At 50.6% G+C, this 51,761-nt stretch overlaps 4 long non-coding RNA genes across 4 annotated transcripts; 1 reads left to right on the forward strand and 3 right to left on the reverse strand.

Annotated features, from left to right (window-relative positions):
- Positions 1-27,741: 27,741 nt before the first annotated feature.
- Positions 27,742-28,590, reverse strand: LOC144218438 (uncharacterized). Its single transcript, XR_013331163.1, has 3 exons — positions 28,452-28,590; positions 28,097-28,232; positions 27,742-27,770 (listed from the first exon to the last, which is right to left on the reverse strand). It is a non-coding gene; the product is annotated as an uncharacterized LOC144218438 (long non-coding RNA).
- A 120-nt stretch (positions 28,591-28,710) lies between these two features.
- Positions 28,711-38,196, forward strand: LOC144218482 (uncharacterized). Its single transcript, XR_013331171.1, has 2 exons — positions 28,711-28,818; positions 37,882-38,196. It is a non-coding gene; the product is annotated as an uncharacterized LOC144218482 (long non-coding RNA).
- Positions 38,197-38,785: 589 nt separating this feature from the next.
- On the reverse strand, positions 38,786-40,972 carry LOC144218483 (uncharacterized). Its single transcript, XR_013331172.1, has 3 exons — positions 40,866-40,972; positions 40,105-40,162; positions 38,786-39,550 (listed from the first exon to the last, which is right to left on the reverse strand). It is a non-coding gene; the product is annotated as an uncharacterized LOC144218483 (long non-coding RNA).
- A 388-nt stretch (positions 40,973-41,360) lies between these two features.
- On the reverse strand, positions 41,361-47,977 carry LOC144218437 (uncharacterized). Its single transcript, XR_013331162.1, has 3 exons — positions 47,900-47,977; positions 47,597-47,714; positions 41,361-41,464 (listed from the first exon to the last, which is right to left on the reverse strand). It is a non-coding gene; the product is annotated as an uncharacterized LOC144218437 (long non-coding RNA).
- Between the last annotated feature and the right edge of the window lie 3,784 nt (positions 47,978-51,761).

Below are 51,761 nucleotides of genomic sequence, written 5' to 3' on the forward strand. Positions count from 1 at the left end.
CAGAGGGTGTGCATGTGCATGTGTGTGTGTACCTGTGGGCCCCGTGTGGAGCGCTCTTGGAGGCTGGGCTCTCCTGACAGACATGTGGGTCACAAGCCTGTCATGGATGATGGCATCCAGGAAAAAGAAAAATCAAGAAAGATATTTCGAGCCCAGGGAATATGCAGGAGGCTGGGAGAAAGGGGATGGAGAGGCCGTTTGAAGATGCTGGAGACGCTGTAAGGGCGGCCAGAAGGGATTACAGCGCCTCATCAGAGAGAGATCAATTAGGGGAGATTTCAAAATGAGGAGCTCCCCACCACCCCTCCCAACACAGTCCACGAAGGGGAACGTATGAAGACAAAGAGAAATGCCTGCACGGACCGGAGGGGGGTGGGGGGCGGCGCCTGTGTGGCTCAGCTGGTTGAGCGTCTGACTTGGGTTCAGGTCATGATCTCGCGGTCTTTGAGTTCGAGCCCCATGTCGGGTTCTGTGCTGACAGCTCAGAGCCTGGAGCCTGCTTCCAACTGTGTCTCCCTCTCTCTCTGCCCCTCTGCCACTTGTGCCCTGTCTGTCTGTCTCTCAAAAACTAAATAAACATTAAAAAAAAATGCTTGCACAGAGAAGGGTTTTTCTGGATGGACCCCCGTGGCATTTAGGTTTGGATGAGCCAGGGGCTGCCTCCGTCTGAAATCTGCAGCAGCCTAGAAAAGCCAAGACAGAGGGAACTTGATTTCTCAGTGTTCAAAGAAGCCGAGTATAAAGGAAGGAAGGCTGCGTTGGGGTTTGCAGATCTGAGGACTTAGGTTCTGACCTTACCAGTGGCCGCTTCAGGCCTCAGGTGTTTCACCTGTGAGTGAGGGAAATACGACCAGCTCTACTTGCCCCATAGCAGTGTTAGCAGAGCACATGAGAACACACAGGTGCACACACTCTGCTTCAAGCGCTGCGCAAAATGAGCTATTTTTTTAAAAGTTTATTTCTTTTAGTCATCTCTATACTCACCGGGGAGCTTGAGCTTATATCCCCGAGATCAACAGTCATGTGCGCTTCGGACTGAGCCAGCCAGGTGCCTCGAAATGAGCTACTGATAGAATTGTTACTGCGTGGGGCTTGGGGAGGAGAGCTGGGAACAATTCTTAAAGTCTTGTTATTCTCTGGGTCAGTTTAAACTGAGTGATGATGCTTGGCACCTGTCACCGGCCTGCGTCTAGAGTCTGGGCGTAGATGTTTCCTCGTGGGCAGGAGGGGAGTAGTCATGCTGCTGAGTGGCTGAGAATCGAGGGTCTCCGGTGTGGAGGTGTGCGTGCCCCGTGAGGACAGGGGCCTGGGGGGCTGGGCAGAAGGCCCGGGAGAAGGGAGTTGCGGGGGCAGAGAGGAGGGGCGGTGGTGTGCCCGTGTCCTCAGGGCCTCACCAATCCTTCCTCCCCAGGTGCCGCTGCAGGGCCATTCTGAGGCTCCCAGAAGCTTTGCACGTGAGGAGGGCGTGGAGATTTCTAACCCGAATGTCTGACATTGGCTCCAATCCTTTTTTGCCTTCTGTCTCTCCACCCACGATCCACCCCCATTCAACTTCCCACTAACCGTTCCCAGGAAAAGGCAGCTCAGGCCCAGGGCTGCCCGAACTAAGGAGATGCGGGGAGGTGGTGCGGGATGGTCGAGGCTGGTCAAAGTGGCAAAGAGCTGCCCAAGCAACCGCAGAAACCCTGGAAATCCACTTCCCGAGGCAAATGCGAGGTGAGGAAAGATGGCACTGATTGCCTGGGTGACTAGGGTGGGGGGTGAACAAAAAGCAAAGATTCCCCTTCACTCTCTCTGTGCCTGAGGGGAGGGGGTACAACAGCTTCGAGACCTGAAGGATCTGCCCCCAGGATGAGTTTGAGAGCTCCTGGCTTTGCCTACTCCCGCTCTTGCCCCCAGAGAGGCCCTTCCAGCTCTGAAGATCACGTACTAGGAACCCTTAAAAACTGGGAGCAGAAGGGAGAGGACTGCGGCTTGTGGACTTGATGCTAATGTACACCCCCTAAAAATCAGGTTTTCAAAGAATTTTAATCACACGAAGCACAGGTTTGGGGACATAATGATAAGAAAAAAATAGGATACAAAGCATTAGGTATAAAGTGGTCCCATCTGGGGTGCCTGGGTGGCTCAGTCGGTTAAGCATCCGACTTTGGCTCAGGTCGTGATCTCACGGTTTGTGGGTTCGAGCCCTGCGTCGGGCTCTGTGCTGACAGCTCAGAGCCTGGAGCCTGCTTCAGATTCTGTATCTCCGTCTCCCTCTCTCTCTGACCCTCCCTGCTCACGCTGTCTCTCTCTCTCTCTCAGAAATAAATAAAACATTAAAAAAATATAAAAATAAATAAAATGGTCCCATTACGAAACAAAAATAAATCGATAGCTTAAACAAAAAGACTCGACTCGAATAAAGCCAGCAATATGCAGACAGTGGTGACTTCTGAGTGTAAGAATATATATGATTTAATGTTTTACACTTTTCTGTAGTTTGCAGATTTCTCCTCTCAACAGCTATAATTCAGAAATGCTCAAAAAGATGAAGTAGATAATTCTGGGGTCGGGCTGACGCTCCAAAGTCAGAACTAGAACTTTCGCAGACCCCAGGCCCACCGTCTACTCCCAGGTCTGTTTTGGTGATCCTGGGTGGGCCCCCCTCCTGGCAATCCATGGGGGCGGGGCAGAGGCTCAGCAGCTGGGAGTCAGCTGTGCCTGAAGGCAATCCCGTGTCCAATGGGAGGCAGGGGGCTCCTTTCCGAGCTGGACAGGGGCCAGGTTTTAAGGACTGAGCTGGCCAAACAGCTACCTGAGTCACCGGTGTTCACAGAGCCTCCCCAAGCGCAGTCCTTCAAAAAGAGGATAGAGGAGGCCTCAGAGCGAGCCTCTGGCCAAGGATGTCTGCCTCCTCCCCCGGCAAGTGGTTATGGCTTTCAGATGCAGGCAAGGGGGTGAAGGCAGCTTCATCCCCAGTTCTGCGATTCAAGGAGGACCTGGATTTATGGAGATACATTCAGGCCTATATTCATCCCTTTCCCTCCTTCTGTCTATTCCTGCTCAGGAACTCCCAAGTCCATGGACTCTGTCAGGAGAAGAAAGTGGCTGGTTAGAGCTGGGAGGGGGGCCCCACAGGGTCTGGTCAAGGAGTTTTGGATCAAGAAGCCTCAGTGAATCCCAGCCTGGAGATTAGTAAAAATATGGCTAAGAAATTCTAGCCCACTTTCAAGTACTCAGTTGTGTTAAAGAAACACACACACACACACACACACACACACACACACAAAGGCTTTTTACAACATTTATTCATGAGCATGTATCCAAGTTTTATTTTTTAAAATTTTTATAGTTTATTTTTGAGACCGAGAGAGACAGAACGTGAGCTAGGGACAGGACAGAGAGAGAGGGAGACAGAATCTGAAACAGGTGCCAGGTTCTGAGCTGCCAGCACAGAACCTGATGTGGGGCTCGAACCCACGAACCGCGAGATCATGCCCTGAGCCGAAGTCGGATGCTTAACTGACTGAGTCACCCAGGTGCCCTGCATGTATCCAAGTTTTAAATCAGTCTCACTGAGAGTGAAGAGACCTATAAGAGACCAATTAAAGGCTTACTCCTCCTGGTAGATGCATTTAGAGGAAAGAAGAGTGGTTAGAATGTTCAAATGGATGTACAAAAATGAAGTCTGGATAAAATGCATCACATTCTCACTGACAGTTGGCGAGGTGGACAGGAAACTAATTCCTGAGATGTAAAGGCTCTGACCCACCCACATTTGGGATCCCTTTGTCTGGCAGAAACCCTGGCTTGGCCCCCTGTTTGGGGCCCGAGGCTTGCATATGAAGCGGCTGATGTGGAAATTCGGGGTCCCTGTGTGCCCAAGCCTGTGCCGGGTGACAGCAAGACCGTGGGCAGCGGTTGCAGGGAAACCGAATGGTCTCCGTGCAAGGAGACATTTACCAACAAAAGGATCTGTCCAAGCAAGTGCCTCCGGAAGTCCCAGGTTCCCTTCGTGTTGGAGGTAAACAAGACGGAAGCCTCATGGCAGAGATATTTTAGAGCTGTTTCCCGGAGTGTGGACCGCACCTCTGGCAGAATGCCAGATGATTTTCGATGGCACATTGACAAGACATTAAATCACACTCAATCCCGTAGCGAGAAAGTTATTTTCTTGTCTGTTTCTTTTTTTTTTTTTTTTACCCCCTATTGAACCTTGGGTTCACAGAACTGGATTAATCACATTTCTCAGTTCATGACATCACGTCATCGTGGTCCCTGCATGACTACTTTATTATATAGTTAGTATTTTTATTAGTTGTTTTAAAATAATATTATAAGCCTCCCCCCATGAATTTGCCATCCACCACAAAATCTCGGACCTTGACAATAACTAACAACTAAGCAGATGGTCCTCCAATCCCATTCCCTGCCTCTGACCCAAGGCAACTGACATCCTGAATCCCATTTTCATCATTCCTTTGCTTTCCTTTTAATATAGTTAATCTAGTTTAATATAGTTGCAACTTTTTGTAGTCTTAAAAGGTATATTTAGACTTCTGCTTTTTTTTAACTTTAGCTGTTTTTAATTTTACTAAAAAGTGATATATCAGACTGAATATAAATTTTTTGGACTCACTGTTTCACATAATATTATACTGCTGAGTCATCTATACTCTTTTTTAAAAACTTTTAATTGTTTTTATTTATTTCTGAGAGAGAGAGAGAGAGAGAGAGAGACAGCGTGAGCAGGGGAGAGGCAGAGAGGGAGACACAGAATCTTAAGTAGGCTCCAGGCTCTGAGCTGTCAGCACAGAGCCCGATGCGGGGCTCGAACCCACAAACTGTGAGATCATGACCTGAGCTGAAGTCGGACATTTAACCAACTGAGCCACCCAGGTGCCCCAAATCATCTATACTCTTGCATGTCAGTTAAAGTCCTCTCTTTGACTACAGTGTCATGGTCCATTGTGGGAAGATACCTCGGGCAAGTGCAAAGACTTTGCTTTCCTTACACCATGTCCTTAGAAGTATTTTTCTCATGAACCAAGGGTGGAAGCAACTCAGGGGTCCACTGGCACATGAATAGATAAACACAGTGTAGTACATGCATACAGTGGAACATTATTCAGGCTTTAAAGAGAATTCTGGGGCACCTGGCTGGCTCAGTCAGAAGAACATGTGGCTCTTGAGCTCGGGGTTGTAGGTTCAAGCCCCATGTTGGCTGTAGAGATAACTTTAAAAAATATTTAAAAAATATTAAATAAGAGGAAGGAAATTCTGGCCCATGCTATGACATGGATGAACCTTGAAGGCATTATGCAAAGTGAAGTAAGCGAGGCAGAAAAAGACAAATACTGTATGATTCCACTTATATGAGGTACCGAGAGCGGTTAACTTCATAGAGAGAGGAAGGAGAATGATAGTTGAATGGCTGGGGTGAGAGGGGAATGGGGAGTTAGTGTTTAATAGGGATAGAGTTTCAGTGTGGGCAGGTGAGAAGTGTGGTGGTGCATGACTGTGATTGGTTGCATAATTATGTGAATGTAATTAATACCAGTGAGCTGTACACTTAAAAATGGTTAAAATGGCAACATTATATGTTATGTATATCTTACCAATTATAAAAAATATCCAGGGTTGTTTGGGTGGCTCAGTCAGTTAAGCGTCTGACTTCGGCTCAGGTCATGATCTTGCGGTTTGTGAGTTTGAGCCCTGCGTCAGGCTCTGTGCTGATGGCTCAGAGCCTGGAGCCTGCTTTGGATTCTGTCTCTCTCTCTCTCTCTCTCTCTCTCAAAAACAAATAAAAACATTAAAAAATATATCCATTTTTATTGATTAGCATTTTGGGTTGTTTAATTCTTCCAGTTTATCAAAGAGAAAGTCTCAGTTTGGTGCTAGTATATCAACACCTCTCTAACATATATTTCTCTTCCTTCCCTTAAAAAAATTTTTTTTTTAAATTTATTTTTGAGAGTCAGAGAGAGACAGCACAAGCAGGGGAGTGTCAGAGAGAGAGGTAGATACAGAATCTGAAGACAGACTCCAGGTTCTGAGCTAGCTGTTAGCACAGAGCCCAATGTGGGGCTCGAACCCATGAACTGTGAGATAGTGACCTGAGCTGAAGTCGGACGCTTAACCAACTGAGCCAACCAGGTGTCCCCCTTTTTAACAAAGAAAGAAGAGGCCACCAGTTCAGGAGCTCTCAGCAGACAGTGGTACCCAGCTGGAATTGAATATCATAGTTTGTTTTAAAGTTTACTTATTTTTTATAATAACTTTCCTCTTTTGGCAAGTGATGACTGGTTTACTACAGTAACTGGAATTTTTTAAATAATAAGTTAAAATAATAAAATTTTTTAATAATAAGTTAAAAAAAGGAAGTTCTTTTGGGGCGCCTAGGTGGCTCAGTCAGTTAGGTGTCTGACTCTTGGTTTTGGCTTGGGCCATAATCAAGATTCATTGGTTCAAGCCCCACATTGGGTACAGAGCTTGCTTGGGATTCTCTCTCTCCCTCTCTCTCTCTGCCCCTCCCCTGCTCATGTGCTTTCTCTTTCTCAAAATACATAAATAAAACCTAAAAAAAAAAGCCTCCCCTGGGTGGCTCAGTCAGGTAAGCATATGACTTTGGTTCAGGTCATGATCTCATAGTTCATGAGCTAGAGTCCCACATTGGGTTTTCTGCTGTCAGCACAGAGCCCCCTCTCTCTCTATCCCTCCCCCACTTGTTTTCTTTCTCTCCCCCCCAATAAATAAATAAACAAAGTTTGAAAATTTTTTAAAAGGAAGTTCTTTGAAAGAAAAATATTAAGTAAATAACATTATAGGTGATATATGGCTATGGCATGAATTGTGAATTTCCTACAAAAAAAAGGAGAAAGGCAAAAATAGCAATCAGAATTTCATAGCAAGAGCCACGATGGAGGCGGCACACATTCCCTGAGAAGCTAGAGTGGCCCCTCCACACTCCTTCTTCGGGAATTACACTCAGCATCTCAGCACCAAGCCTACAATGCTTTGAAATGTGTCTGGGAACATCTGTGCTTTCTCTCCATTTATTTTGTGCCTCCGTTAGCAAGATGTGTCCTAAGGTATCTGAAAAGTCAAAGAGTTTTTCTCCGGGAGCTGGGAACACTCAAAAATCTTCCGTATAAAGGAACGGCAATTGCTTCTTTGTTTTATGCCATTTTGGCTTATGAAAGGTTTCGTAGGAGCACTCTCCTTTGGGATAGCAGGGGAAACCTGTACTTGAGTGCTGAAGCTTGGAAAACATGACTTTAGAGGTTGAACAGACTCTGGTTGAACTGGTGACCCCTGTGGCCCTTCCAAGGTTAATGGTCCCTGATATTCTGGATGTACAGAGTACAGGCCATGGGAGGTCAGTGAGTGCTGGAGTGGTCAGAGAAGCCATTGTACGAGAATGGGGACATGATCTTAGCCTTAAAGGATGAGTAAGACTTAAATGAAAAAGAGGAAATGAGTTGTCCCAGGCAGAGAGACATGGCATGAACAAAAACATGAAGGTGAGACTAATCAAGGTGTGGTTATGGGCTACTGAGTTTGCTTTTGGTGGAAGCAAAATACAGTGATAAAAAAAAAAAATAAAGGAAACAGGGGCACCTGGGTGGCTCAGTCAGTGAAACATCTGACTTCAGCTCAGGTCATGATCGCATGGTTCGTGAGCCTGAGCCCCAAGTCGGGCTCTGGGCTGACAGTGCAGAGCCTGCTTGGGATTCTCTCTCTCTCTCTCTCTCTCTCTCTCTCTCTGCCCCTCCCCTGCTCGCTCTCTCAAAATAAATAAATAAACTTTAAAAAAAGAAAGAAAGAAAATAAATTTGGATGGGTAAGGCAGGCTAGATCGTCAAAGCCTGAAAAATCTAGGGAGAGGACTTTAGACTTAGTCTGTGAGATACTAGGGAACCACAGAAAATTCTGGAGCAGGTCGGTGACATGATGAAGGGAGTCAGATCTTGAACAGGGACCACCTGGTTTTTGGTGAAAGTTTTCTCTTTTTTGTTCAGCCTGAGACTGCTGATTAATTCATTTGTTCCTCGAGGTTTATTGAAGGTCTCTCATGAGCCGGATACTGCCCTGCAGATTCAGTGATGCATAGAAACGTGTTCCTTATTGTCCAGACCTCTAATGGATGAGCCAAACATGAATGATATAATCACATAAGTGAGTGTGAAATTATAAGCATACTCAGTCTAACTGAGCAGGTGTTCCTGATGCCATGAGCGCATGTCGCAGGGAAGACTTACCTGGTTTAGGAGTTGAGGCAAGGCTGTTCTCAGGAAGTGATGTCTGAGCTGATATTGGAAGGAAGAGAAGGAGTTAAATAGGTGAAGGAGTTAAATAGGTTAAATAGGAGAAAAGTATTTCACACAGAGAAAGCAACAGGCCCCAGCACCACCCCCTCACTGACCTGTGAAGGAGGCGTGGACAGGCCCCAGGAGCAGAAGGACCATGAAGTTCACTGTGGCTGAGGCTCAGGGTGTGCAAGGGAACATGTGAGGAACGAGGCTCGGAGGTCAGCTGAGGCCACACTATGCCTGAGCCCAACAAGCTTTACGAGGGTTTTGGGCCTTTATTCTTGAAGAATGGGGAGCCGTTGACATGATCACATCAGTGTCCTAAAAAACAAACAGAACCCCCGCTCCCCAAACAGGCTGATTGTGAGTGGCTCTCTCTGAGGCAGCCCCATAACTCTGCAGGCCCTGGATTTCTGGGAAGCGTGTCTAAGGAGAGCTGTGAGAGCTGAGGCAGGCCTGGGATGGTGGTGGAAGTAGCAAGGGCAGGGGGTGACTAAGGATCGGACAGAAGGTAAGGCCGGAGGAGGGCCAAAGGGGATTTGCATGATTTGGGGAGGGGCGCATGGAGAGGACCCCTGAGCAGTCCTGCAGGCAGTGGAGGAGAGAGGCAGGACTTCGGAGAAGCTGGGCTGAGTCACCAGCAAGGCTGCAGCAGTGACTAAGTTTGCCCAGGAGAGGGCTCCACCCTGGGAAAATGGCTAAGTCTGTGTGCCTCTGATGCTCTCTGAGGTCCCCTGGAGAAAAGATGACCAAGAGCCAGGCTTTCAGGGAACCACGCCACGGTTGGAGGAAAGAGAACAAAGCCAGGGGCAGTGGCTGGGGGCAGGCCAGATGGTGATGGCTGAGCAAAGACATCAGGTGAGAAGCAAGAAGGGGACCAGGAAGAACACAGCCAGGGTGGCCAAGGCTTACGAGTGGAGACAGAGAGGGAGCATAGGCAGTGAGGGTGATCAGCAAGCCTGGGAGGCTCTGGAGGCTCAGGCGTGTCAGTCCTTGCGGTGGGGGTGGGGTGACGCCGTGTAATTTGATTTTACTTCCTCCTAGATGTGGAAAGGGGTTGGAAGTGGTAGTGGAGGGGAGAAGGAAGCAGGGAGAATGTTGACTAGCATGACGGGGATAGAGCTCCTCACTTTCCCCCCATGCCATCCCCCTTTTTCTTTCTTTCTTTTTTTTAATGGTTATTTTTGAGAGAGAGAGAGAGAGACAGACAGACAGAGCAGGAGTGGGGGAGGGGCAGAGAGAGAGGGAGACACAGAATCCGAAGCAGGATCCAGGCTCTGAGCTGTCAGCAACAGAGCCCGACGTGGGGCTTGAACCCACAAGCTGTGAGATCATGACTCGAGCCGAAATCGGATGCTCTACCTACTGAGCCACCCACGCACTCCACTCTTTTTCTTTCCAAACTTCCCTAGGCTGCAGAAAAATAAGGAAACTGAGAAGAGAACTCTCTCTTAAAGGAGCCAGACAGTAGGTAGAGGAAGAGGAGGAAATCTGAATAAGAACCCTATGATTCTTGTCAATATATTTTTTAAACTTTTTTTTACATTTATTTATTTTTGAGAAACAGAGAGAGACAGAGCACAAGTGGGGGAGGGGCAGAGAGAGAGAAGGAGACAGAATCTGAAGCAGGCTCCAGGCTCTGAGCTGTCAGCACAGAGCCTGACACGGGGCTCGAGATCATAAACTGAGAGATCATGACCTGAGCCAAAGTCGGATGCTTAACCAACTGAGTCACCCAGGCACCTCATCAACATTTTTTGAAATATTTTTTTAATGCTTATTTATTTATGAGAGAGAGACACCCATAGCTTGAGCGAGGGAGGGGCAGAGAGCAAGAGGGAGACAGAATCTGAAGCAGGCTCCAGGCTCCAAGCTGTCAGCAGAGAGCCTGATGTGGGGCTCGAACTCACAGACCATGAGATCATGACCTGGGCCAAAGTCAGTTGCTTAACTGAGCCACCCAGGCACCTCTCTTGTCAATATTTTTAAAAATGTTTATTCATTTATTTTGTGGGCAGGGAAGGGTGGAGGGAGAGGGAAAGAGAATCCCAAGCAGGCTCCACACTGTCAGCAGGAAGCCTGACATGGGGCTCAATCCCAAGAACCATGAGATCATGACCTGAGCCTAAATCAAGGATCAGACACCCAACTAATGGAGTCATCCAGGGACCCGTCCTGTCAATATTTTTAATAAGATGGGGAGCAAGTTAAGCTTGGAGACCCCAAGGTTTGTGCGAATATGCATGCACACACATGCTCACTCAAACACCCACCCGCATTTCACTTGTGCACACTCTCACAAACATTCACACTCACTCACACACACCCAACTTGCCTCCTCCCCCCACCCCACCCCCTACACGGGAGAACCTCAGGCAACTGTTCAAAACAGTCTCTGATTGGGTGGGGGCAGTGCATGAGCGCCCACTAGCAGAAGTGAGTGGCTCTGGAGTGTGTGGGTGTGTGTTGTTATAAGTAAAAGATGCGATTCAGAGGGGCGATGTGTAGGTGGGCAGGGATAGGGGGTGTGGGTATCCCAAGATGTGATCTGGGTTTCTGAGGGGGTGAATGTCGTGGTGTGTGCCTTCATTCATTTCTTTATTCACTCAGGCGTTCACTCAACAAGGTTATGGGGGGGCATCGTGTCCCCCAAGAGCTGTGTGTGATTAACAGTGAAGCACACAGACCCTGCTCCTGCTCACAGTGTAATGGGCTCCAGAGAAGACAGGCCTGAGAGACACAGCTGGTAAATTCCATCTGGTTGGGAGTGCAGTGCGCTCCAGGAGCCGGGAAGAGGGGAGAATTTCCCATGAACGGGGCCGGACCTTCAGTATGGGAGCTGCACGTCGGCAGATAGGAATGTTTTTGGCTCAGCATGTGGACAGGGAGGTGTGGGTTGTGATGTGTGCATGTGGATATAAAGGCGTGTGTGCATGGGAAGGTGTGTGGTGTGTATCATTGTCAGAGTTATCAGAGCAAACCAGCCCTTTATTACATGTATAATTTCCCTGCGTCCCATCGGGTCCCTCTGTGCAGGGGGAGCTGGAGTGGAACTAAACCAAATAGGGGATTTATTTTAGCAACTTTGAGAAGCTGTGGCAGAGCCTCAGGTGCTGCTGATAGATGGTGCTGGCAGGCAGGGCAGGGGAGGGGAGGGTGTCCACCAGTAATGAAGAGAGAATGGAGGAGGGAATGGAGCCGGTTGGGGGAGGGGAGTGGGGTGTCAGCCGTCTGGGAGAGTGGGAGATGGGGTTGGGGGGAGGCAATATTGACTGGGTTGGGGACAGGGACCAGGGATGGAGACTGGGGACACGTCCAGGCACTGGCAGTTCTCTGAAATAACCTGGGGGAAGAGAAGGAAGGGGACTGGGGATGCCCAACCCCCTCCCAGTCCTGTTTGGAGTAGGGTTTCAGGGGTGAGAGCCTGGCTGCACAGCCTCCCTCATTTAGAGGCATTTTCTGCATTTTATGGGTGGAAACTGACCTGGGGACTTAGTGGAAAGAAGCCATTTCGGGGCGCCTGGAGTTAAGTGTCCGACTTCAGCTCAGGTCATGATCTCACATTTGTGGGTTTGAGCCCCGCGTCGGGCTCTGTGCTGACAGCCAGCTCAGAGCCTTGAGCCTGTTTCAGATTCTGTATCTCCCTCTCTCTCTGACCCTCCCCTGCTCAGGCTGTCTCTCAGAAATCAACATTTTGAAAAAATAAAAAAAAAAAAGAAAAAAGTCATCTCAGTACTGAGTTCCAATTTAGCTTTGCAGTAGGACCTTGGGCAAGTGACTTCTCAGAGTGGTGTAATAATTGGGGTAATAATATTTACCTTGTAAGGCTGTGATGATGCTCACAGTAATGTATAAACACTGACACGTACTAAGCACTCAACAAACGATGGCTTTTTGTTAACGATGTTGGATCTGCCCATAGAGTGGCATCATCTACACACGAATCAGTCTACACTTTGCCTACTGTTTAGGTTCAAACCCAGCCCCCTTCCTACCTAGGCCTCTGAGCTGAGCCAGGCCCACGGAGGGAACCCCTTCTCCCTGCTTGGGGCAGGAAAAATGTTTCTGAATAAGGGTATCTATTTCTCTGGCTGCCCCTTCAAGCATGTTTCTATCACTGGTTTCTTTTTACTTTCCTGTTTGACTTGATTTTTCCCTGCTTAGCCAAGTAATCCATGCTCATTGCAGAAAGTAAGTGTAAAGAAGCAGGAAAAAGAAACCTTAAATCCTACCATCAGAAGCAATTATACAAACCACTAATGTTTCTCAAATGCTGCTGTATATCAGGCGTTGTTCCAGTTGCTTTGGTTGCTTTCTTTCATTTCATCCTCCGGATAAGTCTGGGAAACAAGCCCCACCATAGTCCCCACTTAACCAGAAGGAGCCAGAGGCACTGCCGGAAACTGGCCCCAGGTCGTACAGCTAGTAAGTGGTATAGGAAGGATGCAAGCTCAGGCAAACTACACGTGCCTTCCAGTCTTCCCACTTTTCTGCTTTCTGAGGACTTTCCACTGGCTTCCGGTAGCCACTGCCATCTTAGTTAAGCTAGCCCTCTGGCTTTCCCCTTATGAATATTTATTGCTCATCTCCCCCACCTTAGCAAAGCGCTGGGCTCCCCTGGGAGGCAGGAGGCAAGTACAGGCGAGCATGTCGAGGCCCAGCTCCCAGCAGCCCCGCAGGACTAGGACCAGAGCAGAGTGTTCTGGGCCCGGTGACGAAGGAATACAGAGGAAGCTTCCAGTGGGGCTCGGGCAGGAACCTGTCTCCTCCAGGACTCGACCCTCAGCTGAGCCACCTCCTAACGCCCACTTCCCATCATGACACTCTGGCTCTCTCTGGGACTTGGCCCTACCACCCAAAGGGCCCGAGGCCCAGGATCCCACAGCTCTGGGACCACAGAAGACAGCCTCTGCCCCCTCCATCCAGCCAATCCACTTGTCACCAGATGAGTCATCTCAGTACACTCTGTGTTCCCAGCCCACTTCAAACCCATGATGCCCAGTTAAGCACAAAGGCCTGGGCTGGCATTCGGGAATGGTCTCACTGATCCAATCCCTGGCTGCCTTCGTGGGCTCCTTTCTCCCATCATCACCCATCACACAGGAGCACCCCAACTGGAAAAGGCCTCCTTTTCAACAGCTCTCTCCTCTACCTATCAGGGCCCCAGCGTTTTCTCTAGTCCTGGAATAAATGCTGCTTCTTAAAAAATCTTTCCTGGTCACCCTCCCTAAGCACAATGACCACCACGTGTACTTCTTCCTTTGCATTCTATAGTTCTTTTGCCTCTCGAGACATTGATCTTAGGCTGCCTGAGAGCATCATTTATTTTTTTAACTGAAGTATAACATACACAGTCAAGGGCAGTAATCTTTTTTTTTAAGTTTATTTTGAGAGAAAGGGAGAGAGAGAGAGAGAGACCGTGTGCATGCACACGTGAGCAAGGGGAGCGGTAGAGAAAGAGGAGAGAATCCTCAGCAGGCTGGTCACTGCCAGCGCGGAGCCCGATACAGGCCTGATCCCACAAACCGTGAGATCATGACCTGAGCGAAGATCAAGAGTTGAATGTTTAACCAACTGAGCCACCCAGGCGCCCAAGTGTAGTAATCTTAAGTGAATTTTAAATAATTTTTTTCTCACACTCTCACACATACACATACGTGTAACCTCTGCCAAGATAGAGCCCATTTCTAGCACCACAGAGAGACTTTTTGTGCCCCTTTCCCTGGTACCTCCCGTCCTAACTTCTATCATCATCCCAGATTGATTTTTGCTTGTAAACTTAATAAATAAATCATACAGTATATACTCTTTTTAAAAAATTTTTAAGTTTATTTATTTACTTTGAGAGAGACAGAGACAGTGTGAGGAGGGGAGGGGCAGAGAGAGAGGGAGAGAGAGAGAGAATCCCAAGCAGGCCCTGCACCATCAGCGCAAAGCCTGATGTGGGGCTTGCACTCACAAAACCACAAGATCATGACCTGAGCAGAAACTGAGAGTCAGACGCTTAAATGACTTAGCTACCCAGATACCCTATATAGTATATACTCTTTTTTGTCCAACTTATTTCCTGCAACATTACCCCTGTGAGGCTTACGCATGCTCTTGTGCACTTCAGTACTACACTCTTTCTCCGGGCTCTGTAGCATTCCTTTGTGTGGCTATACCAAAATATGTCTGTCTGTCTTATTGTGGGTAGACATGCGTGCTGTTCCCATTTTGGACCATCACAAAATCAGCTGCTTAACACCTTTGTACATGACTTTTGCTGAGCATAATTATTCATTTTTCGCGGGCCTAGACCCAGGAGTAGGTTTGCTGAGTTATAGGTTATACATAGCTTTAGCAGGTACTTCCAAGCATTAGTCTACAGTGATCCGGCCAACGTAAACGGCCAGAAATACATGTGAGTTCTAGTTACTGCAGAATTGCCAATCCTTTCAATTCTAGCCATTCCAATGGGTGTTAGTTATTTCTCTATGATTCAAAATGATAATTATTATCACATATTGATCAGCTGTGGCTCTAGGAACAATTCTACAAAGTCGGTATTATTATCTCCATTTTACAAGTGAGGCTCTGAGCAGCTTCTAAGTTGAATAAGTGGCCCAGATGAGAAGTAGTAGAACCAGAATACAAACGTAGAACAGTGACACAAGGACCTGTCTGTCCAGATACATCGTGTTGCCTCTCTCATCTTATTCCTCTTGAGATGTTACACAGTACCAAAGTAAGAGCTTAATAAAGGGTTATCAAATTAAAGGAATTGATGTCCGCAAAGCAGACATCACAAAGGAGGGAACTTCTGCATCAGAGGAAACCCATCTAGATGTTCTAAATTATAGTAACTGACTAGATTTAGTTGGAATTTGAGAGGCTGACCCTTGGGCCTCAGTTTCCTCATCTGTAAAATGGAGATAACACTGCCTTGGCCAATGAGAGATGAGAGGCAGCTCTTTGTCATTTGTAAATTGTGATTTTTTTTTTAGTATAGAATTTTTTAACCATAGCCATCATCTCTGGAGCTCTGTTAAGTCTATGGATTGCAGGGACTCAACCCTGAAGATACAGATTGGCTTGATTCAGGGTAGGGTGTGGGCATGTACATTTTTCTTTTTAAGATTTTATTTTTATTTTTTATGTTTATTTATTGTTGAGAGAAAGAAAGCACGTTGAGGGAGGGGCAGGGAGAGAGGGAGACAGAATCCCAAGTAGGCTCAAAACCCAATGTGAGGCTTAAACCCACCAACTGTGAGATCACAGCCTGAGCTGAAAGTTTTCAACGAACTGAGCCACCCAGACACCCCTGTGTGTATTTTTTTAAAGAGTATTTTGGGGGGGGGGGGCGCGTGGGTGGCTCAGTTGAGCGTCCAGCTTCGGCTCAAGTCATGATCTCACAGTTGGTGGGTTCAAGCCCCGTGTTGGGTTCTGTGCTGACAGCTCAGAGCCTGGAGCTTGTCTTTGGATTCTGTGTCTCCTTCTCTCTCTGACCCTCCCCTGCTCATGCTGTCTCTCTCTCTCTCTCTCTCTCAAAAATAAATAAAAACATTAAAAAAAAATTTTTTAAAGAGTATTTTTTTAAGTTTATTTATTTCTTTTTGAGAGAGAGAGGCAGCATGAATAGGGGAGGGGCAGAGAGAGAGAGATGGAAAGAGAGAGAATCCCAAACAGGCTCTGCACATCCAAGCTGATGCAGGGCTTGAACCCACGAAGCTGTGAGATCATGACTTTGGGCGGAAACCAAGAGTCAGACGCTTAACCGATTGAGCCACCCAGGTGTCCCTAAAGAGTATTTAAAGGTGACTCCAAGGCTCAGCTAAGGATGAGAACAGCCAGCGTAATGATATGTATGGATATCATTATCATTAATGTGTTATCATCATTGTTGTTATCTTTCAGGGTGGGGTAGAATAGGGAGACACTGTTCAGAGCAGTCTTCTGTAAAGCGTGGGAGATCCACTGTAAACGCTTAGAGAAGGACCACTGCTGGGCGCCTGGGTGGCTCAGTCAGTTAAGTGGCTGACTTAGGCTCAGATCATGATCTTGTGGTTTGTGAGTTTGAGTCCTGCATTGGGCTCTGTGCTGACAGCTCAGAGCCTGGAGCCTGCTTCAGTTTCTGTGTCTCCCTCTCTCTCTGCCCCTTCCCACTCATGCTCTGTCTTTCAAAAATAAATAAACTTTAAAAATATATATATTAAAAAAGAGAGAGAGAAGGATCACTGCCAGTATGTTCATACTCTGGCCATATTTGGCCTGGAGTCTGAGAGGCAAGTTGGTGCATGTGGTGCATGTGGGGTGTGTGTGTGTGTGTGTGTGTGTGTGTGTGTGTGTGTGTGTGAATTTGTGCCTGGAAAGGGCAGGGACTTAGAAATAAATCATGCAGTTTCTGTGTTGAGAGGAGGGACCAGGGCAAGAACAAGCAGTCTAATTCCTAGGCTTAAGCCTATGGATGTTTTTTTTTCTCAAGAAACAAGCAAAAGTGACCCCAGGCTTGGCTCCTGGAGGAGCAAAGCTGTTTCTGTCACCCTGATTTGGTCACAGCTGGGGTCTGAGTGCACAGCATCAGACTGCTGATCTGGGGAGACCCTATGAGCTAGCCTGAGAATCCAGCAGCTAACCATCTTCTTCCTGTTAGCCCCCTACTATACGGGGCACCCCAGGATATTATCCATCCCTGAGAGATCAGAAAGAAACAGAGCAAAGACCACCTCACTTCCCTCCTGCCCCACTGGGCTGCTCTGCCCACAGCCTGGAGGCCAAGGTCTGGGTCTCTTCCACTGTTTATACTCCAGAGGAGGACCCTGGGGACCCTGTAGGCGAAGCTAGTGTCCCTGCATGTCCTGGGGTGGGAGGGAGGCGAGGTCCTGCTCGGGCTCAGGAAAGGACGTAGGAGGGAAAAGAGGAAATAAAGTAGAGGCCAGGATTAATGGAGTGGCTTCAGGAACTAATAGTGCATTTACCAACATCTCCTCCTCTGACTCCCATCCAGGGAACCTGGCCACGGCTCCGAGGCAGACTGTCCAGCTCCCAGACCATCTCCTGGGGATACCAGGGCTGGAAAGAGGCAGGAAGTCTCTCAGGGGAGGGAGAAAACCCCTCTTCTCTTACACTCCAACCTCTGGAGACGAAACCCCAGGAAGCGCAGAACCTTCCCTGGAGCTACCCAGCTTTGATGTAGCCAGTGGGAAGTGCATTACTGGATGGTGTTTCGGGGACTCCTCTCTACCCCAGCCACGGCCATAGGGCCACAGTCCTGGCCACCTGCCACAGTTTCTCTCAGCCTGTCCCCACCCCTTGCCCTCCTTTCTCCCAGGCCTCCTTCCTAGAAGCTGACCTGGAGCTGGATTTCCAAATAAACAGTAACTAATTGGATTAGAAGCTGATAATATTGTTGACCTTTCTTAATGTCTGCTGGCTGTCTTTCCACCACACTGAGGCTTAATTGTATGGGGTGGGGAGGAGGGTGGGGGACTTCCAGGAGTGAAGTGTGACCCCTGTTAACCTCAGATAAAATGGGCTCAGTGTCTTCCCAACTGCCTGTCATCCCCCACGGAGAAGGAACACACACATGCTCCCACTGTCATCAAATAATTACACAGATGATACACACATGCATAGGCATGCATGCAGAGATGCAAATACACCCAGAGGCACATGCGCATCCTCACCCAAGTGCATGTATGGCACACACATGACTCTGAACACAGATCATGTATGTAGACAAATCACACTGGATGTTACACACTCAGTACTACATAGATGATAGGCATGCACACACACAGATACACGCTTGCAAAATGCAAGCATCAAAAATACATAGAGACAAATGTAATTACAGACGGGATGCTAATACATGATAGGTATGCTCACAAGTGCACACAGATACACACACAGAGATACCCGGACATACACACGTCCTCACACACATGGTGCTTAAGTAAATGAGCACATGCAATGCATGGTACCTCCATACACACATGTGCACACCAGCACATACCTTTGCACACCCGTGGACATGAGAGCCCCTGCCCCCTCTCTAACACAGGCAGTCTGGTCCACCCCACACTCCAACTCTTTCACAATCTCTGATGCTTCCACTTTCTATTTGTTCCCAGGTTCCCTGGCTATATTTCTGCGACCCTGAATTTTGGGGTGTCTTGGAACTCTGGCTTGGCCTGAGTGTCTCCACCTCTCGGTATGTCTGAGGCCCTGTCTCTACATGGACGTCTCTCATCCTGGGATGCTGAAGTTGAAAAGGCTTGGCAGGTAGTGTGGGGCGGAGGGCATGAAAAGAGAAGAGATATGAAGGGGAGAGAAGGATGGGGGGGGCAGAGAGGATGAAGAGGAAGGTCGGGGGAGAGGACTGAGGGAAAAGAGGGGGCGGCGAGGGAAGGGGAGCGAGGGGCGGGGGAGGGGCGCCTTCCTGCGCACAGCAGATGTTGCTGCGCCTCGGATGGAGCTGTTAATGTAAGTGGAGTTTCTGCAATGGTAATTAGGAGGGCCCTCATTACCCTGGCGGAGCCGGCTGAGAGCCGATAAAGCCGAGGGGGAGAGGGGCCGACATCAGGGTAATGGGGGAGCAGGGCCATTGAGGAGCTGGAGCCGAGCCGGGACCGCTCCGCGCGCAGCTGGAGCCCGGCGAGAGGGCCGGGGAAGGGGGGCGTGGACCCGGCCTGCAGCCCAGGGAGGAACCGGTGAGAGCGGCGCGGGGTGCGGAGCCGCCGGGGCGCGCTGGGGCTCCGTGCGTTCACAGGGGAGAGGCGGCCCCGAAGGACGCGCTGCGACGGCTGCCTCTGGCTATCTGCAAGAGGAGTGTCGAGGAGGCTTCTAGGCCCGAGTGCCCCTGCGTGCAGCCGTGGGAAGGGACGTCCACAGTGGCCTCTGCGTCTCGATTCAGAGACCCCTGGTGTCTGGACGGAGGTGGGGCTTGAGGGTGGGGATGTGGAAAGGACACCCCGTTCTCCTCTGGTGTCCCCTCTGCCCTGCCCCTGGGGATCTACAACACTCATTCGGAGTGACCAAAACATGGACTCGAATAGAATAGCTAGGAGGAAAGTTTATGTCCAGACGGAAGGCTCCAGAATGTCAGGTCACAGACTCCTAAGGAGACCATTATTCAGGAAATGCAAGTAAACGTCCTAGTGCCCCATGCTCCCCTCACAGGTTGTCTTTCCCTGCCTCTTCCTCCCGTCCTCCCCTGCACTACCACCCTGAATCCTTGGGGAGGGACCCAGAGCAGTGAGGATGCTGGAAGCTGGGTCCACGCAACTCTGATCACCTGGCTTCCCTGCAGTGCTCGGCAGGGAGGAGGGCAGTGATGGCGGCGGGGGCCCCCTGCCGCTCTGCTCCCCAGCCAGGAAACTAGGAGCCGTCTCCAGAATGGGGGTCCAGGGTTGGGAGCCCACTTTGCCAGTTACCCTCCCTGCCCCTGAATATTTCCATGATGAGCCCCCTGTGCTTCATGGACTAAGGAGCCAGCAAGCCCAGCCTTCTCAGCTAACTGACAGCCATCTCTATGGGACATATTAGTCCCCTTCTCCTTATGCTCCTCCTGCCCCAGGCCGGTTGACCCTGGGAACACTTTCAAGAAGCCAGGAAATCTGCTGCCGGGGTAGAGAGGGGAATTGTGGGGACCTTTGCAACCCATCTCCTTCAGCAGAGGGCCCGTCATTGAATCCCCTCTATGCACAGCCCCACCCCCACCGCACCACCTGCAGCTGCTTTCAGAAGCCCAAGGTCATTGACTCCTGAAACTCCGGTTTGCCAACTTCCCAAGAACCACAGAAGCCCCTCCATTATGGAAAAGGGTGGAACAGAGAGAAGGGCTCTTCCTTTCGGGCTTTGACGAAGGGACAGGAAATCCTGCGGATGCTGACCCAGGAGGTAACCACATCACCCAGAGTACTGAAGAGATGTGGGGCCTCTCAATGGCACAGCGTGGGGAGAGATCACAGATGCCCCTCCCCTCTTTTGCTGCGGTGGCAGAGCAGGGGTTAACGGGGAGAGGCTGCGAGGCTGGAGCAGGCGGTGGCTCCCGCCTCCTCCTCCCGCCCCCCCAGAGTTGCTGACTCTTCCTTTTTGTTCGGGCTGACAGCGAGCACCTGGTGTGCTCGTGCTACAATATTGTTCCTGCCTCCCTCCCCCCAGGCCCCAGGCTCCCCTCTCTCCCCCTCCCCACCCGCCCCCAGCCTTCCCCACTGCCTCCTCTTCCCCAAGCCCCCTCCTGCCTATGGCCTCCTAGGCGCCCCCCCACACCCCACAAGCGCCGACCCTGCGGTGTCAATAAACACAACATATGCTGCCATTAATGTGAAAATCGTGCCCTCTACTCCATTCATCCCCTCAGCCTGATTGCCCCGCTGGGGTGGGGTAGGGGGGTACTGAAAGAAAGGTCAAGTGGGAAACATTAACTACCTTTTTTTTTTTAATCTGCTCAGCCTCCGCCCCCACCTCCAGCCTTGAGAGAGGGAAAGAAATTGGAAGGGCATGGATGGGATAAGGATACGGGTGTTCTGAGACTCAAGTTCTCCACCAAGCCCATTGGAAACAGGTGAGCACCCTCATGCAACCCATACGCCCCTTCAGTTCTGGGGAGGGGGGGTCAGAGTGAGGCCCTGTTGGCTCTCCCACAGGCAAGCATGTTGCTGACGCGTTTCTCCGGGGGACAGAGATGGGTCCCCTCCTCTTGCAAGGCCGGCAGTCATCTCGGTTCCTGGGGACTTTCTGTCTAACCACATGGACTATAAAAGACAAACCTGAGGCCTCTCCAAGTGGGGCTGGGTTTCCCTTCTGAAGGAGCCAAATACCTCAGATGGCTAAGGGGAGTGGCCTGGCCTCAGTCTGCTCAACTAAATCACCAGTTCCAAGACAGCAGGGAATAATAAAGATAAAAATAATATAATAACAACAGCCAACATGTATTGAAGGCTTATTTATGTACCAGGCATTGTGCTAAGCACTTTACAGGCTTTATCTAATTTGTTCCCCGTAAGACCTCTATGGGGAAGTTACAACTGATATCCCCATTTTACAGCTGAGGAAAACAGGCTTAATAAGGATAGCTAGCATGTATTGAGTGCTTACTGCATGCCAGTCCCTATGCTGACTTCTCTCTGTACAATGCCAGTAACCCAGTAAGGTGTTAGTGCCAGTAGGAGTATTAGTGCCATTTAACAGAAGAGGAAACTGAGGCTCAGAGAGGCCCAGTAACTTGCTCAAAGTCACACAGCCAGTAAGCAGAACTTGGCCAGAAATTCAAGTCTGTCTGACAGCAAAGCTTTTGATCCTAATCCCTATGCTTTCTTGACTCCTTTCTCTGTGTTTCTCCGTCTCTGGTAGCCCCGCAGCACACAACCCCCCACAAGCCTACCCAGTGTTAATGGATGTATGGTAGGGCCAGGGGGACAGGAAAGCCAGAGAGAGCAGCCAGAGCACGTGACAGAGTTCAACTTTCATTCTCTTCCCAGCTCTTTGCCTTTTCTTCTGTCACTTCTTGCCACTGCTGAGCTGTACCCTTGCAGCCAGTGTGCTCACTTCACTGTCCCCCAACCCCCATACCCAGCCCCATTCTGAGGTTTCATTGTGGACAAGCAAAACGTCCCTTTAGGCTCCCAGAGCACAAAACATTGTGCTTGGCTTTGCAGCTCACTTCTGAGACTCCAGTTGCTTTATTGATATTAACTTTAACNTGCCTGGGCACCACCCTGACCTCTCTTTTCCTCTTTCATTATCTGCTCTGGGCACCAGGGAGCCAGCACCAAAATTAAAACAATAACTAAGCCTGAAGTGGACCCAGCAGCCCCCACTCCCACCCCAAGGGAGGGGAGAAAAGCTACAAAAACACCTGGAGAGGAGAATAATCAATGGAAGGGGAGGGGGTGACCCACTCCCATGCCAGCCCCCCCCTTAACCCTTTATCCCCTGCACAGTACCAGGACTCCCCCATTCCCTCCTTCCCACCCCATCCTATAACGAAGCAGCAGTTTTTGGCAGCTGCTCAGCCATTTGGGGCTTTGGGATTTGAACAAACAAACCTGGGTTGGTAAAGTCCCCCCAAGCTCATAGTCAAGGGCGAAGACCCGCGGAGGATGCCAGTGCTATCACAGCAGGAAGTTCCTCCTTGGGCAAATTCCTGGAGAACTGATCTGATCACTTAGGGCACTTAGTGACCTATACATACTTTATGAAGTACACCACCTTATTCCATCCCCACAACAACTCCACAAAGTAGGTATTGTTGTTGTTCATATTTTTCAGACGATAAAACTGAGGCTACACAATTTAAATGACTTGCCTAAATTTGTATCGGTTAATAAGTGGCGGAATCCAGTTTCAAACTCAAACTCGGGACTTTTCACAGCCTACGGTTAACCACCTTGCAGAACTGTCCGCACACATCTCTCCTACATGTTCCTGAAGTCTGATTCAACAAGTAGACCCAGATCAGGGATCTTGTGGCCCTCAGTCTCCCAGGCTCTAGAATGGGCCTGCAGTGACCTCTCATCTCACCTCAGAACTGTCTGAAAGGAAGGGAGATGGGCCGAAGCAGGGCCCAGTTCTAATCCTGCTGAGGCCAGCAGAGGGGGCTGCTGCAGCTGAGGTCAAGCGGCGGGAGAGGGAAGCCGAGTGATGGGCCTGGCCCAGAAAAGCGAAGGTGTTGATTATCCTGTGGCAGTCAGCCGGTCTCCCCATACAGCCCCCCACGGCTGTGGGTAAGCAGCTCCTGCAGGGGGCGCCCTTCCAGGGAGAAGGGCAGAGTTAGCACTCTCTGCTACCCCATTGGCCCCACATCAGGATTCCCATATCTTCCAGCAGGGCCTGTGCTCGCTCCCACCCCAGCCCTCTCCAGCCTCTCAGGGTCTTCTACTAATCACCCCATTGTGCTGAATTCTGCTGGCACAAGAGCGGGACTTTTCCAAAGGCACTGTACTAGAAACCCGAAGGAGAGACTAGAAAAGCCGACACTTGGGTTCTTGAGTCCAGGCATTGTTCTAAGGGCCTTGCCTAAAATTTGCACAACAATTCTAAGAGGCAGGTCCCCTAATCAAGAGATGGAGAGGAGAACCTGAGAACTCACAAGCTGAAGCTGGTAAATGGCACAGCTGGGATCTGAATCCAGGCAGTCTGCCCTTATGCAGCACTGCTTTTCCCAAAATGAAAGAAGAAAGTAAAGAAAAAAAAGAAAATAAAAAAGAAAAAGAGAGAGAAAGGAAGAACATTAAAGTCTTCAAACTCTTAATTTTTTAAATGTTTGTTTTTATTTTTAATTTTTTTATTATAGTTAATATTTATTTTTTGAAAGAGAGCATGAGTGGGGGGGTGGGCAGAGAGAGACAGACAGACAGACAGAATGTGAAGCAGGCTCCAGGCTCTGAGCTGCCGGCACAGAGCCCAATGCAGGGCTCGAACTCATGACCTGAGCTGAAGTCAGATGCTTAACCATCTGAGCCACCCAGGTGCCTCAAAAGTTTCCAAACTCTTTCAAATTCTTTATTCTGCTTTAAACTGTAAGCTCCCTAAGGGTATTCTCACCCATTGTTTCATTCCTATAGGATAAGACAGAATAAGACATCCATAAGTGTGCACCAAATTTTAAGATCACTAAAGGCCACAGAGGACTGCCTGTCACACCCTAAGGGCACAGACAACATGACACTTCCCCTTGCCTCAACTTTGGCTGGTTAGGGTGCTAGACCCAGCCATATCGACTCCTGGACCAAGGTAGGCTCACTGATACAGGAGCCACACCTGATGAGGTCCTCAGGCCTTTCCAGAACTCTTCCCATCTTCTCACTGGTCTCTCCTGACCCTACAGTTACTGACCCAGCCTTGGCTTCTCAGCTAGTCCATATAGCAGCCCCAAATTCCTGCCTGTACCTCCCTCCAAAGACCAGTCAGCCTTCAAGTGGGCCCCTCATGACCCTGCCCTTCAGAAGCCCCGGCCTCCCCAACGCAATTCTCTGCTTGTTATCCTAGAGCATACTGGTGGTTAAGGCTGCCCTTTGCTTACCCCTCAGCTCGGGTCCCTCACCCCACAGACTGGGTTTAAGTTGTCCTGAGGCCAGAAGCTCTGGACCCAGGAGCCCTTCGGCTGCACACCTGCCCCCTGCCCACAGCTGACCAAAGACTTTCCTTGGCCACTCCTTCACCACAATCCCTCTGTCGCTCTGTTCCTGATGCGAGAGTTTCCTCCAAATCCCCACACTGCCTCCTGTGACCCACTTAGAATCCTAACTCTCCAGACTTAAAATAGAAAACACTCAACACAAGCTTTTACACTTCCCGCTACCAGCTGAATAAAGGTTGCGTCTTTAGCAAAAACGAAATAACCGCCTACTACTACTAATAGTTGCCCACCAATGCAGAGTGGGTGGCTGGCCATTCATTTGGTCAGCTCTTCCCAGCCCACTTTCTACTTGTCCCCAGGCTGTGTAAGCGCAAGCGGGTCTCTCCTGGTGTTGGTCAGGAGCGTGGCAGTTGGCTGTGAACAGTGTGTTCCGTGTGTTTTCCCCTCCTTAGGAAAAACTCCAAAGCGACTGCTTGCCCTGGCCTCGTCTGTAATCTGGGGCATTGATCTGGGCCCATTGATAGCTGATTGTTCGTGACTCTGACTCGGTCGCATTCCTGTAATCTCCAGCCTTCTGCTCAGTTTGCATGACAAGAAGCGGCCTCCGTGGGGAGAGGTCGCTCACCTCTGACCAGGATATAATTGGAAAAAGAAGGTCATTGCTGCCTTTGCTTCTGGAGCAGATCAGCTTCGTTCCATTTGTGTCATGAGCTCTCGCCAGCACACACTCTCAGTGACATGGAGACAATGGCCGTGCCCCAACAATGGGGCCCACAGAGATGTGCTCAACATGACACAAACACACCATGGGGACCCACACTGGCTCTCATCAGGACAGGCATGTACTACACGTGCACACAATAGGTGCTCTCAACAAACGTTGGTAACCCCAAAGACACACAGGCCAGCTCGTGTGACTTCCACATACAGAGGACGCACAAAGAGACTCACAAAACAAAGCTTGCCCAAAGACACAGGTTCCCAATGACGTACACATTGTGGCACAGACATTGCCACAAGGGCAAAAAAAAAAAAAAAAAAAGGCAAACAAAAAAAATCCCCAGGCTGAGCTACCACACCTAGCATGAAAAAATAATGCGAGAGTAATACCTTTCTTCAAGCTGTGCCCATGTAGGAATATATCAGAATTACCTGAGGTGCTTTGACAAAACCCGTGTTTCCACAATCCCTTCCAGCCCCTATACACTTCTTACAATATGAGTGCATGTGGCTAGACACGTTTATGTTGAAAAGCTCCCTCAAGTAATTCTGATATGCCCCCAGGTTGAGAACCATTGAACTGACACCACCAATCTCCCCTTCGTGCCAGAATTCATTGGCAGGGGTGTTGGGCTGTCTTTTATTTTCTCATTCAGTTTGGGAAAGGGCAGGCAGGAGCTGAGAAAAGGATCTGTCTGTGGCCAAGAGATTAGGGGTCAGACAATGGCCAGGAACCGAAAGAGTTAAAACTGGGCATTGATCCCGCAGCGACCTTGGCTGGCCTCGTTAACCCCCCTCACTAGGACTGTCCCGGAGACTCGCCTGCGCTCTGCCAGCAGGATGCAAAGGCCCAAATCCCACACCGCCTCCGAAGCCGCAGCTGCCGCAGACTTGGCAATTTTGGGGGACACTGGCTAACCCCAGGCCTGGTGATCCAGCCCCTGGGCCACTTCCCCATGCAGGGTCCCAGGGTGCCATAGTCAACACTTATGAAAGCCCGAAGGTTGCTTCTATTAGGGTTGGGGGCAGGGGGCGAGATGCCCTACCCCCACCCCTGTCACGCGGGGAGCTCTCGGGAGAGGGCAAAGGGCACCGCGCAGGGACCAGGCGTCGGTCACTTGAGCCCCAGCTTGCAGGCGCGTAGATCCGCCGGGACAGCACAGGGTCGCGCCGCCCCCTGGCGGTTCAATAGCAGACTTGAGGCAATAGGGGCGGGCGGCTGCGTGGTCTCCTTGCTCCAGGACAGGTTCCTCCTTCCAGCGTTGGGGAGTGGGGGGACGCGGGAAGGGAAGGGTGTTGAAGACACCCCCCCCCGAAGACTGTCCTGTTCTGTCCCTTCCCTTCCGTTCTCCCTCTGTCCCTTTCTCCATTTTTTCTCTCTTCCTCCTCCCCGCATCTCTCCCACTCTTTCTGCCCTCCCCTCTCCCCGTGTCCTCACTCCCTCTCCTACCCCCGCTTCCTTTCTCTCGTCCTTAGCCCACCCCCTCTGGCCCCCGCGGGGCAGCGCCTCGGTGCGCCCGCTTGGCAGTTAGCCCATTAGATCTCGTACTATTGATCCGCTTCTGAGCTGAAGCTGACAGCCCCCCTTCCCGGTCTCCCCATGTCCCCATTCCCGGCGGTCCCCCCCATCTCCAGGCAGTCCCAGCCCTGCGCCTCCCCCCACCCCCAACTCGGGCCNCCCGCGCTCGCCGCGCACACGCACGCGCGCACACGCAAGGCAGGAGCCGGGTATATAAATATCTCCAGCTCTCCCCATAGCCGGGCAGATTTATTCCGCTGCCAAGCCTGCAGAAAATTGACTTGTTCATGGAGGCGGCTATTGACACATCACCGGGGGGAGGGTTAGGGGAGAAAGCAGTGGAGCCGGCGCCCCTCCATTATACGTTAATGTAATCAGCAGTGTGCGAAATGACTGCGCGGAAAATAGCATCACTGACATTTATATTAGAGGATATTGATGGCAGGAGCTGTGACCGCATCACTCTGCCTCCCGTTTCCACGGATTGACACAGGAGCCTCTTGTTGGCTCCATCCACGCTCGCCTCCCCTCCCCCTCTCCCCCTCCCGCCCTCTCTCCCTCTCTCCACCCACTCTGTGTCTCTCCAGCTCTCCCCCTCTGCTCGCCTCACCCCCACCCCTCCTATTTACTCTTTCAGTCATTCATTTTCCAAATAATTCTGAGCACCTACTGGGTGCCGCGTGCAAGGGTCTCCCCTGCATGCCTCTCTCTCTCGGTTTCTCCCTCTCCTTCTCCCCCACCGTGCCCTTGCCCTCTTGCTCCCTCCTCCCCAGCTCTGCCTCCCCCTCCCCCTTTCCTTGGCTGGGTGGCTGGACCACGGCTGTCACAGCAGATAGATAATTGAAAAATGGGCCTCACCTTTGCAGCCAGCAGGAGTGGTTCAGGCAGTTACTGCCAGGGTTACCTACTCCATCTCAGGCCCAGGCTCCAAAAGAGATTCTGAGGAAATTGGATTTTACATGGATGTTTTATTCGGGCAGAGGCTTTAGTGTATATAAGTACAGGCGAGGAGGCCTTGGCGGCAAGGATGAGTGAGGCGAGACAATCCCGCCTGGGGCCTGCGGGCGGGCCATGTGCTCAGCTCTGGGGCCCAGACCTGGACAGCAGTGCATTTCCCCCTCATCATCTGGGACTAAAAGAGGTTAATGCCTCTGTACAGTTTCTCAAAACCTGCCTTGGGAATAAAAAAGTGTGTGATTGTTGGTAGGACTGTATACTGAGAAAAGAAGGAAATATACTGGAGAAGTTTGAGGACTGATTCAGTATTTATCGAACCTTAACTTGTGAGGCTTTGTGTTTGGGGTACAGGAGTGAGTGAGACATGACTGCTGTTTTCAAGGACAGCTGGGAGAATAACAGCCTTGGCTTTCAGGTTAGGAGCAAAGAATAGGAAAGGTGAGAAAGCGGATGCTGAGATCATTTCCCTAGGGTCTGACATCCGGGAGGTCGGAGGAAGCAGCAGAAGGGAAATTGTTCAGGTTGTAGGGATGAGGGGCCTACCAAGCCTTCAGTCTCCCCTTCCTGGGCCTGGTTAGCAGAGAACATCCAGGAAGAGTTAGATCGTTGTGGCCACCGAATCTATAGGCAACTTCCCGTCCAAGGTGTTGCAGTGAATCCTGGTGAAAGTCTCTGAGGGCTAGAATTATGGGGCATTAATGATCAAGGTAAGGCCTTCCAGAGAGACAGGGGGGGAGAGGGCCTGGATGAGGAGCCCTTTAGGGGAGGCCTAAGTTGAAGGTACATGGGCAAGTGAAGGGCATCAGAAGGCCAGGGAGGTGGGATTTGGGTGTGGGAAGGAGGGAGTAGGTGCCCTAGGACAAAGAATCGTCCTGTGTTTAAATGGCCCCGTCCTCACAGAAAAGGATTCATTTCTTTTCTTGGAAGGAGAGTTCTGCAGGAGCCGTCCCGTGACTGAAGAGCTGGTATTAATGTGGGTAACCAGACTCAGAGCTCACGGAAGGGACAAGTCTCCTGAACTCTGAGCAGAGACAACAGCTGCCTGATTCTAGCCACATCATTGAAAGCTGGACCAGTCCTCCCCCAGATTCCAAAGCCCTCTTGTCCTCTGCCACATTGTTCTACTGTTACATCATCAGCCTGCGGGGGCAGGACAGGTGCTGGGTAGATCATGGCCATCACTCCAGCTGCCCCGTGCACATCTCAGGCACTCCCAGATGGCATCTGGGAGCTCTAATCCAGCTGTAGGATGGGAGCGTTCTGAGGTAACCGGACCCCCTGCCTGATCTCCATCAGCATCTTCCCTCTCTCTCTTGTAGATTACATTCACCCTGACAGCCCCCTGAGGACGGAGGCCCTTCCCAGCTACCGGGGAGCCAGACCACTCCCACTTGCCTTAGTTACCGTTGCCTCCTCCTCACCTCTGCCCTCAGTGAGCCACAGGGACTTGCGTCCTCACTTTCTGCCCCCCAAACTCTGTTTCTGGAATTGTCTTCCCTTCCTTGTGACCCATTTTACATTTGGACCCTGGGGTTCTGGTCTCACTCCACTTCCTAGTCTAGGAACCCTTGAATAGGCTGTCAACAAGGACATGAGTGTGTGTGTATGTGTGTGTGCACCTGTGCTCACGTGGGCATTGCATGCCCAGGGCACAGGGGACACTGCTCATGAAGCAGGACTTGGTCCCACTTTGTCTTCTAAATTAGGAAATTGAGAAAAATAATAAATTGGGATATTGACATCAGAAAAAAAAATGAGGGGGTGCCTGGGTGGCTCAGTCGGTTAAGTGTCCGACTTCGGCTCAGGTCATGATCTCGCAGTCCGTGAGTTCGAGCCCTGCGTCGGGCTCTGTGCTAACAGCTCAGAGCCTGGTGGCTGCTTTGGATTCTGTGTCTCCCTCTCTCTCTGCCCCTCCCCAACTCGTGCTTGGTCTCTGTCTCTCTCTCTCTCTCTCTCTCTCTCTCAAAAAAAAAAATAAATATTAAACATTTTTTTAAAGGAAAAACATGAAAGAGCAGCCAGGGAAGTGACTTCCCACAATGGGAAGGCTGCCTCTCACTCTTCCAGCTCTCACTTCAAGGTGGGTTCCTGGAAAATCATTCTTCTAGGAGCATCTGCCCAGTGGGCCATCAGAGAGGACCCAGGGAAAGGGAGGGGTTGAAGGTGCTAGAAACAGAGCTATGTATGGTTCAATCGTTTGTTATGATTCAGAGCCTGTTCTTTCCTCTCCCTTCATGAGAAGCCAGCTGGAGGTAGGGCTCCAAAGAGAATGGACCTTTTAAAGATAGAAAGCCTGGCTGGCTCAGTCTGTAGAGCATGCAATTCTTGATCTCAGGGTTGTGAGTTCAAGCCCCACATTGGGCATAGAGGGGCTTAAAAAAAAAACTTAAAAAAAATAAAAAAGAAAGAAAGCCAGTTTCTGAGGAGCAAAGGGGGCCAGTAGGAGCTGGAAGTTGGATGCCTGGCTGAAGAAGCCAGGCCTTGCAAAGGAACATTTCCAGTCTTAGCAACAAAGCCAGTGTTAGCTGTGTGGCTGTGGTGAGCATCACCTGACCTCTCCAAGATTCAGATCCCTCATGTGTAGAATGAAAAAAATGAAGGTATCTTTCAGCTCTAATTTCTGTGATTCTTTTTTAATTAAGTTTTGATTTTAACTCCAGTATACTTAACATACAGTGTTATATTAGTTTCAGGTGTATAATATAGTAATTCTACACTTCCATACATCACCCAGTGTTCATCACAGCAAGTGCCCTCTTTAAACCCCATCACCTGTTTCATTCCCCGCCCCCCACCATCACGTTGTTCTCTATAGTTATATGTCTGTTTCTCGATTTGTCTCTGTCTCCCTTTTTTTGTTATCCCTTTGCTCATTTGTTTTGTTTCTTAAATTCCACCTAAGAGTGACATCATATGGTATTTGTCTTTCTCTGACTGACTTGTCTCACTTAGCATTATACTCTCTAGCCCCATCCGTGTCATTGCAAATCGCAACATTTCATTCTTTTTCATGGCTAATTTCTATGATTCTAAAGTGGCGAGAGAATATATTCAGAGAGCCCAACCTGAGATGAAAGCAGCAATTCCGGGGTTGAAGATCCGGCATCTTCCAAGAAGGAGGAATAGATAATTGTGGGGCCGGTGGGGCCTGCTGTTACCCTGAGGACTCTTGGAGGCTGGGAACCTGCTGGGCCCAGGACAAGTACAGAGCAGGAAAGCAGCCCGGCCCTGGGGCGGAGAGAAGGCAGGGGTAGATCCAAAAAGCAGTGCCCCCCACACTGTCTCAAGCCCAGAGGCTAATTCTACTCAGAATTTAGCTTGCGTGGCTCAGAGGTGTTGGGGAGAAAATCCAAGTGGCCAAGAAGCTGTTGGTCAATTGAAATGACAGGAAGACTGCGCTTTTGAGTGTTCTAGAATGGGTGTTTAGTGAGGGCCTTTGCTTGGTGTCTCCGGAGTTGCTTAGCAGAGTTTTCTAGTTAGATGTTAGCATCACCTTGGCTCTTAGGATGGAGAAGGGATCAAGGCACCCCTAGTGAGTGGCAACAGCAGGACCTCCTTCAGACTCGCCGCAGGAACGAGGCGCACTGTGAGAAGCAGCTGGGGGGAGCAGTCAGGGGTCCTGTTCTAACGGAGACGCCACTCCCCTTCCCGTCTTGACTCTGAAGAAACAAGGCAGGTGACCAGCGAGGCCTTGCAGCAGAAAGCTGCCTGGGAGGGTAAACCTCAGAGGGAAAAGACTAGAAGCCCAGAGCACAGGCAGCTGGAAGCCAATGGGCAAGGGAGGAGAGGGGAGGAGAAGGGAGGGAAGATATCCCTTTCCACGGATGTGCCTTGGCGCCTGCCCAGGCAAGAGGGGGCAGATGTCCTGTCTTGTCCCAAGCCCCTGCATTTGCCACCTTGTTTACCTCGTGCCTATTTATAGTTGCAGGCTCCAAGCCTGGCATGGGGCTCTGCGATTTATATGACTATAAACCTCCAAAGGGCACTGAGAGCTGGCAGGGCATGGATAAAGATGGGGGCAGGCCTCTCAAGGTCAAAATGGCCATCCTCCCTCGCCTGTTGACCTTATACCCCACTAAAGAGCAAGAAGTCATAAGGCCAGGCTCAGGCAAAGAAGAGATGAGTGGGAAGCCACAGTTACCTCTTTGAGTCTTCCTGCCCTAAGCTTGTCCAGTTTAGGCTTTGGAACAAATTCGAGAGGACCTGTTTTGTTTTGTTTTGTTTTGATTTCCCTTTTGGATAGGGTAGGGACGCTCCATGTGGGAGGGTGGGTGGATCTCTTCGGAGAGTGTTTGAATTTGGAGTGAGTTAATCTAGAAAGGAGATCTGCAGCCCAGCTCCCACCTGCCCATCCACTTAGCAGAAGGGAAAAAAGAATCTGGACCCTGCTTGCCTTCTGGGGTGCCTTTGGAAGCCTGAGCTGGCCCACCTCTCACTTAGGCCGGGGTATGCTGGGGTACCTGGTGCCAGAGCCCCCAGTCACCATGGGATCCTGCTAGAGCAGTGCATTTCCCAAATCCTTCCCTTCAGGGGCACCCTCCTCTGCCTCTGGCTAACCCTCTACTTCATGGCCCTCTCCACTGCCTCTTGCCCTCCAGCCCCCCATGTGTTCCCAGCCCACTTCTCCCCCAGAAGTGCCCTACACCATGCCTGCTATCCCTGCTTCTTCTGCCGACTCTCCCAGGCCTCCTGCTGTAAACTTACCCGCCCCCCCCAACCCTCTGCACTGGTCCCAACCCCATGATTTGTCACCTGAGCATTAAGGCTGGACAGAGCTCAGTTCTCTGTGTGTGTGTGTGTGTGTGTGTGTGTGTGTGTGTGTAAGAATGTGCTGGGTAGGTGGAGAGTCACACGTCACAGGCCAAATGTGCGTGAACATGAAGGAGAGGAGAAACCCAGAATGACCTTCTCCTTGACTGCTTTGTTTATGTCTCATCAATCTCTAGTCTGCTGGACTAAACCCAAGGGCTGGCAGAGGGGAAGTGTCTCTTAGAGCCAATGTGGCCCCTTGGCCATTTCTGGGCCTCCTTTGACCCTCCCTTGCCCGTCACCACCATGGGCCTTAGCCCCCTCAGGAGTGGACTAAATGTGGTGGGGGACAGGCAGAGCCGGGGCTGCCCAGCTGAGGCCAGTCCTCTAGTGGGGGGAGGGGCACTGGAGGACGTTGAACTGTCAGTCAGTATATACTCCTGCCTGGGCTGGGGCTTTGTTTTGGCCTTAGAGATGGATTAGGCTCTGGGTAAAGTAATATTCCAGGGAGACTAGGAGGTCCCAGGGGGATGGGCCTGTTCTCAGGTTCACTCCTCCCTTCCCCCTTCCCAGCCCAGCACACAGGAGTGGGAAGGCAAATGAGGGAGTCCAATCAAAGCCTTTTCCTTCTCTCAGGAGGGGAGACAGGAAATGGAGAAGATTCTGGAGTCCAGAGAGTCCCTTTCAGTCACTTACTAGTCCACTTGTTACCCAGTGCCTTCTACGGGATGAGGGTTGGGGATCTGGCAAACATAGGTCTGGTATGAGGACGGGGTCTGAGGACCTGGGGAGACATCAGGGACCTGGGTAGGGGTAGGGTGCAGTGGAGAGGAACCCAGAGGACCTGCACAGGGCTGGGAGGACAGAGCTTGCCCTCTTGCCCTCCCCCAGAGGGAGGCAGCAGAGGACCATGGGAATTGCCCCATCCACTTTCCTTTGTGCCCACTGTCCACCATGGAACCCATAGCAAGGGACTCGCCTGGTTTGAAGGTTTCGCACCTCCAGCCCCTGCCCCTCTGCTGGAGAGAGAAGGGGGAAGTCAGCCTGTTCTCGGCCCCCACAAGCCCCTCTATTCATTCCTAAGCAGAGGCTCCTCTCCTTCATGCTTGGAGCTTGGAAACATAATTTTGTCCATTCCATCTCCTTACATTCCTCACCCTCAACCTCCCCAATTCCCGATCTCCCACATCCCCTTGGGGGCCATGACACAGCCCTGAGTCACCACCCTGAAGAGGCCCATTCTATCTTGGGGAGATGCTCTGTGCCTGCTGGGCCATGACCATGACAACTAGACATCGTTTGCATCTGATTCCCAATCTTCCCTAGGGAGTTTTGAATGATGGTCACGCCCACATACTCCTGATGTCTCTTTTCTCCTACCCCCATTTAGGCACTCACCAGGCCTACTTATGTGGGTATGAGGACCAGATCTGGATCTAGAGAGGCACAGAAAGACAGTTCTCATGCTGCGGGTCAGGCTGGCATGCGGGCGGTGGCTGGGTGGAGCTCTGAGATGTGGCCTTGAGTGAGATAAGAAACCAATGCCTCCAAGCCTAGAAACCTTCCCCCCACCCCCACTAGTATGGCATCTCCATGGTCGCTCAGCCTGGCTGGAGAAGAAGGTGGGGGTGGGGAGCAGCAGGGAGCACAGGCAGGCGGGGAAGGAGAATAGTAGGGGAGAGGGGAGGGCACTGGTCAAGGAACTAACATCTCAGTTGCTGGCAGCTCAAAGTTAGGAAACTAGAAGGAAACCAGAAGCTTCAAAGTTAGACCCTGGGCAGAGACAGCATTCCTGGGTGGCCACCTGGGCATGGGGTGGAGGGAGCTAGGGACAGAATAGCCTTAATTTGAGGATGATCTCCAAAAGGAAGGTAAGAGGTAAGAGCAACCAGGTTTTTTGAGAAAAAGAGGGCCAAGGAGTCCCTTTTTTTAAAAAAAATTAATTTTATTTATTTTTGAAAGAGAGAGAGAGAGAGAGAGAAAGAGAGAGAATGAACGGGGGAGGGGGTTGGTAGGAGGGAGACACAGACTCTGAGTCGGACTCCAGGCTCTGAGCTGTCAACACAGAGCCCAACGTGGGGCTCGAACTCACGAACTGTGAGATCATGACCTGAGCTGAAGTCGGATGCTTAACTGACTGAGATACCCAGGCGCCCCTAAGGAGTTCCTTTTGAACCCTTATCAAGGTATGAGTGGCTGAGAGAACTGAACCCTGGGAAGCAGAGCTGGGATCTCGATGGAAAGGAGCCCACGTGTTAGTAATCAGCATAGCTACAGAGAAGGAGCGTGGCGGAGTGGCAGGATGGCACTTATCTCTCTTATCCAGTCTCCTGCTATTGGTGTCAAGAAGCCTGGTCTCAGAGCATCCAAGATGTAAGGCAACAGGCACCTTACAGGTCATCTAGCCTAGCACCCATTTTACAGATAGGAAAAGAGAGGCACAGAAGGGAAGGGTGGCAGTCGGTCCCACCGCTTAGCCATCCCCCAGCCTAGTTTGCAGACCCCACATTAGCCTCATCCTGTGGAACTCCAGGCTTATCTGCCTGCCCCAAAGATTTGTTCCCAGATTAAGTTATCCCTCCTCCATCTGCCCTATTGATGCTCTATGTTTACATCCCTCCAGATCTGCCTGCCTGAGGAGCCCTGGTTAGAAAACCTCCCTTTTCGTTTCCTAGTCCAGATTGGGGCTTCTTAGAGGCTCCCTTTGCAACCTGGGATGTCACCGTCTTTCTGTTAAAATGTCTCTCCCACTCTGCCTTGGCCTCTCCCTCTTTCTCTCTTCTTCAGCTTTCCTCCCTCCCTCCTCTCGCCAACCCCTCCTCTAGATAGAGCCCCTGAACTGCCAAGATGAATCTCTGAAGCTTATGGTTCTGGCCTGTTCCTGGTAATTGAGCTGTGCTCTCTAGAAGTGATGGGGGAGGGGGGCAGTGGCGGCCTGGGGTCTGGTCCTCCTCCCACTTGCCTAGAGCCCCCATCCCCACCACTGTGATCCGGCAGAGGGGGTGAAGAGGGGAGAGGTGGTAATGCTTCCTCTTCTCAGCCCGCCTTCTCCAACTCTCTGTCTCCCTGGCTTCCCCTCCCTGCTTCATCTCCAGCACAAATCACATGGTGACAGCCCCATCCAACCTTTGGGGAAGGGTTTGTAAATGTGTCTTCCTTAGCTCTGATCTCCAAATTGTTCCTTTTATTGCATTTGTCACGGTGAAGATTAAAGTCCCTGGGTGGCCTGCACCACAAATCACAGTGTGCTCTCAAGAAGCGGCTGCAGGTTGGGAACTGATGGAGGGGTCCAGGCCCCGCCCACACTCCCAAGCACACAGTGCCATCCGTAATGTGGACTTGTACCTGGGAACAGGAAGATGGGCCGCTGCTGTTGTCATTCTGAGCTGTTGGCTCTATTTATAGCACAGTTGTGACCTCTTCCTCGAGGCTGTCTTCCAGGCTTACTCTGCCCGTTCCACAGTGGGTATCACTATCTCTGTGGGTCTGTCTTCTCCATGAGATGAGAGAGAAAGCTGTGTTCACATATGCCTCTGTATCTCTGGCCATATCAATCTCTAGATCTTCTCCTGGAAACACTCCGAATGGGTCAAGGGCAACTCGAGCCCAAAGCCCCCAAGGAACCCATGTCCAGGATGCAGAAAAATAGCTGATCCTACCCTTGCCTGGCACCTCCAGACCCTGACTTTCCTTCTCATCCTGCCACACAACTGGGTGCAGAAGCGGCACAGCTGAGGGACCAAGAAGACAAAAGCCCCTTGTACACACGCACAGAAAAACAGTTCCTTTCCTGCCCCCTTATGAGGTAGGCTTCCTGCCTGTCCCTCATGCACATTCATAACATTCAAATTTATGCCGTAATCTCCGCCGCTCCATATGTATGAGCCTTTGATGGGTGTTTGGGTTTATGGGATGCACCCAGCCCTCCATTCCCTCGCCCGCCCACCGCCTCCAACCACTGCAAAGACGCTCGTACATAATTGACATCGGCAGATTCTTTCATTATACAAGATTTAGCATCTGCTCGGGGATTGCTCGCTCCTCACTCACTATAGATGACTTTTCCCCGAGTTTCCTATTATCAATTCAAATTAGCCCCATTTCCCCACCCGACCAGCGCAGCATTTACACTTGACAGTGAGGAAACAGCAAGGCTGTAATGGGCTCCTCAATTATTTAGGCCCAGTTAGGCCAGGACCCAGAAGGCCTCAACAAGGGGGTGTGCTGAGGTGAGGTCATCACAGAGGGGAGGAGAGGGTCTCCACCATTTGGTCCGTTTGACCTTCTCATAGCCCCGCACTCTCGCTTTCCATACTGGGGAGTCCTTCCTCTCCCATCCGGGTCTCTAAGGGGTAGGACAGGACCCTGGCTGCCTCCACCCTCAGCAGCAGCTCCTCTCTCCACCACCCCCCNAGAAGAGGTCATTGGCACCAGCCAGCAGCCAGGCTGGCCCCCTCCCCTTAAGATGTCTATCTTAAAGCGCATCTCTGTGAAGATTCAAGGTAGTAGGCTAGGATTTAGAGAGCGTGGCAGAGAAAGACCGAGACAGACACCAGTGAGAGAGACCAGATTCATGCTATGGAGCCCTAGGAAGAGAAACTCAGACTCAGAAACGGGGATCCGTGAGAGCGTGAGGGGGGCCAAGAGACATGCTGTTTGGGAGAAGTCACAGAGAAGAAAAAGGCTCGGGCAAGGCCCTTTCTCAGACCAAACTGGCTGTGCAGAACTGTAATGAGGTCAGTGCTGCCCCGCTTCTGGTCTGACTAGCCCAGGCCCAGCCTCCTGTAATAACTCTTGGGCCCAGTGGCTATTCAGGAGTCACGGGGTCCTCTGAGCCCACTAAATGGCCCAAGTCCACGTCAGCATGGAGGGCCTCAGCCCTCATTCTAGTCATCCCACTGCCATCTCAAGTGGGCTCCTCCCACACCCCTCCTGTGCTGGGGGGGTCACCCCTCCCTTATTCTCTCTAGCCCCCAGCCCCTCCCTTTCCCAAGCCCAGATCAATTTGCAAGGGCTATGATGAGGGAGGCAACAGGCAGGGATCTGAGAGGCTCTGGGATTAGAGGTGTCTTTCCCATGCTCGGCTTCTCCAGAATCAAAGAATTCCACTGTCTGATTGGATTTACCCTAAGTCACAGGCGTGTGGGACCTTCTTTCCCTCAGCAACAGCTGGAAACAGCCCTAAATATGATTAATTAACGCTGTAAAAAGCCCTGGACACAATTAAGATTTATGTGTGTGCCTGAATACGTGCACACATGCGTGTGTGTGTGTGTGTGTGTGTTGGTAGGAGACAGGAGTGGGGGTGAGACGGGTGGATTACCAGCTACCTACAGGCCCTCCAGGGGAGTGGAGTGATATATCCTCAGAGACATTCCTTCAATATCCATCCCAAGCAGGGGTCATGTTATCCAGCCTCCAGCTTTTGAGCAGATTAGCCCCTTCCTCTGTCCAGGGGCACTGGGTGATTTTCTGCTCTCTCTTCCCTGATAAAGCAAGGTNGTCCCTTATCTCTTCTCCCTACACCATAAGAAAAGTGTTCTCTCTCAACCTCAATTCCTCTTGCTGGGTCATTCTAGGGATCAGAGACCTATGCACAATCCCCCAACACAGCTGCCTAGACACAAGTCCAAAGGGACGTAAAATAGGAACCTCAGAGGAATCCGAATAAACAAGCCACCAGCCAAGCTTCCTGCCCTTGGAGATGTCTCACTTTCATCTTCAAAGACTCATGTCTCCAAGACAGGACAGAAATCATTTCTTTGGACTCCCCCTGCATCTCTAGGATGACAAAACCTCTTTTGAGTGGCCCTCTCCTGACATCTGTGAGATTTGGGTGGTCGTTCCCCATGGTGTGGACACCCTACCTTTGATAAGACGCTTGTGATGATCAATGTTATATATAATTCTGAAACAGAGGGAACAGGAACACAGACAATTCCAAACAGCAAGTTATCTGAAAAATCAGTCCTCAGGAATCGTTGAAAGAAGACTGGATTTTAATTTCTTTTATTTATCACAAATGATTGATCTACTTCCGTTTTGCTGAGATGAGTAGGCCCAAGAAGAGGTTACCTAGATTCGAGCACTGATGGCCAAAGATGGAATGGACCAGAAGGAGCGTGGAAAAGCTCCAGACGCTGCATCCCCTCCCAGGATCATTCTGGGGTCAGTGGCCTGAGTGCCTAAGGCCGCTTCTGCGGCTCAGTCTGCATCAAGGGTGAGGACTGCCTGGAGGATCCTTGGGAGAGGGCCATCATATATCCTGGTGGAGTCCATAACAAACACAGCCTTAAGCCACTAGGACTGGAGTTCAACTTCCTGATATCAAGGCCAGGGAGCGTGGGAACTCCTTGTCAGTTTCCTGCCTTCACAGTACAGGCTTGTTGTGAGGATCAAAGAGCGGGGGGGGGGGACATTCCAGAGACCCCAGATGCATGTGTGTTGGCTCTACCACATGGGTTAACTGTGCAGAGTGCCCCTCCTACCCCATTTCCAATCACACCCTTTGGGATCTACAGAGTACCACTTCCAGGGAGAGAGGAGGGGAGACGAGACGGTGTGAGCAGCAGCCCTAGGTCCCAGTGGGCAAATGAGGAGGAGGAGGGGGGCAGAGAGGAGGGATGCTGGCAAGAGGTGGACAGGAAGCCAAGCTGGGGATGGGCAGCTCCTCTGTGAGTGTCCTTACGCTTTCTTACAGACCGTCTGCTTCTTTGGTGTCTGGTATTAGAGTATATGCAGGTGACCTTGTGCAACTCTATAGGGCAACGTGTCCCTGCATGTGCTGTATCTCTACTCTGTGTCAATACTTGTGACCCTATAGCTAGGGATAGGTGTGTCACCAGAAAGATCAAGAAATTAGGGGATTACCCAAAAGACCAAACCAGGCAACCTGAGTCTTTGCTGAGCATAGTGTTTACAACAAGCAAACATGAAATGGAATGCCTTGAGGAGAGGCACGTACTTTTGAGAGAGGGCTGAAGACCCCACCACTCCCTATTACCTTTCACTGGTTGCAGACTTACATAATCTGCCTGGCACTCCTTGAGTCTGTCACCTCCTGGGAGAGAAGGAGATGTGCTACTATTTGCCCATGAATTGGCTCCGAATTATTAGCTTCTTTCAGAGAGAAAGGCTGGGAATGGCCACCAGATTCTCTGAGACTGAGATGTACTGGAAACCACTTCCCTTTTATTTCTTCAGAGTCAGGAACACGTGTACTGAGGGAAGGAAAGCAGTCCCATCCTCCTATGAGTGAGAGGAATGCGATCATACAGATGACACTGGTACCCAGTCCGCCTCCGTGGGACTCAGAACTTGACACACTGCCTCTTCCCCGTCAGTTCTGAGCTGAGGCTGAGATATGAGACAGACAGAGGGGGAACAGCATAGAGACCCCAAGGGAGTTACTAATTTCCAGTTGGTGTGCCCCAGACACGGGCTTCTGCCAGAGAATGCGGATGGAGAGGGGTTTGGCCTGATGAGATGGCTGTCGGGGCAGACCGGTGGCTCAAACCAGTGGCCTCACAGATAGGCAGGCTCTCCTTCCTGTCCAGCATCTTATCACCACCCTGCCCCACCCTCCATCTTCCTGGGAGAAAGGAAGTCCTAAGGCACGTTTTTTCTTGAATTCGGAGCAGGTAGCTGGGAATGTGTGGGGCTGGATGTGGTGCTGGGGATCCCGCTTGCTCTTAGTCCCTGCTTCACTCCTGCAATCAGCTTTCCAGAAGTCTCAGTGGACCTGAGAGGGTCAGACCCCTGAGGGCGACCATACATGATCAGGTCTATTCCTAGTACTTTACCATTCAGGCAGCAGCTTCTGGAGTAGAAAGTAAGCCATTCATTTGACTTCCAAGAAGCCTAGAATAGAGACAGGAAGGGAATAAAGGATGACTTAGAGGGAATACAAGAGTGTTAGTATTTTATAGTCATCGTTTATTGAATGTTTATTTTGTGCAAGGTAGTGCACTGAATATTTTACATACTAGGTCTCATTAATGGTTACAACCATTCTGTGAAGAACTTTCTGCTCAGATAAGATTGAAGGTCCGGGGTAAAAAACAGGTCTGAAGCCACACAGCTATTAAGTGGTGGATCTGGCTCTTTCCATCCAGGGGCACTGCCTCCTTCAGATTTAAAATCAATATAAAAACCTGAGGTCAATAGGGAAGGTGGGGGTAAGGCAGGTTACCAGATTCGGTGAATAAAAACACAGGATGCCGAGTTAAAGTTGAATCTCAGAAAAACAACAAAGTTGGTTTAATTATGTCCTATTTAGGACATGCTTATACTAAAAAGCTATTTGTTGTTTACCTGAAATTCAAATTTAACTGGATATCTGCATTTTATCTGGAAGATCTAGGGTGGGGCCCAGCCCTGCCCCATTTCACCCAGAAAGCCCTGAGGGAAACAGACCTCAAATAAAAGGCTGTCTCAAGGCAGCACTGACACCTCTCCTCTCTCTCTAACCATGGCTGATGCCTCACAGAATGGCGCCGACTCCGTGTAGGGCGTCTGGGCACCTGACCGGCCCCCAGCTCTGGGGGAGATCACACCCACTCACCAATCTGTAGGGATGAGCCCCTTTTCATCCCAGCAATGGGCTGCTCCATAGGCAGTGGCGGCGGACACCACCTGGGGAGGGGGAGAGGCAAGGGGCACCCAGCAGAGGTCCCTGAAAAAACAAAATTAAAACTTACAGGAGGAAAAAAGTCAGGAAATTTGAGATGTCAAAAAAGCATCAAAGCAGTTATCATGGGGAAAATAAAAACTTGCTGACATTTATCGTAGGGCATAGTGCTGAATTATATAACGGGGGTAGGGGTGGGGGTGGAGGGGTCAACTGTCTAATCCGTTCAAGTTCTCTGACCTCTAGAGGGTGAGTCTAACTCGGGGCCGGCCTGGGAGGCGAGGTGGGGGCAGCTGCTCCTACTTCTCCCCTAGTCCCAAGGTCTCGAGCCCCGCTGTCGCCCCACCTCGCGGCCCTGGTCCTAGCCGAGCGCCCACGCGGGCTCGTGGTCCCGCTGCTCTGCGCGCTAAGCCCCGCTGGGCTCCAGCCCAGGCTCCAGCGCCTGCTCCAGCGCGCGCTCCGGCGTCCGCGCGTTCGGGCTCCCGTTGCCACTGCCGGCTCGGCTCGCTCGGCTTGCTCCGGGCGTCTCCCTACTGAAGAATTATGTTGCATAAAGCAGCCGCCACCATCTTGAACTGGCAGTGAACTTTGCTTTCTACATATAAATACAGATAGCAATCACACCCCAATCAGCGCCGAGGCTTCAGGGCATCATCTCAGCAACTCTAACTTTCCCATTACGATAATGTGATTTTCACTCAGTCTATAATATCACCAGCCATGAATAAAGCAACTGGCTCTTTCTGTCTCTCTCCTCCCTCCCCCCCTTTCTCTGACTCTCTGCCACCCTCCTCAGTCTCTTTTCTTCTCCTCCCTCTCTCCCTCCTTTTCTGTCTCTCTCTGCAACCTCTCCTGATATCTGTCTTCATGTCCATCTCTGCATCTCTGAGCATCTTGGGCTTCCTCTCCCTGCCTCCGCTGGCCCCCCTCCCTCCCAGGGACTCACATTCCCTAAATACTAATGACAGGGATTTGCAGTGCCCAGGGCTCAGTTAAGTTCTGCTCCCCAGCTCTGCCATCATCTGCCTTTGCCTGAAGGTGAGAAACTGCGGGCTTGGAGGTGGTGGGGGCCACCTGCAGGGTTTGGGGGACGGGAAGGAGATGGGGAGGAGAGGCTGGGAATTGGCTCCTTCCCTCCCCTCTCCTTTTTTCCTTAGGTCCCTGGATGGCTCTGGAAGGCTCCCTACCAGGAGCCATAGCCGGAGACTCAGGAACTGAAGGATCCAGCAGGGAGAGCTGAAAACTGCGTGCTTAGGGGAGGGTCCTGGAGACTCTGGTTTTCTGGATATTGGGGACCCCAAACCCAACCAGATTCCAAGTGCCAGACTATTGTGAATGGATAGAGTTGGTGAGAGGGTGCTCTGGAGAGGCCCGGGGGAAAGGAGGAACTAGCCTTCTAGGGTCACTTCTGAGGACACTGGGCCCTAAACTTGGAAAAGCTATCCAGACTGGAGCTGCCTTTGCCAGGACATGGAATAAAAGGTCACAGCCTTCATCCAGGTGTCAGCCACCTTATCAGAGCTCTTGGGAAGGCCTCTTGCCTTCACGAACACCCTCCAGGATGGTGGTGGTGCTGGTCAGAGGATTGTCTGTGCCTCTGGTCATTAGTTTATTTATTTGTCGCTCTATGGTTGTATTCTAGTTCTTTCACCTACGACTTTCGGGACCGTGGACAAGGCTCTTAACTTTTCTAAGCCTCAGTATCTTCATCTGTAAAATGGTATAATAACAGCGCCTGTCTAGTGAATAAGATAATGCATTAACACAGTGCTTGACACGTGGTTAAATGTTCAATAAATGTGAGCTATTATTACTATTAGCAAATACTGAATAACCACATACTGGGTGGGTTAGGCAGTATACCACAGAGGTTAAGAGCCTACTGTTTTAGAGTCAGACTGTCTGAATTTGAATCCTAGCTTAGCCACTTACCAGCTTTGTGACCTTGGAAAAGTCACTTAGCCTCACTCACAGTCAGTTTCCTTATCTGTAACCGCAATAATAATAGTCCCTATCACAAGGTTGTTATAAGAGTGGCACAGGCTAATCTAGCGTTTGGCGCAGTGCTGACATATGGCAAGGGTTCGAGGAATATTAGGAGTGGGGGTCTGGCACGGCAAATCCAGCCATGGGTGAGGCACACACTGCCGAGGGTCCCAGAGACCACATTCTGCCTGCGGGCCATTCTTTGGGCTGCTGATGCCCTTGACCTTTCACTTCTGTGGAGAATGAGGGCTTGCTTCAATTTCGCTGGCTGTAAGAATTGCAGCTTTCCCACTGCCTGCTTGCCTGGGAGGGGATTAGGATTCCTGCCCATGCCCTTCCTTGGGCAATGTTGGGGATTGAATACACTGTCCTAGGCAAGGGTTACAAGGTCTAGAAGGCAACTCTTGAATTTGCTCCCTTAGGCAGAGGTGATGAATTAGAATCAGACAGCTGCATCCTGTCCATTTCTGCATTTCTAAGGTTTGTTTGCTTGCTTGCTTGCTTGCATTTTAGTTTTTCTTGGTTTCTCTCTGAAGGATCCTTTGGAGATATTCCAGCCTGATCTTGGATGAAAGAGAGGAAAGAAAGAAGACTCTACTTACTTTGGTTGGGTCCTGGAGGGGTCCCAGGTGTTACGGTAGTCAGGGTTGGGGCTTTGGGGAGGAACCCAGGGGGCAAGTGTCAGGCCACTTGCTTATTTGGATCTCTCTGCTCATCTGTAGCCTCTTTACTTGGTTCCAGGAGCCAAGAAACTACCCTTCAAGATCTAGAGCATAACCCAAAGCCGCCTTCACCAAGTGTTTTAGCCAAGGGAACCAAACTCATTGTCTTTTCCCTACTCACTGTCCCCCTCAAAGACAACACAGTCCCATGCCTTCCAGATGATCACAGTCCAGTAAGAGACACAGGCATGAAAACAAAGGAGGAGAAGACACAGAGCCAACATAATAGGCATAACTACAGGGTACTGTGGGGACAAAAAGGGAGTGTTCACTCAGGTAGCCCTTTCTAGAGCTGGAGGTTCAGCTAACAGTGAGCAAAATGGGAGGGGGAAGAGAAGAGCATTTAAGGTAGAAGAAAGAATGGCATTTGCAAAAGCCTTGAGGTGTCACACAACCTGGCACACTTGGAGAACTGAAGTACGGAGGGTAGGGTTACTTTGATGGAGGCCACTGGAAGCGGACAGATAATAAAGGGCCATGTGAACTTGATTTCTAGCCTAAAGGGCTTTAGCAGTGGAGTGATTTGCACTTCTAAAAAATAGCTCTGAGGATGATGAAGAAATGCGAGAAGGGTGCAGCCAAAAAAGCTAGAAGTGGAAGGGTGGTGAGGAGGCTCTTCAAACCCTACAGGTACGAGACAAAGAGACCAGCATCTGGTGGTGGTGGTGTGGGGATTATCAAGGAGTGAGGCTGGAGAGAGCCTTTCAGGGAACTGACAGAATTTTCTACCTGAGGGGTATGGAGATGATGAGGGAGAGGATCCCTGGATGACTGCCAGGTCTTGCCTGGGTGAATGGTTGGAAGTGACAGAGATGGAGAACAGAAGAGATGGAATAGATTTGAGGAAAGAAAAAATATTGAGTTCTGATTGGGACGTGTGTATGGCACAGTTGTCTGGAGTACATCTCAGCGCAGGTATGAAGGACGCTAAGAGACTGTTAACTTTATCTCCACACATTCGGAAATTAAGATGTCTGACAGGGAGCTGGAAATTGTGTGTGGAGTTCAAGAAAGAAGTCTTGTCAGGGTACATGGATTAGAGAGTCGCCGGCTTCTGGATAGTAATTAAGGGCATGGGAAGGAGGTCCGTTACTTGGGAAAGGCAGGTGAGGAGAGAAGGGGGTAAGAGTAGAATCTTAGGGAGTATTGGCACTTGAAGGGGTGGTTTTTGGGGTGCCTCGGTGACTCAATTCATTGAGTGTCCAACTCTTGATTTTGCCTCAGATCATGATCCCAGGGTGGTGGGATCGAGCCCTGCATCAGGCTCCACACTGGGCATGAAGCCTGCTTAAGATTCTCTCTCCCTCTGCCCCTCTCCCCAACTCATGTTCACTCTCTCTCTCAAATTAAAAAAAAAAGCATTAAAACAAAATAAAAGGGTTTTCAACCTTGGCAACCATTTGGATCAGGCAGAGAACTTGAAAAGCACCATGTCAGGGCATCTGGGTAGCTCAGTCAGTTAAGCCTCTGACTCTTGGTTTCTGCTCAGGTCATGATCTCACGGTTCATGAGTTCAAACCTTGCTCAGCACAGAGCCTGCTTGGGATTCTCTCTCTCTCTCTCTCTCTCTCTCTCTCTCTTTCTGCTCTTCCCCTGCTCTCTCTCTCTCAAAATAAATAAATTAACTTAAATATTTTAAAAGAAAAAGGAAATAAAAACACCCATGTCTAGGCTCTAACCCAGACCGACTAAATCTGAATTTTTGAGAGTAAGCTGTAAAAGTTCCTCAGGTTGAGAACCCAGTGACTTAGAGGGAGGGCAGAGGAACAGGGCTAGCAAAGGAGACTGAGAAGGAGTGTTCAGGAAGATAGGAAGAGTTTCAAATAGGTAGAGTCCCAAAGCATCACATTGTGCAGAAGAATAATGGTTAGCTCCTACCCAGTATGTGTGCCATGTCAGGGACTTTATAGGAACTCCCTGAATCCTCCTGGAGACTCTACGAGGCAGGTACCATTATTATAAATGACCTTTAAATGATAAGGAAACTGAGGCACAGGGATATTAAGTACTAGCCCAAAGTCACACCACTAGCAAGCAGAAACCAGGATTTGAGCCCAGGCAGGCCACAACCAAGTCTGTGCTCCTGACCACTGTGCTAGGCCACCTCTCTTGCGGTGGCTGAGTGAGAAGAGCATTGTTCCTGGCTTTCGCACTTAGCTGCTCGGAATAACTTCCCAAGGGGTCAGCTCTCCTCCTTTTCTCCTTAATCTTCTTTCTGTCTCTTTCCCTTTTGCCTCTTACCATAGGTCACTAAGGGCTGCTCCCCACCCCCTCCGGTCTTCTTCTGGCTGATGGGGACAGGTGGGGGTGGTTCTCCACCTTCCCTCTTGCTGAGACAGAACAGTCTGCCCCTTATCAAGTGGCCACAACTATGGGGCACATGGCCAATAGCCTCTTCATTCACCAGGTGGAGCTGCTCATTTTTCTAAGCCTCCACAGTCCAGGAGGGAGGTGGGGAGTGAGGGTGATGCAGAAGAAATAGAGGATTCGATCCTCCCGGGAAGTAAGTCTTCTGGGAAGTCGGTGCAGAGATAGAACTTGAAGAGGAAGGAGACTGGAATCCGCATTCACACGGAGGGGATGTGAGCATAATCAGACACCTGGGATATCCCTACCTGTTAGAATTCCCAGGTGTCTGGGCACCTGCGTGGCTCAGTTGGTTAAGTGTCTGACTCTTGATAATAGCTCAGGTCATGATCTCACAGTTCATGAGTTCGAGCTCTACATCGGGCTCCTTGCTCACAGTGCGGAGCCCGCTTGGGATTCTCTCTCTCTTTCCCTCTCTGTCTGCTCCTCCTGCACTCTCTCTCTCAAAATAAACATATAAACTTAAAAAAAAAAATGTGCCTGCCAAGGCTGTTACAAAGATCAAAGACAATGCTATATGTAAAGCTTCTGACTCCAACTTCAGTGTAGAATTCCCAGGGGTCTTCAAAAAACATACCACAAGGGCCACCACCAGAGCAAGTGGATCAGAATCTCTGGGGCAAAGTGGTCTTTCAAAGCTCTGCAGGTGATTCTAAAGTGTAGCCAGGGTCAAGAACCACCACCTCAAGAAGAGCCCAGGATAAGTATGAAAAGGCCCTGCTTCTGACCTTACTTGTGTTACTTCCCAGCTGAGCAGTCTTAGGAGACCCACTGGACCTCTCTGAGCCTCAATTTTCTTTATCTGGAAAGTAGGGGTAGTAATCCCGTCCCTGCCTACTTTACACAAGTAGTTATGATGCTTAGGTAGACTATTGGATATGATATATTTTGTTAATTATTTAGGACACTATATAAAAATGGGATGGAATTAACTTATGTAGACATTGAAATACACATAAGCTTATCTGTTCATTTGACACAGGTTGGTGCACTTGAGTACACACACACACACACACACACACACGACAGCTGCTGATTGTGTTCTGAAAGCGGAGCTGTGGTTTTCTAGACATGGTCTTTTATGTTTTTAGCTTTCAGAATGTGCCATTAAATTACGGAGAGAGGATCTGGTGTGCATGCGCGTGCGTGTGCACGGGCATGTGTGTGTGTTTAAATGATTGCTAAAGTGCAGCATCATTTGAGTCTGCCTGTCAGCCTATCAGAAACGTCATCTATAACCTTCACTGTTTGCAGTTTAATCTCCCCTGCCTCCCCACGGGCCCTGTTCTGACATTTTAAACCCCATAAATGACAGTAGTGCTCTAAGCCATTTTGAAAAAAGCCAAGCATTTGGAAAAAACACACATAGAGACATACCCCTAAATTCCCCTTCCCCTGAACACATGCTCACTCACGCTCATAAGTGGATTCACACACATGCTCACATCCCTGTACTGGCTGATTTGGGAGAAGTCACAGATTACAACCAACATGAATACACATGCGTGACAGCAGGGCGCAGATGGATGAAGGCATGGCCGTGTATCTAATGCCTGTGCGCGCATTCCAGTGGACACACAGTGGACATACCTTTCTGCTGCCATCCTCAAGTCCCATCCGTTCTTCTGCTCCTTGGCCTTGAAAGACAGCGGAAGAATCCAGGGTCCTTGAAAGGCTGCTTCTGAGAGCAGTGGGGTGATCTGAAAGGCTGACAGGCCCCAACTCTTATGGTGTCAGGCAAAGATGTATATTAATAGGCTCAGGGTCCATACTCTTGGAAAGCCCAGGGGTAGGAGGGGATAGCTAAGCAATGACCATTCCACCCTATCAGCAACCAGATAGCTTGCCACATTTGGGGACTAGAGTGAAAACAGGAAACCCAGAACTACTTACTAAAGGGACATAGTGTCTGAGTATAGAAGATACTGATGGTATCCACGAGGCAGGTCCCTATCAGCTCCCGACTGTATCCCTCAGGCCTGACACAGGGTCTACAGAACACCAGAGGCTCATAAATCCTTGTTGAATGAATGACTAAAAGAATGTATAAGCTCTAGAGGGAGTAAGTGGTCAGGGGAGTATGTGTGTGTATGTGATGGTGTTGGGGATGGGAGATTGGCCAGTTAAGGACAGTTTTTTTAGAAAAGATGAAAAGTTCCAACCTGGGGCTGGGACAGAGAGGCCCACATCACATCTAATGTCCCTTTGTTCCAGGGTACGTGGCTGACTCTTCCTGCTTTGGTTGATGACTTTGCAGCAAGATCTCCCCATGCAAAGGTAAGACAGACTTCCAAATGAGGTAGGGAATTGCAGGAGTGGTGAATTAGGATTACCTTTGTGCAGTCCCGGGACATTTTCCTGAGCTGGGGAACTTTTCTCCCTAATGTGCAAGGCATATGTACCCACAGAGGACAGGGACTCTGGGCAGGGGCTCTGTGGATCCTTTGTGGCAGGGCTGGCTCCTGTGGCTCTCCCTCCCACCACCTCAAGTCATCATGTACTTTAAGGAACTAGTTTCCATGGCAACCAATTAGTGTCAGAAAGTGAGGGCTGTGATGTCAGAATGGGGGGTAGGGTGAGAAATTTCCATTTCCCATATCCCTGGCTCCTGGATCACTGTCTGCAGTCTTGCAGGGAAAGCTCTAGAAGAGATGCAGGACATTGCACTCTGGAGAAGCACATGTTCTGGGTCAGGGCCCAGGAGTCGGGACAGAGTAGAAGATCCAATTCACCTGGCAGTGTCCCTACATGCCACTTCGACTCCAAAATGCGGGCAAGGCAGTGGGCCCCGTAGAGAGACAGTGTGGGCATACTTAGAAAGGTAACAATGATCTGAGACCATTGCTGGCACTCCTCCCCCTTCCGTAGGAGATCCTAGGCTTGCTTTATTTGTGGGTGGAGGCTGTAAACATGGCCCAGAAGGAAGGACGTCTTGGCTCAAAGAAGTCTTGTCATGCAGCTAGCATAGAGGCAGGGGTACAGTACAGTTCCAGCATCCTAGTTAGTCTTCATGGAGAAGGGGCTTCAATGTAAAGCTCATCCAGAGTGACTTTGTCCAGAGTGACCTGTTCTCAGGCCTCATTTGAGACTTGTCACCCCCCAAGGCTGGATGTTTTGATCTATGGGAGGAAAGTACATGCTTTAAATAAAAGAGTAGGAAGCCCAGCTAGGAATACATCCAACAGTGTAGGAGAGATATCCAGTGGGCACTTGGCTCCTGGTTCTTGGGGCAAAGAATGAGATATGGGTAACAGAACTCCAGCAGTTTGAACCCCTAGATCCTTGGGACCATGGTTTAGCTTCCCGAGGGACAGTCTGACCAGTCTGGGGAGGTCATTCCAATCAGGAGACAAAAGGCAGAATGCAGAGAACCTTGTCTGTAGGAGAAAAAAGAAGGTTGGGCATTCAGTCACCAGACTTGATGGCCAAAGTATGCCGACCCCATCATGCCAGCCATGCAGAGCCTTCTGTAACAGTGATGAGGACATCAGTGATGATGATGAGAGACAGCAACAGCTATATTTCCCTGGCCCTCCACAAAACACCTTCATCCTGCAGTAGCCCCACTGGTGGGTAGGTAGGCAGTACTCATCTGCAGGTTAGGTCTGGAGGCAGACTTTGGGATGGAGACCAAGGTGCTAGAACTTTACTTGGGATTCTCAGTAGTGCAAGAGAAGGCATTTCTCCAGAGGGAGAAATTGGGCTGTGCTGCAGTCTCAAAAAAGGCCTCAAGGGGACTCTGAGGCAGGGATGGCCCTTCTGGCCAGTCCCGAGGTAGAGAGAGGTGGCTGGGCCTTCATATGCCCATGGCGACAAGGCATTGGATGCAGGCTGCCCAGGGAAACACATGACCTCAGGTGACGCAGCTCTCTTCAGCAGAGACAAATCCAAGGGAGCCTGACAGGACAGGGCAACAGTTGGAGGCCCTCTCTCAGTCCCAAGGGAAGTACAACATTGCACCACAGCCTTTGCTGTAGCTCAAGTTCAGAGAGGTGTAATGAGCTGCCTTGTCGCTAGCACAGAGGCAGGGCTACTGTAGAGTTAGTTATGGCATCCTACACTTTGTCTTTCCTTCACGGAGAAGGGGTTTCAATGTCAAACTAGTCCAGAGTGACTTTGTGAGTAAATTATCGAGGGATCACTAGCCCCGGGCTCTAAGGAGGCTAGGCAGTAGGAGCTGGGGGGCGGTGCTGGCCTACATGGGGGGCTGGAAGGGGAGCTCAGGGTTCTACACCGCAGGGGCAGACAGGGTGCAGCGACCCTGTGCCAGGCCTCTGGAGAGCCGGCTCAGCTTGGCCAAGGTCCAGGGAGCCTCCTTTCTCTCTGGAAAGCCGAGACTGTGGCCTTAATCCCTCTCAGCGCAGGCCACAGAGCTGGCTGATCTTGGTTGCAGGAGAAAATTTCCTGACAGATGTGTCGGATTGACCAAAAGATGAGGGGGCTTTGAGGAGATTATTCTGCCTGCTTGATGCCTGGCTGTTGGGCTGCGGGGAAATGGAATCCCTGAGGGTCTCCCTGGGGGCTTTTGGAAGGGGGCACAGCAGTCAGCAGGGGTCTGGTAATGGTCAGCCTCCCTGGCCAGCCCCAGGGCCAACCAGCTGCCTCAGGCAAGTCTGGCAGAAGATGTTTGCTGAGGGCTTGACAGAGGGGAAGGAAGGAGTGGACAAGGCGACAGACAGAAGTGAGAGATCGCAAGGTTCTCACAGGACAGAGAAGGGAAGGGGCTGGCTCTCTCAGCACTAGCCATTCCCACAGACAGAAACCGGAGAAAGGAAGTGCCCAGTCTGGGCTCGACTGCAGGCTGCTGGACTGGCCCATTCAGGTCCTGTTCCAGATTTTGGAGGTCATTGAAGAGTGTTGTGCAGATGTGGTGGGGGTGGGGAGCAAGCCATGAGTGTGGGAGAGTGAGGAAGGGAATCCACGCCCTTCCCTCACCTTCCACGTTGGAGTTGCTGAGAACACAGCCTGGGAGTGACGACCTGAGGCTCAAGAGGCCAAGGGCAGCTCCCGGGTCTCTGCTAGGGAGACTCACAAGGACTTGCTGGTCCCTACCCAGTCCCTCCTTTGCCCTGAGGGCGATGGACATGTGGCCCACGGTCCTTCTTGCCCTTTCCTGGGTGGGAGGCAGGAGTGAGCGGCAACAGCTTCTGTCCAGGAGACTCTGATTGGAAAGGGATGGTTAGTTTTGGGGTTTTTTGTTTTTTTCAACTCTGCCAACTTGCCCCTCCCCACATACAAATTTCCCTTCATGACCTTGTGACTCTTCCATTAGGTCTCCTTTCTTCTTGCTTCAAGAAAAAGCCAGGCGGGGAGGGCCGGGGACCAGGGAGGGAGGCGAGGCGGCGGAGAGGCTGAGCCAATCGCGCGTCTGCAAGGTGCCAAGCAATCAGCGAAGCCGCTGGTGAGCGGGGTCACTCAGTAGTGTGCACATCAGGGTGAAATCCTTTCAGCTCTTCTCCAAACCCCTAGTGAAAGACAATCAGGCTCGCTGTCACCGAGCTAATTCTGTCTATATAAAAGCAGTAATGAAATTCACGGCAGGATTACCCTCTCCATCCAATGGGCCAGCGTCGTGGTGACATATCTCTCTTATTGCCCGAATGTAACACACCATCTAATTTACGTCGTGTAGCGAGCAGGAATGAAATGTTCATAAAGAATTGCTGCATCTCGTCACCTTAACTGCGGCCCGGGGCTCTGAGGCATCTGTCAGGGAGAGAAGCAGGAGGAGGGAGGGCGGGCGGGGCTCAGGGAG

The sequence above is a fragment of the Crocuta crocuta genome, unplaced genomic scaffold, assembly GCF_008692635.1.
Source record: "Crocuta crocuta isolate KB4526 unplaced genomic scaffold, BGI_CrCroc_1.0 scaffold619, whole genome shotgun sequence".
NCBI classification, from domain to species: Eukaryota; Metazoa; Chordata; class Mammalia; order Carnivora; family Hyaenidae; genus Crocuta; species Crocuta crocuta.